The sequence below is a fragment of the Chiloscyllium plagiosum genome, unplaced genomic scaffold, assembly GCF_037043375.1.
Source record: "Chiloscyllium plagiosum isolate Xiang-an unplaced genomic scaffold, Cpla_swu_hap1 HiC_scaffold_34, whole genome shotgun sequence".
NCBI lineage: Eukaryota > Metazoa > Chordata > Chondrichthyes > Orectolobiformes > Hemiscylliidae > Chiloscyllium > Chiloscyllium plagiosum.
The window spans coordinates 22060819-22132907 of record NW_028270172.1 but is presented as its reverse complement, the minus strand read 5'-3'; the positions used below and the strand labels follow the sequence as shown (position 1 = coordinate 22132907).

Here is a 72089-nt window from a genome sequence, read left to right as displayed (position 1 = left end):
CTATACTTCCTAGATATTATAGTTGCACAGTTATCAACAGTATGCTTTCAAACAAGATTCACTATCTGATAATACAGTGACATGTCGCTCCTGTGTCAATTTTGAAATTGGTAAGATATCCAATGACATAAATATCATTTTGGTAAAAATTTAGATCAGGATAATAGATTTTCTCTACGGAGTCTTTTTTACTATTGTAGACAGTTCTACCACACTGACCCCTTTGTGTGGATACTTACCTGTTTTCTGGGATTGTGTCCTACATTGGCACATTTTCTAAAAGTTATCTATTATTCTTAATCACCTGATGAAAGAGCGTAGCTCCGAAAGCTAGTGTGCTTCCAATTAAACCTGTTGGACTATAACCTGGTGTTGTGTGATTTTTATCTTAGTAGGTAAAGCATTCTTTTTTAATAGCTGGGCACTTTCAGTGTCTGTGAAGTTTGCTTGCTCCACAGAACTGAGAAGGAGCTTTAGTATCTGATGTCTTTCCTATCCACTATATTGGTTTTGTGTATTGTGTATGTCTTCCATAGTTTTGCAACATAAAAATTGAATGGATTCCCCTGATCTGGTTCATCGTTACCTCTTAGTGTCATGTTGCTTTCAGACACTGGCTTCCCACACCAACTGTGACTCTTCCTATAGTATCAATAACATTTTTTGACTGTATTAAATTTGAGAAACCTCGAACAATCATTCTGTTCATTTTGAAGTCACCATTGTGTCTGTTCTCCACAAATCTGTAAAATCATTAATTCAATTATCTGTGGATTCCCCAGATGCTGGACATTTTTGTTAAATTTTGCTCTTTCAAGAATTTTATTTATTCTGAGGTTAAAATAATTATGAAAGGAATTCAGTACTTTCCGAAGTAGTTGTTGCTCCTTTTATAACCTGTTAAGCAATAACAGCATCAACTACATTCCCAATTGTTTGTAGAAGTGTATTCATTTGTTCAGCTTCTGATTTATTATCTAATTTGAAAGTTATTCTATTTCATATGATTTGTTTTTATTAGATGTTCAACTGCTTGTTTTATTTGACCGATCTCTCAGTTAAGTCTTTCTTGCAATAATATTTAGAGTCATAGAGATGTACAGCATGGAAACAGACCCTTCGGTCCAATGCGTCCACGCTGACCAGATATCCCAACCCAATCCAGCACCCGGCCCATATCCCTCCAAACCCTTCCTATTCATATACCCATCCAAATGCCTCTTAAATATTGCAATTGTACCAGCTTCCACCACATCCTCTGGCAGCTCATTCCATACACGTACCACCCTCTGCATGAAAAAGTTGCCCCTTAGGTCTCTTTTATATCTTTCCCCTATCACCCTAAACCTATGCCCTGTAGTTCTGGACTCCCCAACCCCAGGGAAAAGACTTTGTCTATTTATCCTATCCATGCCCCTCATAATTTTGTAAACCTCTATAAGGTCACCCCTCAGCCTCTGACGCTCCAGGGAAAACAGCCCCAGCATGTTCAGCCTCTCCCTGTAGCTCAGATCCTCCAACCCTGGCAACATCCTTGTAAATCTTTTCCGAACCCTTTCAAGTTTCACAACATCTTTCCAATAGGAAGGAGGCCAGAATTGCACGCAATATTCCAACAGTGGCCTAACTAATGTCCTGTACAGCCGCAACATGACCTCCCAACTCCTGTACTCAATATTCTGACCAATAAATTTCTAGTGTAATTATGCATTTTTCCTGCTTAAAATCCCCCAATTGTTTTCCTCATAAGAGCAGTGCTATTGCTCTGTGCTACTGTCCTGAAGGCTTTCTCACATTTTTGCAGTTAAAACTGAGATTTAATGGACAATTTCCACCTTTTATAGATAAATGGAGGATTCCTGCTTTTATTTGTAGCTTCTCTGAATGACACCTGCTATTTATGGCCTAAATAAATGATTCCTATTTCCTTACTAAATGAATTTCACTGCTTGCGGCCTAAATGCTTTTTCTTTCAGGCTGTCTCCCATTGACTGCTATTCGAATAATAATTCTCTTTTCTTTCCAGTTTTTTTCCTGAGAGATTCCCACTATCGACGGTTTCAATAAGTGCTGCCAGCCTTAACTGTGTTTTTAATAATGGATGCCTTTTCTATCTCTTCAATAAAGTCTCCTAACTTTCTTCTCCCAGTTGATCTTTTCCATTTAGTCTTCTAAAATGCTCCTTTATTGCTTTAATGCTGGTTTTACAATGTCTCTTAGTTTTTGTTCTCGGTTTAAATTGTCTTTATGGCCCTTGATTTCCCTTGCTGCAGAAATGCAGAAACAAGGAGCTGGAGTAGGCTATTTGGCCTTTTGAAGGCTGGTCCAGTTCTCAATATGAACATGGCTGATCCACCATTTCAAAGTTATATTCCTGCTTTCTCTCCATATCCAAAAACTCATCAATCTCTTTCACCGTCAGTGATCCAGCCTCCACAGCCTTCTGAGAGTGCAAATTCCACAGGTTGACCACTGTCTGAGTGAAGAAACATTTCCTCGTCTCAATATTAAATGCTCTACTTCCCACTTTTAAACTATGACCCCCGGATCTAGATTCCCTAACGTGTTGTACTGTGTCATGATGGTTACTCACTTTGGTGCTGATACTCAATCTGAGCAGTCAGTACTTTTCTTTAATTTGATGTTTTGCAGGCTTTAATTCTGGGGATTTTAACCTTATTCACAGAGCCTCTAACGTCTGTTTGGTCTCCAGTTGAAGCCATTTTCAGAACTGCTCCAACAGATCACAATCTGTAACTGCATTGGAGTGATTAATGCTCCAGCTCCAGGGAATACTGAACATTCTTCTTCATCAGCACATCTCTCACCAGGTCTGAAATGCTTTTACCATTGAACTGCAGCATCTATCCTGTTGAATCCAGTCACAAAGTCTCCTTCTGTTGCTTTTTGGAATGTTCAGTTTTTCTTGATGCTAACTGTCTGCATGAACAGCATTGTTAAAGCTGGGTCTGAAGGAACCTTTGGACCTCCTTCATTGCCAGCATGTGATGACAGGCAGCAAAGTGGAATCTACGTTGCTCCTCATCATTTTCTTTGAGATATCCACAGGCCATCACATTGTTTGAGGCTGTTGCGTATTTGCTCAGCAGCGGGTGGTTTTGCTGCACCATCTCCTACTAGGGTCACATATGTCCACAGCTCAGAAGAAGGCCCTTTAGCCCATCACATCTGAACCAGTCAAAAACAAGCACTTAATTATTCTCATCCCATTTTCCAACACTTGGCCCATAGTCTTATTTGCCTTGGAATCGCAAGTGCATGCTTAAATACTTCTTAAATGTTATGAGGGTTCGGCCCCAACCAGGGAAGTGAGTTCCAGACTCCCACATCCTCTGGGTGTAGCTCTGCAGTGTCTCTTTGGTCTACTTTTAGAGGAAAGTGCCCTGCTAGAATAATAAGAAGATGCCTTTGTCATAAACAAGATGCTGATTCTTGAATGTCAGCAGTGATGCAGATATTGCACTGATATGATAGATATTGTTACAGAGACAATGAGGAGGATCTGGATACTAAGTCTGACACATTTGAGGTTCTAAGCCATCTCTCCATCTACCAAGTCTGTGTGGCATTGTCATAGTGTGTATTGGTTAATTATCCCTCCATTCCGATTCAACTTGCTTATTAGACATTGTGCACTTCTAGGTTTCTGACTACACACATCACAAAATGTAAATATTGCAATCATGAACTATTAATAAAACAATCTGAACAGTGATTGGAAAGTTGCACCATATTGAAATACAGGAATGCAAGGATCAACTTTTTCTTGGAACTCTGTACCCATAAAGAAATGCAAATCAACCACTTTAATTGTGAATCAGAAGTTTTCTGCTTTCAAATCTCATTCAGAGTTGAGAAAGACACTTCAATGTCATAACACTAAACTGAGCAGCTTGCTTCCTTCAGCTAGCTACTTCATTTGGTCTTACTCTTCTGACTCACAGTCTGTGGCACAGTGGTTAGCACTGCTGCCTCACAGCGCTAGAGACCCGGGTTCAATTCCCGCCTCAGGCGACTGACTGTGTGGAGTTTGCACGTTCTCCCTGTGTCTGCGTGGGTTTCCTCCAGGTGCTCCGGTTTCCTCCCACAGTCCGAAGATGTGCAGGTCAGGTGAATTGGCCATGCTAAATTGCCCGTAGTGTTAGGTAAGGGGTAAATGTAGGGGTATGGGTGGGTTGCGCTTCGGAGGGTCGGTGTGGACTTGTTGGGCCGAAGGGCCTGTTTCCACACTGTAATGTAATCTAATCTACATTTGCCTCTTTGGCCCAATGGTCATATCTCTCACCCTGTGTCTCAAAAATGTTTCAGTCTTGCATTAAAGACCTGCTCATTTGACGATCTTTATCTGAACAGAGATGAAGTTTTCCATTTCCTTTTCAAATTCCAACAAAAACACCTTCGTGAGAAAGGAAAATTTATTAGCCATTGCAGAAGGTGTGTATGGTGTTCCTGAGGCTCAGTCAAATTCTGAAACTCAAGAAGCCTCACATCAGGCAAACTCCAATGGTCTAGTGAAGGGTTACTGAAAGAATGCTTGAAATCTTTTGTGGAGCTGTGGGCTGGTTTGAGATATTTTAAAAAAGACTGGAGCACATGAGATTGAGGTGACCTTAGAAAGGTTTATAAAATCATGAGGAGCATAAATAAGGTGAATGGTAAGCGTCTTTTCCTGAGAGTGGATGAGTTCAAAACTAGGGGCATACTTCTAAGGTGAGAGGAGAAAGTTTTAAAAAAGACATGAGAGGCAGCTCTTTTACAAAGAGAGTGGTTTATGTGTGGAATGAGCTGGCAGAGGTTGGTACAGTTAGAACATTTAAAAGACATTTGGATAAGTACATGAACAGGAAAGGTTTGGAGGGTCTGGCCCAGGAGCAGGCAGGTGGGACGAGTTTAGTTTGGGATTATGGTCGGCATGTAGAGCTTAAAAATGTGTTGCTGGGAAAGCGCAGCAGGTCAGGCAGCAACAAAGGAGCAGGAGAATCACGTTTCAGGCATAAGCCCTTCTTCCTGAAGAAGGGGTTATGCCCGAAACGTCGATTCTCCTGCTCCTTTGATGCTGCCTGACCTGCTGCACTTTTCCAGCAACACATTTTTAAACTCCGATCTCCAGCATCTGCAGTCCTCACTTTCTCCAAGTTGATTTTAACCTACTGCGAATCCTCTTGCAAGGATGCCTTCCTTGAAGAAGCTCTCCTCCTCCCTCTACAAGGATCTCAGTGAGTCCCTCTCTCACTGCACCCCCCCCCCCCGGTCATCTCTTCTGCCCTGAAAAATTCCTGAAGAAGGGCTTATGCCTGACGTCGATTCTCCTGCTCCTTTGATGCTGCCTGACCTGCTGCGCTTTTCCAGCAACACATTTTTAAGCTCTGATCTCCAGCACCTGCAGTCCCCACTTACCCCTCCATTATGGTCGGTGTGGACTAGTTGGACTGAAGAGTCTGTGTTCGTGCTGTATGACTCTATGACTTCCACAAATTAGACTGAAGGAGGAATCTTTGTACTGTTCTAGTTTTCTGCCTTGCTGCTACATCCCTTAATGCTAGCAGATTTCCAACACTAAAGGAAGCTACCTGGCCCATTGTGCTTGCTGCACCTCCTTTGAAAGGTCTATCCAATTAGTCTTGTCTTCATTGTTCCTTCCCTACAGGCAAGAAAGCAAAATCTCCTTCCAAGTGATATCCCATTACTTTTGGAAAGTTGCAACAGAATCTGCTTCCTTCCAAAGATTATTTTGCAGATCACAAGAGATCATTGGTTAAAGCAATGTCTTACCCCTCTGTTTTTGTTACCTTAATCCTGTTCTTAATGTCACTTCTGCCAGCTCACTCACGAAAATGATTCTGGACAACTCTCTTATATTTAAACCTCTCCACTCTGAGGAGAACAACTCTAACTTCTCTAGTCTGTCCCAGAATTGATATCTATATTCCTTGACACCATTCTGGAAAATCTACTTTGTAATAGCCTCTCCAAAACCTTGGCTTCCTTCCAAAGTGTGGCATCTAGAATGAGACATGTTCCCCTAGCTGAGGTCAAACCACTGACCTACAAAGATTTTCCAAGACTTCCTCACTTTTGTCCTTCTACTTCTGTTTGTGAAGCCACGGATCCTATCTGATACATAGGAGGCCATGACATAGTGGGAATATCGCTGGTTCCAGTGACACTCAACCTCAGGCTAAGGTTCAGGCAACATGGGTTTGGATCCTATCATGACGGCTGATAAGATTTGTATTAAAAAAACTATCCTCAAAGTCCGTTACTACACAAACTAATGTCATATAGGGAAGGAAATCTGCCATGCTTCCCTGGTCTGACCTACATGTAACTTCAGACCCTCAGCAATGGGGATGCCTCTGGACAACATGGGAGAGCAATAAGTGCTGGCCAACATCCTATGAATGATTTATTTTTAATTTAAAAATGCTATGTTGTTTTATACATTACATTTTCACCAGCATAATGCATTCAGAGACAAATTTTGCTCCTTAATCTGTGGGTTTCTTGGATGCTGAACACAAACACTATGAAACTGCAGTAAGTGTGCAGATAATTCTTTAGCAGAAAAGCTAAGCCACAAGAGGCAAAGTCTGTGTTTTAGTTAGCCATTTGTGGGCAGCATGGTGGCACAGTGATTAGCACTGCTGCCTCACAGCTCCAGAGACCCAGGTTCAATTCCCGCCTCAGGCGACTGACTGTGTGGAGTTTGCACATCCTCCCCGTGACTGCGTGGGTTTCCTCCGGGTGCTCCGGTTTCCTCCCACAGTTCAAAACAATGTGCAAGTTAGGTGAATTGGCCATGCTAAATTACCCGTAGTGTTAGGTGAAGGGATAAATGTAAGGGAATGGGTCTGGGTGGGGTGTGCTTTGGCGGGTCGGTGTGGACTTGTTGGGCCGAAGGGCCTGTTTCCACACTGTAAGTAATCTAATCTAATTCCAGGACAGGGAGCTGCACATTCCACACAGGACCTGCGATTACACAATCAGTATTCTGCAGCTTCAAAAAGATAAATGAAGTATGGTTATAGAAACAGATATTCCTAATACCCAAGAGCACTGATAGCAAACAGTTCAATTTTCTCCAATGATGCAGTTAAGAAGCAACATCTGGAATTATGCCCATTCCTATCAGCATCTGTTTACACCACTTCCCCATCCATCTCATTAACCTTCTCCATGGGTGTAAAATTGATTGTGAGGGACTGAGAGCTGAGGAAACTTGTAGCATATGTGTTTTTTTTTGATGAGAACATTAACCTTCAAGCCATCAGATCACCACGTTGGCAGCATGAGCGAAGCAAGTTTGAGAACATTCAATTGTGGATTTTTTTTCTATTTTTAATGAGATCTTGTTGATGGTATATAAATATATTTAAAGACATGGAAAAGAATGTGAAGATTAATTTCAAGAAAACATCATAAAGTAATAGAAGAAAAAATGTTCTTCTTGAGCGGACCTCTCTATATTTAATTTTACACTCACTTTGAACAAGTTGGGCTGAATTTTTCCCATGGGCAGTTTATGTGTGGTGGTGAGTAAATACAAAGGTGCTGATTGTTTACCAAAATTCCGCTACATTTTCCATTTTGTGGAGATCCATGGAAGGCTTCTCTCCATGAGCTTTATTGAGTTGCCTCACACAACTCGCTGCCGCTCATCACATGCAGTTGAGGCCAAAACATAGAACATAGAACATAGAACATAGAACATAGAACAGTACAGCACAGAACAGGCCCTTCAGCCCACGATGTTGTGCCGACCACTGATCCTCATGTATGCACCCCCAAATTTCTGTGACCATATGCATGTCCAGTAGTCTCTTAAATGTCCCCAATGACCTTGCTTCCATAAGGACCCTGCTGGCAACGCATTCCATGCTCTCACAACTCTCTGTGTAAAGAAACTGCCTCTGACATCCCCTCTATACTTTCCTCCAACCAGCTTAAAACTATGACCCCTCATGTCAGTCATTTCTGCCCTGGGAAATAGTCTCTGGCTATCGACTCTATCTATGCCTCTCATTATCTTGTATACCTCAATTACGTCCCCTCTCCTCCTCCTTTTCTCCAATGAAAAAAGTCCGAGCTCAGTCAACCTCTCTTCATAAGATAAGCCCTCCAGTCCAGGCAGCATCCTGGTAAACCTCCTCTGAACCCTCTCCAAAGCATCCACATCTTTCATATAATAGGGCGACCAGAACTGGACGCAGTATTCCAAGTGCGGTCTAACCAAAGTTTTATAGAGCTGCAACAAGATCTCATGACTCTTAAACTCAATACCCCTGCTAATGAAAGCTAAAACACCATATGCTTTCTTAACAACCCTGTCCACTTGGGTGGCTATTTTAAGGGATCTATGTACCTGCACACCAAGATCCCTCTGTTCCTCCACACTGCCAAGAATCCTATCCTTAATACTGTACTTAGCTTTCAAATTCGACCTTCCTAAATGCATCACCTCGCATTTATCGAGGTTGAACTCCATCTGCCACCTCTCAGCCCATCTCTGCATCCTGTCAATGTCCCGCTGCAGCCTACAACAGCCCTCTATACTGTCAACGACACCTCCAACCTTTGTGTCGTCTGCAAACTTGCTAACCCATCCTTCAATCCCCTCATCCAAGTCATTAATAAAAATTACAAACAGTAGAGGCCCAAGGGCAGAGCTCTGTGGAACACCACTCACCACAGACTTCCAGGCAGAATATTTTCCTTCTACTACCACTCGCTGGCTATTTTCCTTCTACTACCACTCGTTGGCCAGCCAATTCTGTATCCAGACAGCTAAGTTCCCCTGTATCCCATTCCTCCTGACCTTCTGAATGAGCCTACTATGGGGAACCTTATCAAATGCCTTGCTGAAGTCCATATACAACACATCCACAGCTCGACCCTCAATCAACTTTTCTAGTCACATCCTCAAAGAACCCGATAAGGTTTGTGAGGCATGACCTGCCCCTCACAAAGCCGTGTTGACTGCATTTAATCAAAACATCAAACATTTTCCAGGAAGGCACTAAATATAGTTCTTGGAGCTAATTGGATCAAAAGTTATGGGGACCAAGTGGGAGCAGGGTTGGATGAACAACGACGATCATATTGAATGGTGGAGCTGGCTCAAAGGGCTGAATGGGCTACTCCTCTCCTATTTTCTATGTTTCCATTTTGCTATGTTGTGTCTTCACCATGCCTCTATCGACGCTACGCTTGCGCCATCTTGTGCACACCAGAGTGGGAACACTCAACCCTGCCAGGATCTCACAGGATGTCTGCCACCAGTGCCTTATTTAAGGTCCTGCTATGAACCAACTCAAACGATGCCAGCCAGCAATAGGTCTTCACTGTACTAGCAATGGGAGAAAAATGAAGAAGAAAAGCTTCTAAAAGCACAAAGGTGGCATGGATAATGTTGCACTGGAAATAGAAGCTCACATTCTATTGCCACCTTGCATCAACACCTGGCTGGTTGACTGTCATTGAAACTGAAACTACAACAATAAAGCTAGGGGCGAGCCAGCCTTAGCATTATTTAATGATACAACCCTGTCTGAAGGAATACTGCTCTTTTCCTAATACCCAGAAGAGCAATACCATCTTATCATGGTTCAATGTGTGAGCATCACATATTGGAAAGCCTTCAAGCAGTTGAGAATATTAACTTTTATTGAACAGTTGGAAAAGCAAAGAAAGAACAAACAAAAAAATCGTTGTGAGACTAAACAGCGTTTGCTTGCCTTTCAAGCAAGAACAAATTTACACTCAATGAACGATTATTTCAGTTAATCAATTAAATCCTGTCTCGGTTATTTTGCCCAACCCCTCTCCACTCTATCCCCCTGATGCTCCTCCTTCTCAGTATTCTCCTCTTCCTCCTCAGAAGACTGTTGCAGCTCTTTCAGCTCTGCAACATCCATCACATCCTCCTACTTGTCTGTACAACATGCTATAATTCTGCAGCACACTCTTACCCAGCTGCAAAGCAACACCCTCCAAGATCAATCGAAACATCGGATGGTCATCTTCAAGAGGCCTATTATCTACTCCATGATAGCCCTGGTGAAATAATGGGCAGCACTATATGTATACTTGGTCTCAGTCGAGGGACTGTGTAATGGAATCATCATCCATGGTTGAAGTGGGTAAACCTTATCTCACAGGAACAACCTTTGTAAAAGAGCAATTGAACCAGGAATCTGAGACCTCTTATGGATAGAGGAATTATGGCAGCTTCCAGCAGACTTTTCTGTTGTGGTACCAATGATCACAGATGATTTGTTCAATGACTGGGTGAGCCACTTTTCGGAGGAGAAAGTGAGGACTGCAGATGCTGAAGCCCAGAGTTGAAAAATGTGGTGCTGGAAAAACTCAGCAGGCCAGGCAGCATCCGAGGAGCAGGAGAATCGACGTTTCAGGCATAAGCCCTTCTTCAGGAATGAGGCTGGTGTGCCAAGCGGGCTGAGATAAAGGGTAGGGGAGAGGGAATTTGGGGGAGGGGCGCTGGGAATACAATAGGTGGAAGGAGGTGAGGGTGAGGGTGATAGGTCGGAGAGGGGGTGGGGGCGGAGAGGTCTTCAGGGCAGAGGAGATGATCTGGGGGGTGCAGTGAGAGAGGGACTCACTGAGATCCTTGTAGAGGGAGGAGGACCTTTTCTGTTTACGACATCAACCAGTTTGTGATACGGAACCTATAATGCAATTATAGGCATGGCTTATGGCACTCCGCACCTGAGGGAAGTCAACGTTGTTTCAACATCCATGACCTGGGCTGCAGCCCTGAACTTTACATAAGGTGATGTGGTAAAGTGGTTTGATCTGGCACAGATTGCACTGCTAACATCCATCATAGTCCCCAGGCTTGACATTGGCAGCTTCCACACAGGTCTCCATTGGATCTATGGCAACAGCATAAGAACTTAGAGCAGTTTGGAAACCATTAGCATATGATGGCTACCACTCCTTCAGGCCACAGGTCTTACTCTAGGGGATGTCACAATCTGCAGCAACACTATGCTCCATGTTTGGAATAATTTGCAGAGAGTCCTAAGCCCAACCACCTTCAGCTACTTCATGAATGACCTTTCCTCCATCATTAGTGTGGATGTTCATTAATGACTACACAATATTCTGCACCATTTGCTACACCTCAGACAATGAAGCAGTCCATATTCAAATGCAACAAGACCTGGACAATTTCCAAACTTGGACTAACAAATAGCAAGGAACAATCATGCCACACAAATGCTAGGAAATGACCATCTCCAATACAAGACAATCTAACCACATTCCCTTGACATTCAATGGCATAGCTGTCCCTGAATCCCCCACTATCAAATCCTGGGGATTACTGTTTACCAAAAACTGAACTGAACTCACCAGTTGTACACAGAGCAGGTCAGAGGTTAAGAGCACTACCGTGAGTAACTCATCTCCTGACTCCCCAATGCCATTTACCATCTTCAAGTCAGGGGTGTGCTGGAATACTCCCTAATTGCCTGGATGATGCAGTTCCAACAAAACTCCAGAAGCTTGACACCATCCGGACAAAGCAGCCTCCTTAATTGGCATCACATCCATAAGCGCCTAGTGTCTCCATCACTGATGCTCAGTAGCAGCAGTTGGACTATCTACAAGACGCATTGCAGAAATTCAGCAAAACTCCTTCGACAGTACCTTCTGAACCTATGACCATTTCCATCTGGAAGGACAAGGGCAGCAGGTATACAGGAACATCTTCACCTGCAAGTTCCCCTCCAAACCACTCACTATTCTGACTTGGAAATATATTCTCATACCTTCACTTTTGTTAAATCAAAAGGCTGGAATTTCTTCCCTGTGGGAAATGTGAAACCCTGTGAAACCAATCTGAAGCCCATCTAACCTACACTGTTCCATTCTCATCCTATGCCTATCTAATGACCATTTAAATGCCCTTAATGTTGGCAAGTCCACTACTGTTGCAGGCAGTGCATTCCATGCCCAAACTAGTTTCTGAGTAAAAAAAAACTACCTCTGACATCTGTCCTATATCTATCAACCCTCAATTTAAAGCTATGTCCCCTCGTGCTAGCCATCACTATCCAAGGAAAAAGGCTCTCATTGTCCAACATATTTAGCCCTCTGATTATATAATATGTCTCAATCAAGTCACCTCTCAACCTTCTTCTCTCTAATGAATACAGCCTCAAATCCCTCAGCCTTTCCTCATAAGACCTTCCCTCCAAACCAGGCAACATCCTAGTAAATCTCCTCTGAACCTTTCCTTTCCAAAGCTTCTACATCCTTCCTATAAAGCGATGACTAGAGCTGTACGCAAGTGTTGGCTCACCAGCGTTTTGTACAGCTGCAACATGACCTCATGGTTCCGAAACTCAATCCCTCCGCCAATAAAAGCTAACACACCATATGCCGTCTTAAGAACTCTAACAACCTGGGTGGCAAGTTTCAATGATCTATATACCTGGACACTAAGATCGCTCTGTTCATCTACACCACCAAAAATCTTACCATTTGCCCAATACTTTGCATCCTGTTACTCCTTCCAAAATGAATCACTTCAGACTTTTCTGCATTAAACTCCATTTGCCATCTCTCAGCCCAGCTCTGCAGCTTACCTATGTCCCTTTGTAACCTATAACATCCTTCATCACTATCCACAACTCTACTGACTCTAGTGTCATCTGCAAATTTACTAATCCATCTTTCTATGCTCTCATCCAGGTCATTTATAAAATGACAAACAATAGTGGACCCTTGTGGTACACCACTAGTAATTGAACTCCAAAATGAATATTTCGCACAAACCACCTTTGTCTTCTGTCAGTTCGTTAATTTCTGATCCAACCGCAAAAACACCTTCAATCTCATGCCTCTGTATGTTGTAAACTAGCCTACCCGTGGGGAACCTTATCAAATGCCTTACTGAAATCGTGTACATCACATCAAGTGCTTTACCCTCATCCACCTGTTTGGTCACGTTCTCAAAGAACTCAGTAAGGTTTGTGAGACACAACCTACCCTACACAAACTGTATTGACTATCCCTAATCAACTTATCCCTTTCTAAATGATTATAAATCCTATCTCTAATAATCCTTTCCAACAATTTATACACAACCAAAGTAAGGCTCACAGGTCTATAATTACCAGGGCTGTCTTGACATCCATTCTTGAACAAGGGAACAACATTTGCTATCTCCAGTCTTCTGGCACTATTCCTGTAGACAATGACGACATAAAGATCAAAGCCAAAGGTTCGGCAATCTCCTCCCTGGTTTCCCAGTGAATCCTAGGATAAATCCCATCCAGCCCAGGGGATTTATCTATTTTTACACTTTCCAGAACACCTCCTCCTTGTGAACATCAATCCCATCTAGTCTAGTAGCCTGTATCTCAGTATTCACCTCAATCACATTGTCTTTTTCGAGGTGAATACTGATGAAAAGTATTCATTTCGTCCTTCCCCATCTCCTCTGACTCCACGCACAACTTCCCACTACTATGCTTGATTGGCCCTAATCTTGATATAGGTAAAAACAATGACTGCAGATGCTGGAAACCAGATTCTGGATTGGAGTGGTGCCAGAAAAGCACAGCAATTCAGGCAGCATCTGAGGAACAGGAAAATCGACGTTTCGGGCAAAAGCCCTTCATCAGGAATACAGGTAGAGTTCCCGAAGAGTGGAGAGATAAATGAGAGGAGGGTGGGGATGGGGAGAAAGTAGCATAGAGTACAATAGGTGAGTGGGGTGGGGATGAAGGTGATAGGTCAGAGAGGAGGGTGGAGTGGACAGGTGGAAAGGAAGATAGGCAGGTAGGACAAGTCATGGGGACAGTGCTGAGCTAGAAGTTTGGAATTGGGGTGAGATGGGGGAAGGGGAAGGGGAAATGTGGAAACTGGTGAAGTCCACATTGATGCCCTGGGGTTGAAGTGTTCCGAGGCAGAAGATGAGGCGTTCCTCCTCCAGGCATCTGGTGGTGAGGGAGCAGTGGTGAAGGAGGCCCAGGACCCCCATGTCCTCGGCTGAGTGGGAGGGGGAGTTGAAATGTTGGGCCACAAGGCAGTATGGTTGATTGGTGCGGGTGTCCCAGAGATGTTCCCTAAAGCGCTCTGCTAGGAGGCGCCCAGTCTCCCCAATGTAGAGGAGACTGCATTGGGAGCAACAGAAACAATAAATGATATTAGTGGATATGCCGGTAAAACTTTGATGAATGTGGAAGGCTCCTTTGGGGCCTTGGATGGAGGTAAGGGAGGAGGTGTGGGCGCAGGTTTTGCACTTCCTGCGGTGGCAGGGGAAGGTGCCACGATGGGACAGTGGGTTGTTGGCGGGCATGGACCTGACCAGGTAGTCACGGAGGGAACGGTCTTTGCGGAAGGCGGAAAGGGGTGGGGAGGGAAATATATCCCTGGTGGTGGGGTCCGTTTGGAGGTGACGGAAATGTCAGCGGATGATTTGGTTTATGCAAAGGTTGGTAGGGTGGAAGGTGAGCACCAGGGGCATTCTGTCCTTGTTACAGCTGCAAGTTGTAGGCATTTTCAGCTCCAAAGAAATTTATTGGAGACCTGCAGTGGTGTGTGAGTTCATCTGAGACCAGATACAATGATGTGGTGAGCCTGGTCATTTGTCAATGTAATGATGTGTGGATGAATGGTTAAAGAGGTCAGACCAGGCTAGACACCCTCAAAATATTTCAATAAAGTAGCCCAGACCCTAACTTGGTGAGTTGTTTTAAGCAGGTGTAATGTGGATATTCCAGGAGGGAAGCTGCTGGCCCAACCATTTAGTTTTAAACAAAACAGAATTTATTTGCAACATTTACTGAATGAAACGCAAACAAAAAAGAGCACAGAATGTAGAATAACTTAACCTATCCAAAAACCCAATAGACTATCCCAATTTAATGATGCTGTTTCAAATCCCTATAAACATCAAGTGGCACAAAAGGCAAAATTAAACACAGGGTCTTACACGAGAGATGTCAGAGAGAGAGATGGCAGAGAGATTCAGTATGGAACACCTTCTTCCATATAGCTGTTTCTTTGACCAACATTGACTGACTACTTGCTGTGAACAGCCAGACTGCTGAAACTCAAACCACATCTAAGCAAAAAAAAGCTGAGCTGGGAGAACTGGCTGCCCCCTTTCATTGTACAAGTGTTTCTCTTTTAACTTAAAAGCTTCCTCAAGTAGCTCAATCCAGACATTTCAGAACATGTGCCTTTACGAGCTCCTGAAAAAACCCCCAAGGATAACATAACCTTGTTAAAGGAGCAGCATCACCACAGGTTGTGAACACAATAAGAGTGGCATAAAGTCTGGGATGGGTATTCAGGGAGCAGCAGTCTTTTAAGCAAAGCAAAATACTGTGCTTGCTGGAAATCTGAACCAAACACAGAACACTGGAGAAACTCCACAGGTGTAGCAGCATCTGTGAAAAAAGAAACAGTTAGTCTTTCAAATACAGTATGACTCTTCTTCAGAACTCAAGTATTAAAGAAGAGTCATACTGGACTTGAAATATTAACTCTGTTTCTCTCCCAATAGATGCTGGGTTCCTCAGCCTCGTACCAGGTCTATTTTGCTTGTTCAGAATTTGCGCTATCTACTCTCATGGTGAAGAAGCAGCATTTTGGAAGCGAAATGTAACTAGTGCGATTTAACGAGAAGCTTGAGGATAAAATTGGGAGAACACTTCTTACTGTAGAGAATCTGACATTATCCTTGTCACCCTATCTTGCTCCACAGACGTCATGGTTTCGGGATGAGGAAGATTTCCTGCAGTGGGTTTATAAGAAGTTCATAGTCATTGCTCCTTAGCCTAAGGGACCAATGAACAACAATATAAGATCAAAACCTTTCTGGCATTGCACACTCAAATCTGAATTTCCCTGAACTTTTACAGCAGGTATTTGCTTTATTCTCCAAATCAGTCAGTACAAATGCAGAGGAAGTTTCACTGATCTGATTCTATTTGTACCCTCTCAGTTATAAAACTATATCTTCTGACTGGAGTTAATAGGTTGTGCTGAAAGTGGCAACTCTAATTCTTTAAGTTCCTAACCTGGAAAATCCTGGCTGAGATCAGCTAATTCCACACTGCACTTGGATGAATGAAAAGCTCATAACATTTGCATAACTCAGCATCAGACCTAATCACTGATTGACTGTATTGCTCAATGAATTGTTTGGTTTAATTACATTAAATATTACAGAGTCCATTAAACTAAAGACAGTTCCTTCAAGCTGTACTGTGAATTTATAATTATTTGCCTGTATTTGTCTAGTGTTCATGTATTTCAGTTCCACTTGCTTGAAACTGCAGAGTTGCCAGAACTTTTGCCAAGTACTGGAAATTTTGCCATTATGAATCATATGTAAAAATCATCAGGAACCATTTTCTACTGATATAAACTTGCATGTGCCGAGGACTCCTGCATTGAGCTGGCAAACCAACAAAGCATATAATACCTCCTGCTGCAGGGATATGTTCCTTTTTGGCACCTTGTGGTGAAATAGACATACGATATCTCAGTTATTGCAATTCCCGGTGTACACTATTTGATTTATATAGGAGTTACTCTGAGATTCATCAAATGTTAATGCAAAATTAATTGAAGTGTGGTAATTGAAAAGTATTTTCTCTGCCAATATTCCAACTACGGCAGAGAATTTGGTAATTAAAGCCCTAAGATGGCTTCCTTGCCAAAGTTATTCTTTCCCTATTATGTTATCAATTTTCTAAGAAAACTAGGGATAGGTCGTGATAGGTGTAATTAATGATCACACACATACCTTTGCTGTTATATACAGACACAGAGTGTAATGAAGTATCACACTAATTATTTAACTGTGTTTAAGGATTAGATCTATTTTCAAATAACAGCTTGCCAGTATCGTTGATGCATATCTATTATTAATCTTTATTTAATCATATTCCTTAATGATATGAGCCTGAGAGATATTTTGATACATTGATTTTTATCCAGTGAATGAAATCTTAATAGAACAAACCAACATACAAGTGGGAAAGTCAGGAACAGATTAAGGAACCATTAACTTTTGCAGTAGACTTTGCCATTGCTCCTGAACTTAGCATTGGCATTAGTACCCAGCTTTTGTGTTTTCTAGCCAATTATAATAAGAATATGATGGTGATCCACACTGTGTAAATGAAGGCTCTCCATCAAAAGGAATCCTTGTTGCAAGAAAGATCCTTGTGATGAATTCCAGAGGCAAGAACTTGCCAGGGCGATGTGGGAAGGCAGTTTTCCAGCTTTTCTAACTGTTCCTTGGAGATCATGCTGAAGGCACTGAGGACCAAAACAAAAAGAGATGTGATTCCTCTGAAGACAAAGAGGAAGCCTTTCCATAAATAAAACAGACCCCATAAGTGTGAATATTAATTCTTTATTAATTGTATCTGAATGGATGAGGTGGTTGATGTAAAATTGATCTTTACTGAACTTCAATATAATTAACGACAGTGGGATCAGATGGTATTGAGGGAACTAAAGTATATTATCAACGCAAGAATGTAAATTTAATTTTTTTAAGCTCAAGTAATTACACAGCAAGCCTGTGTGGAAAGGTGCATTGTTTATTGTTGAACACAAAAATACCTGAGACGTACATAGACTACTCCCAGCCAGGGTCTGTCAGCTTTGCAGATCCATCTCCAGATCTGCTTTTCCTTTTTTTTCACTATATCCAGAAATACTTTCACACACAACTGAATAACTTTCCCATCACCAAATCACCTCGACTTTGTTTTGGTTTTAACCATTAACTACTACCAGTAAATCACCCATGTAGCCATTGGAAGTTTAGATTAAGAACATCGATGGACACTATGTACTCTCTCTCCAATGACACCTGGGCATTAGGACTCCTTTATTTTTTTACATATCTACTTTCAAATCAACAGATAACAGATGTTATGACAGTCTCTGGAGCAGCTGGGACTTAAACACATGTGAAGATGCTGCTCCTTTAGCAAAGTTATGTTGCCCTTAGGTTTTTCAAGAGGGGTTGTAAAAGGCAGAGGGTCTGATTTGTCTGGGTGAAGGCACTTTGCTAATGGCTAACAGATATTGCCTAAGGCAACAATCATGGAAAAGGCTTTTAGGGATAAAAAAAAACTTGTAGAATGAAAGGGGAGTGGCTAGATCTCCCAGTTCAGGGTTTTAGCAAGCAGTCGGTTCAAAGCTGGTGGTCAAGGAAAGCTGCTAGGAAGAAAAGGTTTCCTGATTCAACAGAGGTTTTCTGGCTGACTCTCTCTCTCTCTAACATTTCTCCTGTGCAAACCTATGTTTGAATTTACCTTTTTTTTTGCTAAGGAGTGTGTTTATGAGTATGTTGCAGGAAATTAGAACAGTTCCTTTGTTACGTTTCAGCGGATATTGTGTCAGTTGGATTTTCAAATAGGTGTTGTTCTAAATTGCGTTTCCTTTTGCTCGTGTTTCAATCCATGGTGTGTAAATTAATTCTCTTTTACTTTGAAGCCTAGTGGTGTGACCAGCTGCATCATTCCTGGGATATCATAACACCTGCCTAAAACAGCTGGGAAAATTAGGGTGTGGGCTACCTTCTTGAAATGTTTTAAGGGGGCCTGGCTTAGTCCATAACACCCAGGTCTCCTTGCTGAGAGATAGGGACACCACCACTGTGCCACAAGAGCACCATGGGTCTGCTTCTTGTAAACTAATTTTTTTCCCCTATACAGGAGCATTAACACTCACGGCTGAACAATTTTCCAATCATCAAAATCACCACGGCTATGTTTTATAACCTAATAGTCACCACCAGTCTGTTTTAATTCTTATTAACCTATTTTTCTGATCACCCTATTCGAAGTTGTTATTACACCCCTCTAAAGCAGGTGGTTCTTGAACCTGGACCTCCCAGTCCTGTGGTACATACACTACTCCTGTGACAGAAGGGCCACAAATATTCCCTAGTGGTCTCCCTTGCAGGTATTAACTAGGCTTGAGTCTCCTTAGCTTCCAAGATCAGGAGTCCAGCATTTTCAGACTTTGCTTAACCAAAAGGTTGGGTCTGCTCAGGTATTAGCTCCAGCTGGACAGACCATTCACAGTGAGCCCCAGAGGGAGATTGACTAGAGATTCCCCATCAGCCTTGTAGGGGTCATCACAACTTCCTTGAAAATTTGTATTTTTGTTACAGCACAACTCCTTTCCAAAAGGCACTAACTTGTGTAAGGTTATTTAAAGACAGAGTAGCGACAAATTAAAACCCTGGTCGTCGAGGGCAGAAAAAGTATGCTTGTAATGTTTAGCATTGCAATAAATGTAATGCAAATATGACAGGATTGGCTCCAGTTCTATCCTTCACCAATAGGTGTTTTGGAATAAAACATGACAGTAGAAGATGGTTAACTGAAGGTGTGGTTTTGAAGGTAAGAAACAAATCAGATAAAAACCACAAACCTAATGGTATTATACAAAATGGTAGAGAACAAATGCAAATTATTAAGCAATAACTGTGGAGGAAGTGACAGAGTTAATATTTCAAGTTGATGTCCACAATGACATGAATCAGAAATGTTAGCTTTTCTTTCCTCTCGCCGATACTTCTTTACAGTACAGTAATTTGCTGTTTTTATTCTGGTGCAATTATTCCCCAGTGTTTTCACACTGTGAATCATTTGGCAAGTTATAGTCGTAGAGTTCTACACCATGGAAGCAAACATTTTGGTCCATCGTGGCTACACTGATCAGATATCCTAAACTGCTCTTAAACATTTGCCAGCATTTGGCCCATATCCTTCTAAACCCTTCATATTCATCTACCTATCCAGATGCCTCTTAAATGCTGTAATTGTACCCTCCTCCGCTGCATCCTCTGGCAGCTCATTCGAAACATGCACCACTCTCTGCATGAAAAAGTCCTTTTTAAGTCCTTCCATTCCCACCTTAAACCTATGCCTTCTAGTTTTGGACTCCCCTACCCTTGGAAAACGACTTGGGCTCTTCACGCTATCCATGTCCTTCATGATTTTATAAACCTCAATAAGGTCACCCCTCAGCATCTGACACTCCACGGAAAAAAGCTGCAGACTATTCAGCCTCTCCCTGTAGCTCAAACCCTCCAATCCTGGCAATATCCTTGTAAATTCTTTCCGAACACTTTCAAGTTTAACAATATCCTTCCGAGAGCAGGGAAAGCAGAATTGAACACCATATTTTAAAAGTGGCTTGTACTTTTAAATGTTCTGTACAGCCGCAGCATGTCATCCCATCTCCTATACTCAATGCACTGAACAGTAAAGGCATATGTGTCAAATGCCTTCTCCACCACCCTAACTACCTGCGACTCCACTTTCAAGGAATTATGTACCTGCACCCCAGGTCTCTTTGTTTGCAACACTCCCCGGGGCCTGACCATTAACTGTATAAGTCTTGTCCTGGTTTGCCTTAGCAAAATGGAACATCTTGACATTGGCCCATCTGATTAAGATCCCATTGTACTCTGAGATAACCTTCTTCACTGTCCACCACACCACCTAGTTTGATATCATCTGCTAGCTCATTAACAATACCTCCTAAATTCACATCTAAATCATTTATACAAATGAAGAAAAATTGTAGAATTATGTGAGTAAGTGGACAGGTCGCACCTATTATTGAGAAAACAAATAACGGCATTGGCACTGTTGTTTCATACAAGGTTTACTCAACAACAAATGTATCTCACCAGAGAATACATCAGTATTTATAAAATGGCTTTTTCCAGCTACTTTACATGAAATAGAGTTCTCTTTATTTAAATACATTGAATAACAAAAATAAAATATTTTGTGAGCTAGTTGTCTGTTGGATAATGAAGAAAATTTGGACTTTCCATTAAAGGTTTTGGATAAAATTTTAAAAATAAATGTCTGCCTATGAGGCATGGTTAGGCTTCGGTTTTGAAGAGACGAATTGTTGGAGGATTATATCATAGACTTTAGATTAGATTCCCTACAGTATGGAAACAGGCCCTCCAGCCCAGTAAGTCCACGCCAACCCTCCAAAGAATAAGTCACCCAGACTCATTCCCCTACCCTATATTCACCCCTGACTAATGAACCTAATACTATGGGCAATTTAGCATGGCCAATTCATCTGACCTGCATATCTTTGGATCATGGGAGGAAACGGGAGCATCCACAGGAACCCACATAGCCATGGGGAGAATGTGCAAACTCCACACAGACCATCACCCGAGATGGGAATCAAACCCAGGTCCGTGGCCCTGTGAGGCAGCAGTGCTAACCACCGAGTCACCATGTCGCCCACAATTGCATCTTCAATGGGTTGCATCATGGATTGTATCAGATTCAATTTGGGGATCACTGGATCAGAACGATATGTTTGAATTGTTGGACTGTGCCCAGATTTCTGGTTCTATTTGGTGATTGTGGCATGGAGCGTGGTTCAATGGTTAGCACTGCTGCCTCACAGTGCCAGGGACCTGGGTTGAATTCCAGCTTTGGGTGACTGTCTGTGTGGAGTATGCACATTCTCCCTGTGTCTATATGGGTTCCCTCTGGATGTACCGGTTTCCTCTCACAATCACAAAGGTGTGCAGGTTAGGAGAACTGGCCATGCTAAATTGTGCATAGTGTTCAGGGATGTGTAGGTTAGATGTATTAGTCAGGGGTAAAATGTAGGGGAATGGGTCTGGGTGGGTTACTCTTCAGAAGATTAATGTGGACGTATTGGGCCAAAGGACCTGTTTACACACTGTAGGGGTTCTTCTATGTAGGGATTCGACTAGATATCTGCTTCTCTGAAATAAAGTAATAGGGAAAGAATTATTTCCGTCAATCCTAGTGGCATATTCTTTGGAGTTACAAAGAACCAGATGATCCAATCATGTCAAAGTAGACAAGACACTGCATGTAGTTTTAACAAAATGCAAGCATTAGAAACAGGCAGATTGAATTTGAAAGCACATGTTGTAGAACTGGCTACTCCAGCAGAAAACAGAGTTGGAACCCACAAACTGCAAAACAGAGAGGGTGGATCCTGAAAATGCACCTAATTCAGAAAGTTATTGGAAGAGAATAAAGATTGATAATGAATTGAAGTGAATTTCCTACTCTCAGAGTTGTAGTGCTGTACTCAGTGTGTTAACAACAATACTGTAACTGTGAAGTGCTATATAACACTTGCACTTCAGCAGTGTGGAACATATTAGTTAAAACATTACTTCAATTCTTGTGGATCAACATAGAAAAGAACAACTTACTTCAGATTTGGTGTTGGCAACACATGAAGGTCATTAAAAAGAGCTGCACTTCATGTAAAGTAATTGCAAAAAGCCATTTTATAAATACTGATGTATTCTCTCGTGAGATATGTATGCTTTTGAGTAAACCTTCATGAAAAGACACAAATTAAACTTGACATAGAGCATGATAAGACACTTATTTTTGAGAAGTCAGTGAATCTGCAATTTATTCTGTCAGAAGGTTATTGTATCCCTTAACAAAACCTGCTGTTTCTCATCAGACTATATTCGCCAAGTATTAACAATATCAATTGATAAGAATCAGAGAGAGGACTGGTAAGTTTTCCTACTAGCTGACTGGTCAGGATGATGGCCAAACAGCATCTAACGGAAAGAGGTGAAAGAAGGGAGATTAACAAAGCCTTTGCATATAATTGTAGTGTCCACAAAATCACTTGCACATTGGGAAAACAAAAGGATATCCGATGGTCAAGCTATTGTAGTTCTGGTAGACATAGAAATACAAGTCAAGGCCATAACTTAAATTATTTATAAAATGAATTAAATGTTGCTCGACAGTCAGAGAAAAGAATGAGAAGCAGTAATGCTTATGATTGCAATACTTTCTTGTCAATAAACATGAGGATAAACTATCAGAGGAGGGTAAATGACAGTTGCAGAGTTTGGAATTTTGGAACAGATGACAGATGGGTAGTTTTGGAACATGGATTTGTATTGAAAAATGGATACAGCAACTAGCTGTTGACTACACTTTGGCAAAAATTGTATTTAAAAGATGTAAGTGATACAAAAATGTAAATGTAAATGGATGTAAATCCATTCTATTTCCCTCTCCTGGAATGTGAGCATTGACATGCATTTATTTATTTTTTTTCCAGCAGAGTCAGTCTCCTAAACTGAGGAGATTCGAAATGTCATGTTTATATTTTTTCTTTCTTTTTCTTTTATTTTCTTTTTCTATTCCCCACACTACCACCTATTAGTGCTTATATTTTCCCTTGCATCCACGTTGTATATGTGCAGATGTAAGACACAATGAAAAACAACAGGTGTATAAATCCTTGTTCATTTTCCAACAATAGGTAGAAAGGAAACACCAGAGTGGCCAGAGACAAGCAATGTCCTTCTAAGGCACACATTTTTTTTGACACTCCTGTTCTTTTTTTTTTGCTTACCTCCACACAACCACCTAACTGCGGTAGGGTTCATTTTTCCCTATGTCATGTGTGTACAGGTGTGACATACTGTGAAAGGTGCAAGGTGTACAAATCTTTATTCAATTTCCACCACCAGAAAGAAAGGAAACACCCGAGTGGCCAGTGACAAGCAGTGCCCTTCACATCAAAGGGCAATGCTGTGTGATCAAACAGTGAAGGGGAGGGCAGGAGTTAAATCAAAATAGAATTGGAGGGGGAAATAATACACTCCACTCCCTGTGGTACCTACCTCTCCCCAAACAGCTCAAGGGTGTTGGTGGTCACCGCGTGCTCCCTCTCCAGAGACACCCAGGCGCTAACATAACCGCTGAAGGGGGGGCAGGCAATCAGCCCTAGCAACCCACTCCACAGCCCGAAGACACACATTTATTGCCCATCCCTAATTGCTCTTGAACTAAGTGGCTTGTTAGGTCAATTCAGAGAACAGTTAAGAATAAACCACATTGGTGTGAGTGTGGAATCACATGTAGGCCAGACCAGCTAAGGATGGCAGATTTCCATTTCTGAAAGACACTAGTGAACCAAGTGGGTTTTTGCATTGATTGTCAATGACCTCATGGTCACCATTACTGAGAGTTATTCAAGATATACTGATCAAATTTAAATTCACCCACCTGCTAGGATGGAATGTGAACATTTGTCAACAGAACATTAGCCTGGGTTTCTGGCTTAGTCATCTCCGTGACATTATCACTTCTGCCATCACCCTCTCTGAGTTTGTACTTCAAAGAACTTTGTTAAACACTGAGGTACTGTTTTCATTTGATAATTTTATAAAAACATTCATTCTTGAGTCACATTGGCAAGGCAAGCATTAATTTCACTTCATTAATTACCCTCGAGAAGGTGGTGAGCTGCCTTTTGCGATGATTGAATTTCAGTTCCATTAGGGGTGGGCTTCCATGAATTTAAAACAGCAGTTTTGAAAGAATGGCAATGTATTTCCAAGTCATGTGGTTTGTGACTTAGAGTCATAGAGTCATTGAGCTGTACAGCACAGAAACAGACCATCCATGCTGACCAGTTATCCTAAATTAATCTAGTCCCATTTGCCACGTACCATCCTCTGTGTGAAAATGTTCCCAATTAGGTCCCTTTTAAATCTTTCCTTTCTCACATTAAATCTATGCCTTCTAGTTTTGGACTCCCTTACCCTGGCGAAAAGACCTTGGCTATTATAGAGTCATAGAGTCATTGAGATGTACAGCACGGAAATGGAGCCTTCAGTTCAATTTTCGATACTGATCAGATATCCTAAACTAATCCAATAATTGGCCCATAATCTTCTGAATACTTCCTATTCATATACCCATCAAGATGCCTTTTAAATGGTTATTGTGCCAGCCTCCACCACTTCCTCTGGAAGCTCATTCCATACACACATCACCAACTAAATGAAAAAGTTGCCCATAAGGTCCATTTTAAATGTTTGTCCTGTCACCTTAAAACTAGCCCTTTAGTTCGAGACTCCCCCACAGCAGGGACAAGATTTTGTCTATTTACTCTATTCATGTTCCTCATGACTTTATAGACCTCTTTAAGAATGCACCTCAGCTCCCAACACACCAGGAAAACAATCCAGCCTATTCAGCCTCACCCTATAGCTCAAAAACCCACCAACCCTGGCAAAATCCTTGTAAATCTTTTCTGAACCCTTTCAAGTTTCACAATATTCTTCCGATAGGAAGGAGACCAGATTTGGAGCGGTACAATGGCTCAATGTTTAGCACTACTGCCTCACAACACCAGGGACCCAGGTTCAATTTCAGCCTTGGGCGACTGCTTGTGTGGAGTTTACACAGTCTCCCTGTGTCTGCTTGGGTTTCCTCTGAGCGGTCTGATTTCCTCCCACACTCCAAAGATGTGCAAGTCAGGTGAATTGGTCATGCTAACTTGCCCATAGTGTTAGGTGCATTAGTCAAAGGGAAATGGGTCTGGGTGGGTTACTCTTCGGAGGGTCGGTGTGGACTTGTTGGGCCAAAGCGCCTATTTCCTCACTGTAGGGAATCTAATCTAATCTAAACACAGTGTGCCAAAAGGTGCCTGAAAAGTGCCCTGTACAGTCACAACATGACCTCCCAATTCCTATACTCAATGTACTGACCAATAAAGGCAAGTATTCCAAATGCTTTCTTCACTATCCTGTCTACCTGCAACTCTACTTTCAAGGAACTATGAACCTGTATTCCAAGGTCTCTTTGTTCAGCAACACTCCCTAGGACCTTATCATTAAGTGTGTAAGTCCTGATTTTCCTTTCCAAAATACAGCACCTCACATTTGTCTAAATTAAACTCCATCTGCCACTCCTCAGCCCATTGGCCCATCTGATCCAGGTCCCATTGTTCTCTGAGGTCACCTTCTTCAGTATCCACTACACCTCCAATTTTGGTGTCGTCTGTAAACTTATTAATGATAACTCCTATGTTCTCATCTAAATCATTTATATAAATGATGAGAAGCCGTAAACCCAGCATCGATCCTTGTGGCTCACCACTGGTCACAGGCCTCCAGTCTGAAAAGCAACCCTCCACCACCCCCTCTGTCACCTACCTTCAAACCAGTTCTGTATCCGAATGGCTAGTTCTCCCTGTATTCCATGTGATCTAACCTTGTTAACCAGTCTCCCATTTGGAACATTGTTGAAGGCCTTACTGAAGTCCAGGTAGATCACATCCACCACTCTGCCCTCATCAATCCTCTTTGTTATTTCTTCAAAGACATTCAGTAAAATTAGTGAACATGATTTCTCATGCACAAAGCTATGTTAACTATCCCTAATCAGTCCTTGGCCTTACAAATGCATGTAAATCCTGTCCCTCAGCATTCCCTCCAACAACTTGCCCATCACTGATGTCAGGTTCACCGGCCTATAGTTCCCTGGCTTTTCTGTTCCACCTTTCTTAAATAGTGGCATCACGTTAGCCAACCTCCAGTCTTCTGGCACCTCACCGGTGGCTATCGATGACACAAATATCTCAGTAAGGATTCTCACAAATTTCCCAGGAATTTATCCACCTTTATATGTTTTAAGATATCCAGTACGTCTTCTGCAAAATGGACATTTTTCAACCTAGCTAGGTACTTGTAAGTGATGGTGTTCCTGAGCTTCCCTTGTGCTTCTCAGTGTGAGAGGTCACACAGAGGGTGCAGTAAAAGGAGCCTTGGCAGTTTGTTACACTACATCTGGTAGATGGTACACACCGCTGCCACTTAGCTCCAATGAAAGAGGAAATCTATGGTTAATATGGTGAATAGGTGCTGATCCAGCAGGTTACTTTGTCTAGGATGGTGTCAAACTTCCTAAATGTTCCTAAACACATCCAATCAGTTGGGAATATTTTATCGCATTACTGACTTGTGCCTTGTACATTGTAAACAGGTTTTGGGTAATCAGGAAGTGAATTACTCCAAGCCTCCCTCATACTCAGGTTTTAGTGCATCTCCCCTTAAGAACTCACAGACATGTCGATCTTCATCTTACATTTGATGTTTTATATTAGCAGAGTCTAATAGAGATGTTTTTCCTTTTTTGAACAACATTTCAGATGTTGCTATCTCTGTGCAAGAAAGTGTCAATCTATAAAATTGTACATTGGATAAGCATTTGTATTCTTAAATACTGAAAAACGTTGATTATATTTTTTATGTACTGCAGCCTTTAATCTGAAAGTATGCAATTGTCGTTTAACCAGTTGAGGTCGTAATCAGCTGTAGACCAAACGTGAACAACAAATATCTTTCATTGTGTGAGGAGTGAGAATAATAACATTGTGACTCATTACTCGAGACTGAAAGCTACATTTCTAAGTCATATCCATATGCTTCCCTATGATGTTATTTTTAAGCCCTGATATTTCTAGTTTCTGGCAGTTTAGCTTAGAGATGACAGCACAAACACCAACTGTCCATGAAATGGACTTTTCCAAAGGGATCAGCCACAGTCTCCAGAATCTCATTGATCCAAGACTAATCATGCAAGGTTGACTTGCAGTACAAAGAATGTATTTTGTTTTCAATATACTCTCCTGAAGCAATTTGGGAATTCAATTTAGTAACTGTGAGAATGAGGTATATTTATAAACTTCTGTGAAAGGCTGCTTCACAGACAAGGTGATTGGATCAGACATCTACTGGTGACTGCACCAGGGAGCACAGCTTATTACCCAATCAGTACAGTGTAAGGCAGTCAGTTTGAAGTTGATTTATTGCTGGGGTTGCTGGGTATTTCTCCTCAATATGGTACAAGACAGTAAGGAATGTGGCAATCCTGTTCATGTTCTTCTGGGAATCGGAGGGAAGAGGTTTATCTTGAAGGAAGTTTCTAACAAGTCTCTGTTATCTTTCTTTCAGTCAATAATGGAAAACCATATCATAGTTCAGCTGAAAAGAGAACTTGCCTGAACGGTATGGCTGATCTAATGAAACTGCTTTGTAGAACATTGCATCAATGCAGGTCACTCTGACCCTTCACAACATTTTATGCAGTTTTGAAGTTGTGTTGCTATTTGATCTGCTGTATTGATTAGAAGTGGGGCTCGCAGCATCTCCTCAGACATTAACATGATGCAATTTTCTGCACTGCAGGCATTAGACTCAGAAGCATTACCGGCTGTGAATCTTTACCATCTGCTATTTCCATGTACTTCATATAGTTTACTGCAGTGATGAGATTTTAACAACAGGAGACTATGCTTCTTGCTCAATGAGTATATCACTGGATGGTAGACTTCCCAGTGAAGCTAACTGAACCCTGGTGGCTGACATGGGTTGAATCCTACAGGGTCAGAGTGATGTGGGCTAAGGGAGGTTTTGGCAGAATTGGACGAGAAATCCAATGAAGTCCATCTTGACGTTGAGATCATCTCACATCATCTTCTATGCTTTTCCCAAGAAACATGGTGAGTTAATCAGGAAGCAGTGGGGAGTTGCCAATTAAGAGGGATTATTACTTATTAAATATCTTTTCAACAGCACTCCATGACTCATTAAAATCATTTCAAACTCACCAAAGAAGCTGAGCATCAAGAAATCTCGACATGGAAACAAAAGCGAATACCTGGCAATTTCAGCTCACCGCTGGCTCTGAACAAATTCCATGTTAAATTTGATTAAACCTTAACCCAGGCACAAGCACCAGACACATGCACCCTTCAACCACTGCACCTGTCCAATACTGGCAGGGCATGTTGAAAGAATAGAATTGAATTGCAGTTTGCACTGGCGATTATAATTAGAAAGTTTCAAAAGGGGCATTTTGCAAGTATGAAAAATGAGCCAGCTCACAGATTGGACCAGGCTGTATCTCAGAACTGTTTGCCTGCTCTCTTAGCCCTCACAGACGTCTCAAATGTCTGCTTGCTCACACCATCCATGCCTTGTCGCTGTACACCATCCAGGCCAAAGCAGCTCGCTTGACTGGCACCATGTGCACAGGCTTCCACTCTTTCCTCCACTGATTCTCAGTAGCAGCAGCATCTACAAGATACGCTGCAGAAATTCACCAAAGATCCTTAAACAGCACCTTCCAAACCCATGACCACTTCCATCCAGAAGGACAAGAGCAGCAGGTTCATGAAAACACCGTCATCTGTGAGTTCCCCTCCAAGCCACTCAGCATCCTAACTTGGAAATATATTGCCTTTCTCTTACTTTTGATGCCTCAAAAACCTGGTAATGCCTCCCTCATGGCATTGTGGGTCTATCAACAGCACAGTTCAGGAAGGCAGCTCAACACCACCTACCCAAAGGGAACTAGGGACAGGTAATAATGTTTGCCAACCAGCAACATCCACTTCACATGAGGGAATCAAACAATATACACTAGGGGCTGGATAGGAGAGGTGGACAGGTGCAGGCCAAAGGTGTGAACATGACCAGATGCAATTTAACAGCGGTGTTCCTCTTGCTTCCAGATGATGCAACAGGTTCTCAACACAAACCTCCATCCATGGAACATTTTCTGTGGTGGTGAAGTGATGCCAAATGCTGATACTAAGCTCTACAGGGTTACACAGAAAGCTTAACAATCAGGTGTATTATCAAAGCACTGACATTTGTAAGAAGTGCAAAGTCATTAAAATTCATTATCATGCCCACCATGAAAATGCTCTCAATTCATTCTCCTCTTCCTCCCAACAGCTCTTAGTTGAGTTTCTGTTACCCCAGCTGGGGGTGGAGGGACTGTGCTTGGTAGTGTACTTGTTGGCCCTGGAGGCTTGATTGGGTGACCCCAGGGATTTGTCTGGATGGGCCAGACATGTTGAGGTTCCTCTTGACAAAGTCAAGTGAACCCTCCTTTGTGTGACCATCCAAGGATTGATGGAGGGACACCAGAGTGTCCTAAGTGGAGACTTCTGATTGGGACTGTGTGTAGTTCCTTCTCTGGGTGCGTCCTGGAACTGCCCTGTCCCTTTGAGAGGAAAAGCCAACTGCCTTGTGCGTCAGGTTCCCCATCCACAGCCCGATCCTGAGGGCCAATGGCTGAGACAATGGAGTATAGGTTTGCATGCTCCTCTCTGGCAGACCCTGAGGGTGCTGGGACTGTGTCCATGGCAACTGCCAACCTGTCCAGTGACATGTTGCAATCATATGACTTGCTGCATTGATGCAGCTTCCAGGCAATGAGGGTTATTGTGTCCCACAGAGCTGCCTGCTGTTACTGTTCATGTGAATTAAGTCTCTGATGGCCAACACCACAGAGTCTTCTTCTGCCTGGAGCTGAGCAGGTGCTTGGTCTCCAGCACATCTCCAAGTGCCTGAGACTGGATATTTCTTCCTCGGCCACCCTGTGGCATTATCATACTCACCAGCTTGCACTCCCAACTTTCTCGATGTTCCCACTGAGATGTCCGTGTCTGAGTGAATGTGGGTTACTGCAAAACGCAGCCTTGAAGTTGCTTCCTTGGAGACTTCGTTAGTGTTATCCTCAGAGGTTCTGGGTGGGGCAACATTTCTGTGCAGCATGGTGGTCAACATGCTGGCTGTTACATACAAGATACAAGAGGTAGAAGGCATCATGACCAATAGTTATAAGTGGCATGCAATGAAAGAGACTGACCGCAGGGTTACTATGAGAGTTGCATTGGAATTAAGAATGATACTTACACAGTTTGCAGGAAATTAATGTTTCAGGATTCCCACAAAAGCAGTCTCTCTCTTCTCCTGTGAGAGCCAGGATTCTCTCCTTGAGGCGGGGTTAGGAACATAATGTCAGACTCCCATCCACTCATACGCACTTGCTCTGCCCTGGTAAGAGTTGACTTCTCCTGTGATGAGAGAAAGGGAGGGATTGAGAGGGAGACATGGTGGTACAGCTGTTAGTGCTGGTATGGGTGGTTTAACAAAATGTGGAGAGGTTTTCCAAGGAGGCAGCATAGAGGCCATGCAGAGTCAGGAGTATGAGAGACTAGGAGGAATGGGGGTAAGAGTGATTGATATCACAGGCAATACTGAAAGTGGCAGAGTGTATGCTTTGCTGGGAGGTGGGTGCAATAGCCCAGTAATGAGTGTGAGGTCGCAGACAGAAGACTCTGTGGTGTTGGCCATCAGAGACTTAATTTACTAACCTGGCTATTCCTCCATGCCTTGTGGTCTGATACCAGGCTGTCAAGTTCTGCTGGCATGGCCTCCTCTGTCAGTCCTGGGAGTAGAGGGAGCCTTTTTTGCAGCACTCCCTCGGCAGAACATCCAGCTCCCTGTCAGAGAATCACAATGCCATCTTCCCCTTCTCTGGTATGGGCAGACTCTCTCTGTCAACAACCCAGGATCCCAGCAGCCTTTTTAAACATGGCAAGGATGCAAGGAGAGAATCCTGGCTCTCACAGGAGCAGATATCCACTGAGTAGTAAGTTGTTCTGGGAACAGCGCGTGGTGAGATGGGGCCAGAATTGGACGTTAGGGATGCCCTAGGGGCCGGGTAGACGGTTATCTTGACGAGTTTGTTAAGAAAGGGTGAGAGGTCGCAATGGGCCTCAGAGCAAAAATCCTTCCAGAAAACTCAACAAAACTCAGACTTGGGGAAAACAAAAGCCCAGAGACATTATTGGGCACTCTTTGTACTCCTTAGTGTGGGTTTGATGCATGGATTGGTGACTTTTTCAGTCGCATGGGGGTTTTCGCAAAGCGGTGAAAGATGGAGCTTGAGGATTGGCGAGATCATTGCTTGTTGGGTCCAGCGCTGGTGGCAGCAAAGCATTGGCGGAAGGTCAACACAGTGGCATAAATTAGGAGGGCCCGGGGGCGAGAGATGTGACTCCGATGTTGGTTGGGTTTGGCACAGGCAGCAGAGAGGCAATGACAGAGGAGAGTCAGCCCAGTGGAAGATGGCAAATGAGGTGGGGCGACTTCAACATTGGTTGGATCCAGTGTAGATGGTGGTGAGGTGGTGGACGAGGGATGGTGGTGCAGGCATAGTCGACGATGAGCTGGTTCAGGACTGATGGACTCTTTTTCAGCTTTACCTTTCTTTCTTTTCCTTATTCTTAAATGATTCAAAATGGCACCAAACTGTGGTGGCCAATGAAAGCTTTTCACTGTATTTTATTGTATTCTTACTGTAAAATTCATGAGACAATAAAATCCTTCATTCGTTCGGTTACATCACAGCAGTAACTACATTTCAGAAATACTTAATTGTCCATAAAGCACTTTGAAATCATGAAATGGCTCTGGATAAATGCAATTGGTTTCTTTCTTTATCGTCTTCAAAAGGGTGCCCATACCTAATTGAGATACTGTGAATCCTATTAATCTTTGGATTTTGGATTGTACCTCCAGCCACCAGCTTTCTCTATGAGACTGTATCAGGCAATCTCTCCTTCAAGTTTATATAACTCCAATAGCTGCATTAAAATGGAATATTCTTTTGGACTTGATTAGTGACTCGGATCCACAGATATGGAGATTGCTGGCTACAGACAGAGTGGTAATGATTAACATGAGAGGAGATTGGGATTGATAGCTTTGTTTTGATTAAAAATATCAAAGGTCACAGATCAATGAAACTAAACTAAGTTCAAGAATAGCTCCGGTATGATCTAATGAAGGACAGATTAGACAGTCTAAATCTCCTTCTATTCTGGAGTAGCAAGATAAGAGGCTGATCATTTTCAGAAAGCACAAGAAAGCAAAGACAGGGAGAAATGAAAGCAAAAGATCTTGGACAGAATGAGAGAAATACAAGTAACAAATGAAGGCATTATAATCAAAAACATATATATTGCTGTGGGTTTAGTTTTGGAAACAACTGGGAATCAGGGAGTAATGATAATTTAAAAAGCAAGAACTAGAAGGTGCAGTATGTAAGTTGATGATTTTGCACGACAGTTACAGAGTTAAAATCCATTGTAACTGTGTGCAGACTCTTGCCTCATTAACAACTGTAAAGTGACAGGTGCATCTATAGCTATGGAAGAAGAGAATCCTTTTATTCCTTAATCTACACATTTCAAAGATCATTCCACATCCTCAGCATGAAAATGTGCTTAAGCATTGTTCAATTGTAATGCTCAAAAGTTGAAGAGACGTGTAATGATAAAAATCCTAAGGGTTTGGGACAGAGCCAGAAGGAACAGAAAGACCTATATGCATAAAACATTAGCGTAGATTGTATTACATTAGTGTCGCCATTTTAAAGCATTAGATTCTTGGAGCGTGACACTAGCGCAATTTAACAAGATTCAAGTAGTAATGGGGATGCAATATTTCTGCTGTGTCACCCTAGGGAGGATGAAGGACACTATTCATGTGGCAACCAGGGGCAGCAGCAACATAAATTTATTGTATGAAGTTGGTCTGAACTATAGAATATAATCCTGCATAAATGATCAGTCTGTGTGGGGATGTTATAATTGGCCTCCATTCTCTTTCTAAGCAAACAACTGACATTTCCATCTTTGAAAGAAAGAAAAGATGCATTTATTTAACAATTTTAAACCATTGTTCATCCAATTAAATCTTTTGAGGTGCAGCCATTGTTGTAATACCCAGGGACACATGGCAGTACATTTGTAGATAGCTAGCTCCCACCAACTGCAGAGTTCCGGCTATGTAATCTACTTCAGTGATGTGGCTGAGGGATAAATGTTTAACAACTGAGATAATGAGAGCCCAGAGAAAGTAAATTCCAGTTAGGGTGAAAGGAAAGACTGGTGAGTATAGGGAATGCTGGTTGACTGAAGAAATTGAGGGTTTGGTTAAGAAAAATAAGGATAGATCGAGTGAATCCTTAGAAGAGTATAAAGGCAGTAGGAGTATACTTAAGAGTGAAATCAGGAGGGCAGAAAAGGGACATGAGATAGCTTTGGCAAATAGAGTTAAGGAGAATCCAAATGGTTTTTACAAATACATTACGGACAGAAGGTTAACTCGGGACAGAATAGGGCTCTCAAAGATCAGCAAGGCAGCCCTTGTGTGGAGCCGCAGAAAATGGGGGAGATATTAAACGAGTATTTTGCATCAGTATTTACTGTGGAAAAGGACAGGGAAGATATAGACTGTAGGGAAATAGACAGTGACATCTTGAAAAATGTCCATATTACAGAGGAGGAAGTGCTGGATGTATTGAAACACATAAAAGGGGAGACATCCCCAGGACCTGATCAGGTGTACCCTAGAACTCTGTGGGAAGCTAGAGAAGTGATTGCTGGGTAACTTGCTGAGATATTTGTATCATTGATAGTCACAGGTGAGGTGCCGGAAGACTGGAGGTTGGCTAACATTGTGCCACTGTTTAAGAAGGATGGTAAGGACAAACCGGGGAAGTATACATTAGTAAGCCTGACTTCGGTGGTGGGCAAGTCATTGGAGGGAATCCTGAGGGACAGGATGTGCATGTATTTGGAAAGACAAGGACAGATTAGGGATAGTCAACATGGCTTTGTGCATGGGAAATCATGTCTCACAAACTTCACTGAGTTTTTTGAAGAAGTAACAAAGAGGATTGATGAGGGCAGAGTGGTAAATGTGGACTTCAGTAAGGTGTTCAACAAGGTTCCCCCAGGAGACTGGTTAGCAAGGTTAGATCAAATGGAATACAGGGAGAACTAGCCATTTGGATACAGAACTGGCTCAAAGGTAGAAGACTGAGGATGATGGTGGAGGGTTGTTTATCAGACTGGAGACCTGTGACCAGTGGGGTGCCACAAGGATCGGTGCTGGGTCCACTACTTTTCATAATTTATATAAATGATTTGGATTTGAGCATAAGAGGCACAGTTAGTAAGTTTGCAGATGATACCAAAATTGAAGGTGTAGTGGACAGCGAAGAAGGTTACCTCAGATTACAACAGGATCTTGATCAGTTGGGCCAATGGGCTGAGAAGTGGCAGATGGAGTTTAATTTATATAAATGTAAGCTGCTGCATTTTGGGAAAGCAAATCTGAGCAGGAGTTATACACTTAATGTTAAGGTCCTAGGGAGTGTTGCTGAACAAAGAGAGTGCAGGTTCATATCTCCTTGAAAGGGGAGTCGCAGGTAGATAGGAGAGTGAAGAAGGCGTTTGGTATGCTTTCCTTTATTGATGAGAGTATTGAGTACAGGAGTTGGGGAGGTCATGTTGTGGCTGTACAGGACATTGGTTAGGCCACTGTTGGAATATTGTGTGCAATTCTGGTCTCCTTCCTATCGGAAAGATGTTGTGAAACTTGAAAGGGTTCAGAAAAGATTTACAAGGATGTTGCCAGGGTTGGAGGATTTGAGCTATGGGAGAGGTTGAATAGGCTGGTGCTGTTTTCCCTGGAGCGTCGGGGGCTAAGGGGGTGACCTTGTATAGGTTTATAAAATCATGAGGAGCATGGATAGGATAAATAGACAAAGTCTTTTCTTTGGGGTGGAGGAGTCCAGAACTAGAGGGCATAGGCTTAGGGTGAGAGGAGAAAGATATAAAAGAGAGCTAAGCGGCAACTTTTTCATGCAGTGAGTGGTACGTGTGTGGAATTAGCTGCCAGAGGAAATAGTGGAGGCTGGTACAATTGCAACATTTAAAAGGCATTTGGATGGGTATATGAATAGGAAGGATTTGGAGGGATATGGGCTGGGTGCTGGCAGGTGGGACTAGATTGGGTTGGGATATCTGATCGGCGTGGACAGGTTGGACTGAAGGGTTTGTTTCTGTGCTATACATCTCTATGACTCTATAACTCCACCTTCTTCAAAGTAGTACCAAGGAATCTTTGCTTCCACTTGAGATGGCAGGTAGCACATCAGTTCAGTGTCTCATCTAGAAGGTGACACTGTCAACAGTGCATCATTTCCCTCAGTGGTGTCAGTCGAAATCTTGGGTCTAAGTCTCATGATTTAAACTGAAATCCATAATCCTTTGATTCAAGAGGAGAGGATGCTATCGCCTGACCCATGCCTGACATTAATTATTGCTCATTAGAATTGTGAGGACATTTGCAGCAAAGAAAACCTGGTGAGGAGGGGTACAAGGTCAAAATTGTTTCCCAAAACGCAAAAACAATCCTTGAACTGTAGCTTTTCTTCTGAGGTTTACTGTTTTGGTGTTCATGGTTCACACCCTCTGTGTTCCCCTGCCAGACATTGTTCCATCTGCACTAACTTAAGGGTTGACCTGGGCGTTAGAGGCAAGGCAGTGTGTGTCTTCTCTTGCTTGTCTCTGAAGTACCAGTGAATACTTAACGACCTGTCTGCAAGGTGAATGTGACAATGGTGGGTAATGAGTAAGAAACAGAAGCACTCTGAGTGTAATCTACATCATCACCATCATCATCATCCTTCTCGGGGTCTGACTACATGTCTCCTTGTTGCTGGAAGGCACTTTGATGTAAACCAGCGGAGAGCTGCAAAGCCTAATCCAAGGCATTGACCAATCTCCTTAAGATTGGTGATGCACTGACATTTACAACTTTCAAAGAGACTTACAGCCACAGTATAGACACTTCTGATTGAGGTATTTGATGTTTCATGACACTGGCCTGTCCGTAACTCGAAGAACACTTTCCCCTAATGGCTGGAAACACCATCGTTCTCATGTTTGAGCTGGTCTCCTCAGTTCTTCGAGAAATTGTGACAGGATGGCCTGTCAGTACTAAATACAAACCAAAAGAACTATGGATGCTGTAAATCAGAGACAAAAACACAAACTGCTGGATTAGCTCAGCAGGTCTGGCAGCAACTGTGGAGAGAAATCAGAGTTAAAGTTTCTGGTCGAGTGACGCTTCCTCAGACATTCTGAGCACCATCAGTTCTGAGGAAGGGACACTTGACCTGAAACATTAACTCTGATTTCTCTCCACAGATGCTGCCAGACCTGCTGAGCTTATTCAGCGATTTCTGTTTTTGAGGCCTACCAGTACATTACACACTGCTTGCCTATGTTCAATGGAACATGTTTTCGCATGGTTCCCTCCTGAGCCCAGAGACCACAGAATCTAAGTCTGCTTGAGCCTGTTATGTGTGGGTTGCTACATGTCTGAAGTGATCTTTTTAGATTAAAATATCCAGCTTTCTGGTCTAACTAGAACAGTCTTCTTTGAGTGAACAATATGATGTTTATTGCATCACTGCAGTTATTTACATAGATTACATGAACTATTACAGAGACTATACAGAGCAGACTAGCTCCAGGTCCATCTGCTATAAGCTCTTTCATTACTCTGTCCAAGTCCCTTGTGAAATAACCATAAGGGGTTGTGCTTATTACAATCAATCTACATTTGCAGATCCTTTTACATCCAATACAACAAGGAGTGGACCCCGCAAGACAGACCCTTTTATATGGCTGCTAGTGCTCATTCAAGGTGTGAGTGTATGAGCTGGTGCATGACTCAGATGAAGTGTATGATAAAGCACCCTACAAAAGTTTTCACTTCCTCTGAGGCATCCAACAATTCTTGCTGCACGCATGAAGACATTAAAAGGCAGGGTTGAGTAATGCTAAGCCGGGAAGATTGCAATTATTATGACGAGATCATATTTCACTCCCTATTGAAATCAAGTCAATGTGGCCACTTGCATATAACGGCAAAAATTCAAGGGAAGTGTTACTGAATCTATGTGTCAGCCCTACTCTTCACAAATTATTGCTAAACTCCTCCCGACCCCTCCAAATTTCATTTGTATTGTATCTTTAAATAAGCGATTTGTGATTGTGTTATGCAAGTCTTGGAAGTGCAATAGCCAGAAGGACATATTTAATCAGTCAATTGAGTTTTCTTCTAGGTTTACTACATACAATTCCACCCCTATATTGAAAAACTAGGGGCCTGATTACATCCTATTAATATTGACATAACCCAACTAAAATGGGTAAATTGCATTGTATACAGGGTGATTGGGGATGGAATTACTCAGTAGAGACTACTTCATAAAACACAAATTATCCTGAGTGGTTTATTTAGGTCAGATGAAGCCCAAGGTGAGTTGCTTTCAGGAAACACAATCCAGTATGTTATTGGGCTATAAATAGCTTTATTCAGTCTTCAGTGAATTTTTGTGAGCTTGGAAAGATAAATAGATGCAACAATAGATGGATAGAAAGACAGAGATAGATAGATGGAAAGATGGTTGGAAGAAATAAATATACCTTGATATTATTACATTATGATTATGTAGATTTCATTAAATAGAAGTCTGAGCTAAACTGGTATCAGGATAAGATGCAAAATTTGCAATTATACATCGAGAAACATCCCAAGAGGCTTCACAGGGTGAAAATCAGACCCTAAGCTAAAGGAGGAAATAGTGAAAGGTTTGGAGATGGGGATCAACAACATTTAAACACACCAAAAGAAGGGTGATTAATAGGATGGCACAGTGGTTCAGTGGTTCGCACAGCTGCCTCACAGCACCAGGGTCCCAGTTTTAACACCAGCGTCGGGCGACTGTGTGGAGTTTGCACATTCTTGCTGTAATGGTGAGAGTTTCCTCTGGGTACTCCAGGTTCCCTCCCACAGTCCAAAGATGTTCAGGCTTAAGTGGATTAGTCATGGGAAATGCAGGGTTACCAGGATATGGGAAGGGGAGTGGGTCTGGGTGGGATACACTTTGAGAGGCTGATGTGGACTCAATGGGCTGAATGGTCTACACTATAGGGATTCAATAATAATAGACAGTCATAAAAGGAAGAGTTGGAAATGGACAGGGCAGAGTGAATTCCAGAATATGGGACCCTCGTCACTGAATTTATAGAAGGTATTGATGGAATATATACGGAGTTAGAGATGCAATGGAGCCAAAGTTTGAAAAACACAGAACTGTTGGGGCTTCAGTTGGGAAGAAGACAGCAGCAATTTATAGGACTAGATGAAGTAACAGAAATATGGAAGAATGCGGTCATGAACAAATTTAAACAGAAGGATGAAGATTTTTAAATGGAAGACTGGAAAGCAATAATAGGCAGTGAGTTCATGGGCGAAGAGTAAATGGGGTTAAAATAAGGTAAAAGCAGCAAAACTTTGAAAGAGTTACAATGTGCCTGTAGAGGGTGAAGGATGGAGGACTGGTCAGGAAAATATTGGACCAGTAGAAAATGAAAGTGACAAATGCAAGGATAAATTTCAGTAGCGGATGGATTGTGATGGGCGTGAAGGCAGTCAACATTACAGTGATCATTCCAAAGCAGATGACATTGAGTCAAATGCTTATATCAGAGTAGAGAATGAAGGTTATAAAATCTGAAGCATTGACCAAAAGTGGAATGGAATTGCCACTGAGGGAAGGGAATTGGTGTTGGTGGATTTCCAACATGGCTTTCCAAAAGTCTGATAGCACAGAACTAGTACAGGGACCTAGGGCAGAAGATGGCGATATAATACTGATGGTCATCAGCAACATGTCCTCAAATGCCCATAATAATATTTAAAACAAGAAAAATATTTAAAACAAGAAGGACCATGAGAGGTTTCTGCTGATTCTAGATGTTACATTGCAGGTGCAAAGTCAAAAATGATGACTGAAAATAGTCAAGTAAAATCTTAACTAACCAATGAAAAGTCAATTAAGTGGACAATAGAGGGGACATAAATGCTGAAAATAGCAGGCCTGTGAACATCGGTGTGTATCTCTCATCTGGATGGGTATCTTCTTGTAAGGAAGGGGCACCTGAAGTAATGACTTTCTTCCCTGGGACTGAGGGGTATGAGTGAGTGAAGGAGGATATTGCAAGCAATAATGAGAGCATCAGAGCATGAGCTTTGTTCGGGGGTGACTGTGGTAGCAGAAGGAGAGTGAGTGTAAGTTAGTAGAGAGAGGGATATGGCATGTACCCCAGCAGAGTGGAGAACATTACTGAGCTTCTTATGGCACTGCTGACCTTCCCTCTGCACAGCGAAGATAGCATTGACCCAGTGATGACCTCAGACCAAGCTGCGTCAACACAATAAGTGCTTCTGTCAGTCCTGGGGGAAAAGACTCTTCTCCCTTTGAAACACTCCTTCAACCAGGACGGCAAAATACCTGTTGGAGAGTCATGGTGCTTTCTTCTCCTTCTCCGACATCATTTGGACAGGTCCTTGACTGGGCAGGGTGGCTTCACATTGTGTGCACAGCAGCCTTTTAAGGATGGCATAATTGCAAAGGATGCCAGTCTTTCAGTGGATATCTGATGAGTGGCAAATTGTTCTCAGAACAGTATCAAGTAAGATAGGGCTGGACATAGAAGAAAGAGGGAATGTTAGGGACAGGGCAGATAGTTTATGAAGCAAGTTTGGTAAGATATGGCAAGACACTTACTAGATCTTGCAGTGAAAATTCCTCAAAACTCAAAGCAACCCACACTGAGTGAGTGTAGCTCAACTTAATGTTTCAAATCAATAACCTTTCATCACAATGGGAAAAAGAGGTAGAGATGTGATAAGTCTTCAACCCCAGGGCATCATTGTGGACTTCAACAGTTTCCTCATTTCCCCTTCCCTCACCTCACCCTAGTTCCAAACTTCCAGCTCAGCACTGTCCCCATGACTTGTCCGGACTTGTCCTACCTGCCTATCTCCTTTTCAACCTATCCACTCCACCCTCTCCTCCCTGACCTATCACCTTCATCCCCTCCCCCACTCACTTATTGTACTCTATGCTACTTTCTCCCCACCCCCACCCTCCTCTAGCTTATCTCTCCACGCTTCAGGCTCTCTGCCTTTATTCCTGATGAAGAGCTTTTGCCCGAAACGTCGATTTCACTGCTCCTTGGATGCTGCCTGAATTGCTGTGCTCTTCCAGTACTACTAATGCAGAATCTGGTTTCCAGCATCTGCAGTCATTGTTTTTACCTCGTCTTCCAAATATGAAGAGTACAAGAACTCAGTGAGTACATAACTGTGGGTGTGAACCCAGATTAAATTAACATGTAAAGTTAACATTTAAATCACATTTTTCAGATCTTTTAACAAGTCTGCTGTAAGTTCCTTTGAACATGTACACAACTCAAAAGCAATACAGTTTTAATGTCTGGAGAAAGTTAGATCTAATCCTAAACTTCACTGTAATATTTTATCATTATGATAGTGTTGACAGCGGTCTTTGGTCTTCAAAATCGAACATTGCTATGGTGGTGGTGGTGGTGGTGTGTGCGAGCGAGCGTGTGTGTGTGCACGTGTGTGCGTGCGTGTGTGCACTTCTCTGTGTGTATATGTGTGTGTGTTTCTGTGTGTGATTCTCTGTGTGTGTATGCGGGTGCGCGTGCATGCGTATGTTTCTGTGTGTGTGTGCATGTATGTGTGCGCATGTGTGTGTTTCTGTGGTTTTGGGATGTGTGTATATGTGCGCGTGTGTGTGTGCGAGTATGTGTGCGCTTCTGTGTGTATATGTGTGTGTGTTTCTGTGTGTGTGCGTGTGTGTTTGTGTGTGTTTCTCTGTGTGTATGCGCGCGTGTGTGAGCGTGCATGTATGTGTGTGCGCATGTGTGTGTGTGTTTCTGTGGTTTTGGGGTGTGTGTATATGTGCGTGTGTGTTTCACTGTGCATGTTTCTCTGTGTGTATACCCGCGTGCACTGCTCATACAGCAGAACAACAGGTTAAGCTTAAGACTTTGAAAGCTTTTTCCACAATCCATTAGCCTCCTCATGTTTAAAATCACACAAAAGGATAATTGACAATCAAATGTTTTCACTGGAAATAGAAAGTTTTTGCCAAAAGATGCAGCGACATGATATAATATCAAGCTCCACAGCTTCTGACGTCAGACCATCTTATATTGAATGGCGGTGCAGGCTCGAAGGGCTGAATGGCCTACTCCTGCACCTATTGTCTATTGTCTATTGTCTATCTTTCTGTCTCTCTAGTCTGTCTGGCAATTGCGCTTCTGAATTAAATCGGTGCTCATAGGATTGAATGTTAAAAAGTGACAAAATGCTGATTGTAACAAGATAACTACTGCAATCACAAGACAATAGGCTAAATCAATACAATGAGAAAGGTATGTTCAGATCTCATTAGCATTGAGAGGAATGTCATCTTGATTTTCTGTTAAGCCAAAAAGCAGCTTGTTCTATGGTTTTGGGATAACACAAGAGTCAAGAACTTGTCACTTGACAAATCTCAAAAGCATCCAATTATTGCTCAAACCAAGGATATGATAAGAGCAGTAATAAATATATATAAGATATTTATTCTAATTTTGCTTGATTTTTATCCCTTGCAATTTCTAAAGCCAAAAATAAAGAGCAAAATCAGATTAAATTGTCCTACTTGGAAGTCACTGCTTGTTTTTTAATAGGACCATGTTAGGAAATTTTCATTTCTTGGTCACATCATGCACAAACCCCAGCTTTGGCAAAATGAATGCTACAGTCAACCAACTTAACTGTTGTGCAATTAGGGAATTCAAATCCATAAGTAGAACAGCATAGCAAATTTATTGTCACTTTTACAAAAATAGTAAAAAGTTTCATAAGTTGCCATACCTCAATGCCTGTATTAATGGCAATGTCACAGATAGGAAGAAAAAGAAGTAAGAATTAAAGCAATGCTCATCTCAGATCAATTTTAGTTTAGGGAAAGCCGATTAAATCAACAGATGCTGGAATGCTTGGAAGACACTGCTGAAGAACACTCCCTACCAGACCAAGATTGTTCCCTCCAGGATGAGGAGACCACTGCACACGGACAAGACACCATGCCAGGCTATTGGAAAGCCTGGAAGCCACCATTGAAGAAGACCTCAATGCCAGTAGGAGACCACCAAGCCGAGCTGAGACTATCAAACCTGGAGGCCGCCATGCCAAGCTGAAACCAACAAATCTGGAGAGAACCATACCAAGCTGAGATCACCAAACCTGGAGGCTACCATGCCAAGCTGAGATCACCAAACCTGGAGACCGCAATGCTAAGCAAAGACCGCCAAACAGGGCGACCACCATGCCAAGCTGAGACCAAACCTACAGAACACCATGCCAAGCTGAGACTACCAAATCTAGAGACCACCATGCAAGGCTGAGAATACCAAACCTGGAGATCACCATGCTAAGCAAAGACCACCAAACATGGCGACCACCATGCCAAGCTGAGACCACCAAGCCTGGAGACCACCATGCCATGCCAAGACTACCAAAACTGAAGACTGCCATGCTAAGCTGAGACCACCTCTCTGGAATGAGGCCACCATGCCGGGTTGTCACTGGGCCGAGACCACCAAGTAGGCTGGAAGCCTCCTCATCACTAGGCCCAGACCAGGAGAAGATGCCTTTCACTGAAGACACTAAGAGAGGTAACAATGATAAATGGAAACATTTTTAAAAAGCAGACAATGAAAAGTAAAGTGAAAGGTGATCTGAGTAAGTGATCTCTGGGCTAAGTAGCCAATGCACTGAGCTGCTGCTCTGCCACCATCTTGACTCTTGAATGGGGAGTGAAGGTGGTTTGGGTTGGGGAATCTGACATTACCGCGCAGGGAAATCTGGTAAACAGTTGAGGTTTGATTAACTAGTTGATTACAGATGTTGTATAAGGTACCAGTTCTGAAAGTCCTGTGTACCAAATCGAGTAGTCAATTTCAAGTTCCCAATGCTGTCAGATATGTCATTCCTATTTCCTGAAATTCATAATAATCATAACTAACCAGCCAATGTAACTTATACTTAATGCCATTACGCAGTAAACTGTCTGGTTAAGGCATGTGTCTTTTCCTGTTATTACTCACTAGAGGTTCATCATCTACTACTGAGTGCATCAAAATACAATTCCTTGTGAGTAAAGAGAGAACCTTTTAACATATGGTGCAATGGACCTGGCTGGGAAGGATAGAAGGAACAAAAGAGCACTGATCATCCACAACAAATCGTCACCATCACAAACAGGAACCACAGCTATAGAAGCAAAGTCAAGGGCTGTTAGATTTATGAACACTGAAGCCAGACCATTAGAGACAAAAAAAATGTAGATGCTGGAATCCAAAGTAGATAAGCAGGTGGCTGGAAGAACAGAGCAAGCCAGGCAGCATCAGGAGGTGGAGATAGCAATGTTTTGTGTGTAACTTTTCTTCAGGACTGGGGGTTAGGGGTAAGGGGAGCTGCAGATAAAGGGAGGGGTGTGGGAGGGTCTGGGGTGGGGAGAGAGGCGAAGTGCTGAGGTAGTGATAGGTGAAGAAAGGTAGAGGGTACAGCCTGGTTGGTCGATGGGAGGAATGAATCTGATTGATAGCTGAAAGGAAGGGTCGGTCAGAGGATTGGAAGGGAGAGGAAGGGGCTGGGAAGGTAGTCAAAGGATGGGAAGGGAGGTTATTTGAAATTGGAGAACTCAATGTTGAGATCTCCAGGCTGTAGGCTGCACAGGCAGAAGGTGAGGTGTTGTTCCTCCAGTTTGCGCTGTGGTTCATTGTGGCAATGGAAGCAGTCAAGGATGATCATGTCGAAAGGGGACTGGGAAGGGGAATTGAAATGGGCAGTGACTGGGATGTCAGGTTGGCCCCTGCAGGCCTGGCTGAGATGATTGGTGAAATGTGTGCTTACACTAAATGTAAACTTGCTGATGCAAGCCCTCGTCTGGGTTGGATGCTCTTTCGAGGGTCGGTGGAGACTCAGTGGGCTGACTGGCCACTATCTGAGCTGTTAGGATTCTATGATTTATGGAACCTAATGGATATTGTTGATGTCCATATGAATGCATTCAAATAGGAATATCAAGAGGAGAATTCCACAGATAATATCATAGCTTTGATTACAACCAAGTGACCAGAGGTAAACATGACTAAGATACTGTAGATGAGAGATGTGATGAGTTTTTGTCTAAAGGGAAGGTAACTCCTTTTTCTCCAAATGGATCAATAAAGCCCATAACTGCTCTAAGGGCAGTGGGGGCCACTCAAAACCTTTTTTTTTGGAGGAGGTGATCTAGTCTCTGGACAGTTCATTAAAAACAAAGTGAAAGTAAATTCAATAAGTGGGAAGTAATATTCTGGTTCCAGTATCCAGTTTCAATGTGTTTTGCTACTTAGACTAGTGCTGGTCAAGGAAGTTGATAAATTATCTCTGGGAAGAGGTAACTTGTCACTGGGGAGCATTTTGGCAGGAGTATAAGTTTTAGATTTGTCTGTATTCACAGAAAGTTCAAGTGAGACTAAAAGGATGGAACATTTGCAAATGCAGGTTCTGGGTATTTGTCCATTGCATGTAATGATCAGAGCAATTGATAAACAAAGTTCATCACTAGGGTATAATACAGATATTAGGGTAACTGAAACTTCATTTAAGGATAAGGAGGATAATTCAAACAAAGTGTTTGCTATGTCTTCTTTAATTGAGGCTCAGGAAGCAGATCCAAAGTTAAATAAGTCAGCACAGACAGCTAACATTGAAACTAGGCTGAAAGAGTTCCTGACTGTTCTTATATTAGAAATTGAGTTTGAGTAAGGAATTGAAGACATGTGGATGAGAAATGGATAAAGATTTGGATGTTCAGCAAATAGTGGCTTCTTGACTGTTCTTGGAAGTGCATTCATCCAGGCAAAGGGGCAGTATTCCATCACATTGTAACTCTTCGATTTGAGGAAGCAGGAGGTGAGTTATTCAACACAGAATTCCCAACCTCTGACCTGCTGTTGTAGCCATTGTATTTATATGGCTATTCCAGCTCAGTTTTAGTTTCTGGTCAATAGCTAGGCCAGAATGTTGATACTGGGGTATTCAGTGATGGTAATGTCAAAGGTGATGATTAATGGGCAGAGATGGTCATTGCCTGGCACTTGTGTGGCGTAAATGTTCTTTGTCACTTATCAGACCAAATCTGAATGTTGTCTAGGTCTTGGTGCATTTGGACTTCTTCGGTATCTGAAGAGTTGAGAATTATGCTAAACATTGTGAAATCACCAGCAAACATCTCACATTATGATGGAAGCCAGGTCATTCATAGAGCAGTTGAAAATGATAGTTTCTGGGAAAAACTCCTGAGGAACTCATGCAGAGATGTCCTGAAGCTGAGATGTTTTACCTCAAACAACCATGGTTTTCTTCCATCATGCTATACATGATTCCAGTCAGTGGAGAGCTCTACCCTTGATTCCAATTGATTTTGATTCCAATTAATTCCAGTTTTAACAGGGCTCATTGAAGTCAAACTTGATTAAATGCTGCCTTGATGTCAAGGGTAGCCAGATTCACTTCGACTCTGTACATTGCTGGGTAGATGACAACATTGCAACTGTACTGGAACAATTCAGTAGGAACACAATTTGTTCTGAAGCACAAGACTTCAGTGTCATTGCTGGAGTATCTAGCATAATGGAAGATAGCTATGTTTGTTTGAGGTAAAACATTTCAGCTCCAGGACATCTGTGCAAGAGCTCCTCAGGACTTTTTCCCAGACATAATCATTTTCAGCTGCTTTATCAATGACCTGCCCTCCATCATAATGTCAGAACTTGAGATGGTTGCTGGTGATTTCACAATGTTTAGCACAATTGCCAATTCTTCAGATACTGAATAAGTCCAAACATTCCAGGACCTAGACAACATTAGGATTTCTTGCAAGAGCTAAGAGGATTCTTGTGGGCTTGAACTTCCGAGGGCAAGTGAATAGGCAAATCAGGGTTAGTGCTGCTGGGGGAGCGGGGGGGAGGTGGTGATGAGAGTGAGTGAGGGAGGATGTTGAATACATGATGAAGCATGAGCTTTGCTGGGAGGTGGATGCAGTAGCAGAGATAAAACTGAGCATGAGGAAACAGAGAGAAGAGTGTCACACTTCCCATTGACCTTCCTGCAGCACCAATGGCTATTTCTCCACACCATGGAGACTGCATTGACCTGGGAGGCAACCTCAGCCCAGTCTTGCAGGGTCCAATGCTGCGGCCTCCTCTACCAGTTCTGAGGAAAAAGGAAAACTCTCCTGTGTACCAAAACCTCCACCAGAACATCCAGATTCCTGCTGGTGGTCATCCTTTCCTTCTTTGACATTTCCGCACCATGACCATGTCCATCATGGCAGCATCGAACTGTCAGCACTCGTATAGCTACAGCTGTTATTTTTGAATGTGGGCTGAAATGGGAAAGAGATGTTTTAAAAACCAGGTGTTGTTGACGGTTTGCTACGTTATTTTGAAAGTAAGTAGCCTGACATATACTCATTGGAAGTGGTATTTACACAGCTGCTGGTTCCAGCTGTAGCAGATGGTTTGCAGATGAGCTGCATACAAAATTGAGATTCAGCCAGCATCAAGTAGCTGATTGATCTGTAGACAAGTGACCATTTATCGATGACAAAAGATCTTCTGCCTGCTGACAACTATGTGATTGGCTCCCGGGTATCTGGACCAGCTTGGGACAGTGAACAAGATGGTGAGAAGCCATCAGGACTCTGTTAACTGAGGAGTTGTCTCTTTTCTACAATGATAATGCACTTTATGCCTGAAGAAAACTAGCTAATTCTTCCTTCAGCGGCTGGTGTATGCTGTAACTTTTCATTAATAAGTCAGAGACCTTTACGAGTGTGCCCCAGTTATCTTGTGCATGCCACAAACAAGTGAAAGCATCCAGAGAAGGAAGATTGAGAAGCAGTATTGTGATGAGCACAAGAGTTATCTTAGCAAATACTACTAACAACAATCACTGAACCTCCTTCCGAGTCTTTCTCTTCCCCATAACATCTATTCCTCCATCTGTTTCTCTTTATGTGTGTGTGTATCAAGTGGGATTTTAGAATTTTAACTAATAGCATTATATATTATTGGTTCATAATTGTTGCTCTGTAGCTAGAGTCATACAGTCATATAGATGTATAGCACAAAAACTGACCCGTAGGTCCCACTCGTCCATGCTGACCAGATATCGGTTTCGGCTCAGGCTTGGAGGGCCGAAGGACCTGTTCCTGGGCTGTAAATTTTTTTTGTTCTTTTTATATCCTAAATTAGTCGAGCCCCATTTGCCAACATTTGGCACATATCCTTCAAACCTATCATCTCCCAACAGATCCTGCATATGATACTCTATGCCATCCAAATATGATGTTGTAAATTCCTTTTAAATGTTGTAATTGTACCCACTTCCACGACTTCCACTAGCAGTTTATTTTATACTCGTACCACCCTCTGCGTGAAAAAGTTGCCCCTTAGATCCCTTTTAAATCTTTCCTCTCTCACATTAAACCTATGCCCCCTAATTTTGGACTGCTCTACCCTAGTTAAAAGACCTTGTCTATTTACCCAATACATACCCCTCAATAAGGTCACGCCTCAGCCTCCAACGCTCCATGGAAAATAGCCCCAGCCTATTCAGCCTCTCCCTATAGCTCAAAGCCACCAGTCCCTTCAACATCCTTGTAAATCTGTTCTGAACACTTTCAAGTTTAATAACATACTTCCTATCGCATGGAGACCTATTCTATTTATTTCTAGTAAATCATCATTTTTGCTAAATACGGAAGCATGATCAGTCATTTCTACCACGCTATGACTGAAAGTCAGATAGATTGGGAACACTTTGTAAAGTCTTTAACTTTTATGCCAATACTGGGAATGGCTGGCTTTAATTTTCAGCATGCTTACCCATTAAGATGTAATAACCTTTAAAACTTTCCTTCTGGTAAACCAAGAAATCACACAGTTGTCATCCATCGCATAAATGGCCCAACTGAATGAATAGACCTTCTATAGGGCTGAAGGGACTTCGAGCACATGTTGGAAAATAAATTAGAAATCATAAAATGAGTATATCATTTTAAACTGCTTTCAGACTTTACCCATTCATTTAATCATCTCCCAACAGACTCTGCATATGATACACTATCACATACTCTATGCCATCCAAATCCTCAATTCCCATGAAAACTGCACCCTATCATAAATTCATACACCAGTCATTTAATCTTCTGAGGAAACATTCAGCATCAAAGGTTAGTATCAATAAAACTGACCACAAAGTCAATGGATGTTCCTCAAATGTAACTGATCCTTGAATATTCTTAACGGAATGAAATCTGATGTCCCCACCTCATCTGACCTATATGTGAATCCAGATCCTTATACTGTTGTGATTGATGCTTGACTGTCTATTAAACTATCCTGAACAAGAGGGCATGACTTATAATTTGATCTGGAGTATTCAAGGGATTAGATCAGAAAAATGTGCTTCACACAAAGGGCAATGCAAGTCAGGATTCTCTCTCCCAAATCACTTGAGGCTAGCTCAATTGAAAATGTCAAAATTAACATTGTTAGCTTTTTGTAAGAAATGGCTATTAACTGATATGGATCTGCAGTTAAGAATCAGCCATGATTTCAGTGAAAAGCAGAACTTGTATCAAACAGTTAGTGATTCAAGATAGTACACGACCAACTTCTCAAGGTAACTAAGAGTAATTTGCAACATTGTCCATATTTTGAAAAATTAAATGCAATTATACTGAAGAAAAAGGAAGGATGGCATTCCTTTGCCATTTTCATGATTTCAGCATGTTCCAAAACACTATACAGGCAATCAAATACTTATGAAGAATGATCACTATTATTGTGTCAGAAAAGTAATGCCAATCTATACACAGCAAGCTCTCATAAAGAAACATATGATAATAACCAATTAATTGGGTTTCATAAATGTCGATTAGAATGAAGAAACAGAATCTTGCAGATGATTATTTTGTTTATTTTCAATCATCGCCATCCAGTGTAACCTGCTGAGAAAATACTGGATGTTTTGCAACATGAATGTAAGTTTACAAGATTTACAACAGTTTCCCTGCTGAGCATTTTCAAGAATCTGTGCAACTTGTGTAATAAGCTCCTAGTCAGGATACATCGAGCTTGTTCAGTAACTAATAAATATTTCACATAAGCAACGGATTGATAACTTGAGACGTTATTTTGAAAAAAACAAGTACATGCTTTAAGAAGGTATGATTGATTTTTGGCATTACTCATATTTCCAGCACTGTGTTCACCTTGAGTTGACACTTCTCTTACACAACGATTAAAAGTAAAAGGCTTCACATCAGTTTTTGGATTACATTGATTAGAAACGTTTCAAATTTCATTCTTAACATCAACCATCTAGGAGGAGGGAAGGAATAATCATAGCATTAATACCCCACTCTACATATTACAAAGGAATATTTATTTTTCATTCTTGGGAAGAGAACAGCAATTATTTCAAATCCTTAATTGCCCATGAACAAGAGGCGGTAAGCCATTTTCTTGAAGTGCTGATGCAGATGTATCCATGGTGTTCTTAGGGAGAGATGTTCAGGATTTTGTTCCATTGACTTTGGAGAAGTAGCAATTTAATTCCAAGTCAGGATGGTGTGTGACTTGGAGAAGAAATTGCAGGTGATGATGTTTCCAGCTGTCTGCTGTCCATAACTAGAGGCTATCACATAAGATAGCCAACAAGGAATTCAGGAGGCAATACAGACTATTTTCTTGACCAAAGGACAGAGAGAACTCACTGCACAGGCAGTCATTGAAACAATTTGAATGGATGCATTTGATGAGAAACTAAACAAGCATTTGAGGGATAAGGGAATAAAGGTTAGCAGAGAAAATTCAGATGAGAAAAAGGAGAGGATGTTCAATAGAGCATAAATTCAGCATGTATTGGTTGGTCCAAAGAACCTATTTAGGTGCCATTAATGCTATGTAATCTTATAAAGGAAATAACAAATGTTTGAAACCCATTAGAAAACAACTCCATGACCAGAAACACAAGTAATGTTCTTCCAAATGTCTCACTTTGATGAGGCTACCCAGTAGAATCGAATGTGCTTGCAACATTCTTCCAAAAGAATATTTCAGCCAATGTAGTGGAAATTGAATTGCTGTGGAGTTTGAGAGTGAATTTGGTTGCAAAAATCTAAAACATTCACCTATTGACAAAGCATGATTCTGTACATTGGTGCAATGCAGCACATCACTTATCATCAGCAATATTTTCTAAAATAAACAAGTCAGTTTAGCCTCTTAAGAGACATTGCCTCTAGATACATTTCCCTCGCTGTCATAACAATAATGCCTTACATTTGCCACGATATTCCAGTCACTCCACAAAAACTGTCCAGAAGGAATATCTGTTAGGGTGTTCACCAACTTCAGCTTTTTCAGGCAATTTTAGTCTCTCACAGTTACGGGATAAAATGTATCACTGATGTAGTTAACGCTCTCTCTCTCCCATTCTTTTGTTTCCATTCTCTCACCTATTATATTACACTATATATTGCTTACAGTCATGTTTTTTTTTAACAAAGATTGCTTTACTTTCTCTCCTTTTACTTTCTTTTCATATTAGTAAAGTCAAGACATTTTCCATTTTCACTAGACAAAGAATGACCTCTTTTTTTTTTCACTAGTTAGTCTGTCGGGTGCGAGGATTGTTGGCTAGGCAAACAATTCTTTCCCATCTCTAGTTGCTCTTCAGTGGATAATGGTGAGTGTGATGATGCTGCCCCTTTAACAAGGTTATGTTGTCCTTTTTTTTCCAAGAGGGTTCGTAAAGGCAGAGGTGCTGATATGTTTGGAAATGTCTACTTTAAGCAATGGCAGAGGAGTTGTCAGTTCTCTCAGTTCAGGATATTTTTTTCTAGTTTGGTTTGTTTTCGCAGTCAATTAGAAACTGCTGGTGTCCTGGAGAAGCAGCTACAGTGAAAAGAGATTCCATGCTTCAACAAATGTTTCTTGCCTGAACTTTCTCTCTGAAACCTCTCCTGCCTGGAAAAACCTGTGTTTGAATTTACCTTTTGCCAAGGGGTATGTTTATGGGATGTTGCAGAGATTGGAACAATTCCTTAATTAAGTTGTGATTTCGAATCAGTTGAGTTCTCAAATAGTTAAGTTATTCTAAATTCTGTTTACTTTTGTCTGTGTTTCAACTATAGTGTGTAAATAAAATCTGTTCTGCTTTAAGCCGAGTGGTTTGACCAACTGCATCACTCCTGGAATATCCACTTCACATCTGCCTTTAAAAAAATAAAAGTAAGGGTCTGGGCTACCTTCTTAAAATATTTAGAGGGTCTCTGGCCAGTCCATAACATGAATCATCTTGAACTGCTGCTGGCTATGTGGGCAGGCTCACCCATAGCACTGTTAAGAAATTAGTTTCTAGATTTTCACACAGTGATACTGAAGAAAGAGTGGTATACTTCCAAAAGAGGATGCTGTATGTCTTGGTGGGTAATTTACAGGTGATGGTGCACTATGCATTTACTGACCTTGTCTCTCTTACCACTGTCAAGGTAACTTTATGGATGGTATGTACTAATGCCACTCCACATTGTGGGTGGTACACAATGATATCATTGTGCACCTTACAGATAGTAGATGCAGATAGCGCTATCACCTTGTAGATGGTACAAATTGATGTTACTATGCATCTTGTGAATGATACACACTGATGCTACTTTGCACCTCATAGATGGTACACACTGATGGCACTATGAATATTTTAGGTAATTCATCTTGACACCATTTTGCACCATGTGGATGGTACACACTGATGCCACTGTATATTTTTGGGGGTCTTGTGGAAGGAGTTTAGGAGCCTGAAACAATCTAACAATGAAGAAATAGAGCTGCTCTCAATAGGGCACGAATAGCACAGTATGAGTGGAGTTAATTAGAATGGGTGCAATGGGTTGGATTGAATTGAAAGTAGATTTGAAGGGAGAAGTACATGTGGAGAATAATATTTCAACATTGTAACTGTAAACTTAGAGCCTGTTGTATCTCAGGTTACCATGTTTTGTAGCAGTTTGTCTTAATAAGCAATTAATAGAGTTCTAAAGAAGCGTAATTCTGAAAACAGACAGTTTTGGACTTTAACTTCTCTTCCACCTGTTGTCCTTGAACCCAAACTCTTTGATACAAGCATAAAAAGGAGGAGGAAGTAAATGTTTAAGATCTAATCGATTAGCAACGAAAAAGAATCACGATGATGTTTTAAGCACAGAGAAATACCAAGGAAAGGATTTTGAAGTTTGGGTTAGGACCTCAATGTTGTATGAAAAATGGTTACCTGGCAATGTTTAACCCAAAATTGGCCAATTAGTGATCAGAAGTCAGGCTTGTCATCCCATTAAGTGTAAATGATCGGAGACTTCAGACTAGAAGATGGGTATGGGACCTTGCATAGTGAAGAGGGAGGAAGTAACAAGGCATGTGTTGCACATTCTACGATTATATGGGAAGGTGTCATTGGGGTATGAGGGAGTGTTGGGAGTGGATAAGGAATAGACCAAGGTTTCCCTGAGGTAACGATCCCTGCCAAAGGCTGACAAGGGATGGAAAGGGAAAAAATTTGCGGAGGGCTCGCATCCACTAGAGATGTCAGAAATGGTGGGTAATGACCCTTTGGATATAGATGCTGATAGGTTGCTAAGTGTGGACCAGGGAAACCCTATTGCAGCTGTGGAAGGATACAGAATTGTTGAAGACCAAAGTGCGGGAGATGGGTCGGATACGACTGAGGACCCTGTCATCTACAGTGGTGGGGAATCCTTGGTTGAGGAAGGAAGTGGATATTTTAGAGGCTCCCATGTGGAAGTTGGATCACCAGAACAGATGTAGCAGTGATGGAGGAGCTGGGAGAATGGAACAGAGTCTTTCCTGGCAGCAGGGTGTGAGGATGTATAGTCGAGGTAACTGTGGGAGTTGGTGAGTTTGTAGTGGATATGGGTGGTCACCGCATCCTCAGAAATGGAAACAGAGATGTCAAAGAAGGGAGGTCAGGAGTCAATGATAGACCAAGTGAAGGTGAGAGAAGGGTGGAAATTGGAAGTGAAATTGATAAACTTTCCCAAATCTGGACAAGAGAAGGAAATAGTACTGATGATGTCATCAATTTACCAGAGCAAAGAGTTGTGCATGGGGACCAGAGTAGGACTGCAACAAGGAGTGTTCCACATACCCACAAAAGGGACAGGCATAACTAGGGCCCTTGCAGCTATCCTTGGCCACTCCTTTGATCTGAAGAAAGTGGGAGGAGTTAAAGGCGAACTTGTTCAAAGTGAGGACAGGCTGAGCAAGGCAAAGGAAGGTGATGGTTGATGGGAAAAGTTCAGGCCTTTTTTCAGGAAGAAGCAAAGAGCCTTGAGACTATCCTGATGGGGGGGTGGATGTGTAAAGGGATTGCATGTCCATGGTGAAAAAAAGAGACAGCTGAAGCCCACAAACTGGTCATTCTGAAACTGGCATAAATCATCAGGAGATGATTAGATTAGATTAGATTAGATTACAGTGTGGAAACAGGCCCTTCGGCCCAACAAGTCCACACCGACCCGCCGAAGCGAACCCACGCATACCCCTACATTTACCCCTTACCTAATTTAGCATGGCCAATTCACCTGACCCTGCACATCTTTGGACTGTGGGAGGAAACCGGAGCACCCGGAGGAAACCCACGCAGACACGGGGAGAACGTGCAAACTCCACACAGTCAGTCGCCTGAGGCGGGAATTGAACCCGGGTCTCAGGCGCTGTGAGGCAGCAGTGCTAACCACTGTGCCACCGTGCCGCCCAGATGCTGTCTGTCCAACTGTCGTTCTCTCTCTCTCTCTGGGGTCCATTCCACCTATCATTTATTCCTTCTCCCCTTGCCAAACCTACCCCAAATTCAGCATATATATGTGTGTATATAAAACACACCCCAACCTTTTCCTCACTGAATTCAGTTCTGAAGAGTCACTGAACCCAAAATGTTATCTATCCTTTTTTTTCCCATTTGTCCAAAGGATGAGACTGTGGCTAACCAGGTCAGCATTGATTGCCCATCCCTAATTGTCCAGAAAACAGTGAAGAGTGAACGACATTGCTGTGGGTCTGGAATCACATGTAGACCAGACCAAGTAAGACCGGCAGTTTCCCCTCTCTAAAGGGCATTAGTGAACCAGTTGGGTTTTTCCATGACAATCAGAAATGGATTCATACTCATCATCAGACTTGTAATTCCAGATTTTTATTGAATTCAAATTCCATCTCCCATGGTGGGATTCAAAGCCAAATCCCTAAACCATTACCTGGGCTTCTGGATTAACAGACCAGCAATTATACTACAAAGCCATTGCCTCTCAACAGATGCACCAGACCTGAATATAATAAGCTAGTTATGATCTAACCTAAATTTCAAAAGATTCAGCCGACTTCTTGTTTTTTTATACATTTATTACATCTACTTAAGAAGTCCATAGTCTCTTTTCTTTTGCTAACTGCTTTCTGAATATGACCTACAATTTTTAAGGATCTATTCACATGAATCCCTAGCTTTCTATGTCCTGCAAATTCTGTAGATCTGTGCCATTGGACATACTCTACCTCTCACTATCTTTTTTTTTAACCAAAATACATCATGTCAACCTTTTATGCATTAAATTCCATCTGCCAGTTGTCTCCTTTTTCAAATATTTTTATGTGGATCCAATTGCCATTGTGGCGATCCTTTGTTTGATTACACTCTGCAAGACTGCAGAATATTTTTAAAATCCATGCAGTTCTGGTCCAGCATTTCTAAAGAGCAGATAAGCAGAAACGCAATGTCTGATGTAATGCTATTGTCTGCCATACGTGGGCATGAAACCTTGCATGCTCAAACATCATTTCTAGATTGACCAATTTGAATCACTTTGAGAGTTTTCTACTCCTTCAAATTTGGTATTATCAATGAGTTTTGAAATTAATAATTAGTTACCCTGATCATGAAAGCCGATAGCCCTGATGACCTTGATCGAACTTCCAGGAGAAAGCCCTTCTACCCAATTCCATACTCATCCCACTATCAAGGCATGAAAATCCTGCTGCAGGTAACAGAAAGTATTATAAGGTAAAATCATGTGCAGAGATGAACGAGCTTCCCAATAGGTATCACTCTGGAACGAAGAGAATGTAAGCGGTATTGTAGCAACCAGAAGCAACAAAAGAGAGACTTAATTGGCATCAAGTTGAGACAGCGGGGAAGATGATTAAAGAACAGAAGTAACTGTAGAAAGATGTCACGTATATACACCTAATAAAAGCATAATGTAGGATGATAAAGGTGCATTCTCTTAGGATTTTTTACTCATCAGCCTTGGAGAGAGGCGGCAAACATAATCATCAACTTCAGTACTCACCTTACTCCATCTTCTCCCGCAATCACTTCAATATTTGGAGGCAACAGAAGAAAGAAATTTGAATGATTCATTTTCCTTTCTGTTGAGGTTTACTGAGGAGTTTCATAGATTGGCATGAGTACACCAACGCCTGGCAAAGACACAATGCCAGGGTAACCATGTCGCTTCTGCACTGGGATGTACCACAAATTGGAGAATCCATAATGTTCCTTTGCATTACAAAAGCCACAAACTAGATTTGGTTTTTAATTACCCAACTTAATCTGAATGTCAATAGACCTGCTATCTTGCAGTTTCGGTCTCATATGTGTCTGATCCCAATTTCAGAGTAGTTAGTGATGGTGACTGTAGGCTGAATTTTCATTTCCTGGTTCACAGCAAATCAAGTTAGGAGGCACAATGTGCAAGTCAGCAGGACAACACATCTGAATTTCCCTAATAATTCCCACCAGCTGCCATTTTTGTTGTGTCGTAAATCCTCACAATTCGTGAGCTGGTGCACACTTAACATGATGATGGAAACCACAAGGTTTGTAAGTTGACTGAATATTAAGTTGATTATTATTAATCATTATGGTTGATTGAGACTTCAGTGAAGTTGTAAGCTGAGTGTATCTTTTAGTGAAGTAGATTTTCAATGTCTTTGCTTGGGTTGTTAGTCCCAGCAGCATTTCAATGACTTGCAAACGACTCATTGGTTCTTGACATAGTAGATGCTTGGACAGTGGTTATGCACAAGTCATGGAGTACAAGGGGTTAATGGAAATGGTAAGGAAGTGGCATAAAAGATAGAAGAGGCATGTTGGATATAATTAGACATGGAATGGGCGTTGGAGGGTGAGGAATGAGAGGGCAAACAGCCAAGCGGAGGGCAGAGCCAATATCTCAAAGAGCTGTGTCAGGCCTTCAACCGCTATCACTTCTTGCCCACCTCCATCACTGCCTTGAGCCTGCCAAGGAAAACAACTGATCCAAACTTTCATCTCGCAGAGTTAATAACGCAGTGGGAGTAGGAAGAGGCTGTGGATTCAGAAAATAGCTTAACTCACATCTCCTGAAGCAATTATGTTAAACCAAGTTCAACCAAATAGGAAAGCCCCGTGAACTATACCTGCATTGGTGTCAGAACTTTAAAAGATCTTTTCTCTAGAGTCGTCTCCCTTTCTAATTGAAAAATACTATGTAAGAGAAAAACAATATATGTCTATAAAGCCGTCAGGATGTCCTAAACCGGTTTGCAGCCACTGATGTACTTTTGAATTTTAGGTGACATTTTAATGCAGGAACACAGCTGCACCATGAACACAGGACAGTGATGCAATGATAAATGAACCAGATAATCTATTTCAGAGAGGTTGGTTAAGGGTAACGTTTGGCCTAAACACTATGGGAGCAGCCCTACTCTCCTTCTAATATTGTCCTGAGATCTTGCAGGCCACCTAAGAAAGCGGATTTTAGATCAGTGTGGTGCTGGAAAAGCGCAGCAGATCATGCAGCATCCAAGGAGCAGGAAAATCGATGTTTCAGGCAGAAGCCATTCCTGATGGAAGGCTTTTGCCCGAAACGTCGATTCACGTGCTCCTTGGATGCTGCCTGAACTGCTATGCTTTTCCAGCACCACGCTGATCTAAACTCTGGTTTCCAGCATCTGCAGTCCTCACTTTTGCCCACCGAAAATAGCAGACATGCTCTCAGTTTAAATTGTCGCTTTGTAACAGGGTGGAATTCCCGCGGCACTTCAATTGACATGTCAAACTATTTTGTCCTCACGTTTTGAGTAGGACTTGAAGTTAAACCTTCTGGCTCAGAGATGAGATTGTCACTACTGAGTCATGGCTGACAGAAAGGCAGGATATATGGCGAGAAAAGCATTTAAAAATAAAATTTGCGTCAAAGAATATACTTTGGCTCAAGGGAAAACATTCTACAGAAGTGACCTTAAGCAACTTAAGCAAGTGCATAACCCATAAGGAACACTGCATGCATGGTCAGTTTTAATTTAGGAAATCCAATTGATATCCATGAATAAAAAAGAAGAAACTAGATAAAAGCAAAATTGGCAGCAAGAGATGAGAATGAGGTTTTATTTAAACAGAATATATGGCTTGTTTGGGAAAAAGGAAGACTTGAATGAAAAAAAACAAAAAGAACATCCATCCTTCACCCAACCAGTAGGACCAGCTCTTTTCTGTTAAAAGTCAATCCAGAAATGATGTTTGAACATGCAAGGTTTCATGCCCATGTATGGCAGACAATAGGATTACATCAGACATCGCATTTCTGCTTATCTGCTCTTTAGAAATGCTGGACCATATATGCATGGATTTCAAAAATATTCTGCAGTCTTGGCAAAGTGTAATCAAACAAAGAATGACCACTATGGTGATAGGATAAGGAAAAAAATATTCAATATTATAAAAATGAAAGTAGAAGGGAACAGTTAAAGTCAAAACTACATCTGTAACACAGCATATTGGATTAATGGACAATTCAACAGGCTTTGTTAAGGTCTTAACATATGAGGAGTCAGATATATTTAAATCTCGTCATTTACATGAGGCAAATACGTATTTAAAGGGGCTGTTGTGGTGCAGTGGTAGTGTCCCTATTCGAGACATGAAGCATAGGTTTAAGTCCCACGTCCTCCAGAGGTATATCATAACACATCTGAACAGGGTTAATTAAAAAAAAAATTGGGGAGTGAATGGTTGCAATCGTGAACAAATATTTGCAAAATTGGAACCTTTTTGCAAAGATTAAGCGGTTTCAAAATTATGAACAACCTATTCACTCACTCCTTCTGCTCCCTCCACTGTCCCATGTCATCGGCATAAATATCACCTTTTCCTGGTTGCTCCTGGTTCTGAAGAAAGGTCATTGAACTGGAAAAGATTACTCTTTTTTTGTCTACACAGATATTCCCAACCCTGCTGAGTTTATCCAGTCATTTCTGTTTTTGTTTGTTTCAGAGCTCCAGTTCTTGGTTTTATTCGAAATTGTAGTGATGGTTAAGTTGTATTAAATGTGTTTAAAAAGGTGGTCTACAAACTCTTTCTCAAGGAAACTGGGGATAACAACCTATAGTTACAACACCTTGAATGTAATAAAAGGATGCAAAGGGCTTCATAGGAGCTTTATAAATCAAAATAAGGCACCTAGCAGATCATAGGTGTGATGACCAAAAGGTAGCTGTCAAAAAGATAGTTATAAGGATATCTTAAAGGGGATAACTGTGGTAGAGAGACGTACAGGTTTAGGGAAGGCATTTCAGAGCTTAGATTCTTGGCAGCTGAAGACACAGCCACCGATACTGAACCAATTAAATTCAAGGATGCAAGGAGGGCAGAATTATAGGAACATGGATATCTCAGAGGGCTTGGGAGGTGGAAGATGGAAATAACGAGGGAGAAAAAAGATCATGGGGGCATTTGAAGACAAGAACGAGAAATTTAAAATCAAGTTGTCTCTTGACCTGGAGCCAATGCAAGTTAGAAAGCAAAGATCAATTGGTGTATGAGTTAAGACAAAGGCAGCAGAGATTGGATAGCCTCAAGTTTATGCAGGGCAAATTGTGGGAGACCAGCCAGGAGTGGGTTGGAATGGACAAGCCCAGTGGTGGTGAAGATCTAAATGAGGGTTTTTAGTAGCAGGTGAGCTATAACATGAGGTAAGTCAGGGGGTAATATGAAAGAAATGATGGTGCAAATATGAGGCTAGTAGTTCATCTCAATGTAAGGCTCAGGTTGTGGTCAAACTCGTTTAAAGTCAGATGTTTACCATGGAGAAGGATGGTGTTAGGAAACTGAGTGTGAAGCAAGCACCAAAAGCAATGGCTTCAGGAATCCTAACATTTAATTGATGAAACTTTGTGCTAATCTAGTGCAGGATGTTGGAGAAGCAGTGTAAAAACATTTAACATTGGAGGAATTCAGAAGGGTGCTAATGAGGTAGAACTGGGTATACATGGGCAATGAATGGGCATTAACTAGCATAATAAATAAGAACAAAAATTCTACCAGTCCTAATACAAAATAACTCAAGTTGCCTTGTTCAATTGTCTGCCAATTGTTGAACAGTAATAAACAATGTGTGTTACCAGCACAATAATTGCACCAGAGCTATGCCAATCTTATGTATCTCTAAAACACTCCAACTGAACATGATCATGTCAAGAGATAGCTGTAAGAATCTAAGGACTGACTTTACGAGCTTATTGTCCAAGAAATTATGGGATACTTAATATCTGTAGAAGGAGTGAAAGTATTTCAAATAGTACATTGATGCTGTGGTTCTGTTCGCCGAGCTGGAAGTTTTTGCTGCAAACGTTTCGTCCCCTGTCTAGGTGACATCCTCAGTGCTTGGGAGCCTCCTGTGAAGCCCTTCTGTGGTGTTTCCTCCGGCATTTATAGTGGTCCCGAGCTACAAATCTTCTCACAAACTTTGAGTACATTGATGTTTCCTTATCTAAAACTGTATTTTGAGGCAATTTCACCTCTTTCTGTCTGAAAAGTGGGAGATTTAAAGAATCTTGCATGCTCCTACAACTGTATAATTTGGGGAAAATGGCATTCACTCCACACAAATCATCTGTAATTTCATAACTACAGTGCTTATAGGTATCCTAGGGACCTAGATAGACAATTTACAACACTTCTGTGCATTTGGAAATGTCCTATTTATCACAAAGATGTTTGTCTGCTTTGTGCCAAGGGTTCTACTTCTGCAGCTACGAAGTACACTGAATATAAACTTTTCACAAATTAGACTTCATGTTCAATTCATTTACACTAGGAAAACACAGCCTTTCACCTAACTTGCAAACTGATCTCAAGAGGCATCTCTCATGAGGGCTAGCCTCTACATTGTACTTATTTCTGTTTATAGCTTGCTGTATTTCACTCAGACTAATTAATGAGTTTTCCTTTCATTCTTCTTTCCTATGTCTATCTGACCACAATTCTGAAGATCACAATGCAATTGGTATGAAACAACAGTCAAATATTAATAGCAACAATTGCACTCATACAAAGTTGCTTCTCAAACTATTTTGTGAAAGGAGCTAATTAATTCCATTTTCAAATGTATTATACTACATTATCTGAACCGAAGTCTATTAAATTGCTAAAAAGTGCTCATTTTAAAATACATTTTGAGCCCTCAAACAGTCTGTATTAAAATGAGCTGTGTGTGATATTTTTTCATTGTCAAGCCAACATTTTATTTTTTCTACAGAACAATACACATGTAATCATTAGTCATCCTGCTGTTCCCCATCTCAGTTCAACTACTGAGCAAGAAGAAAATGGAAAGCTAAAGCAAGTGGCATGTTAGTGGATACACATCTTCAAAGCATGTCTGGATAAAATTGTCATCCACAACCTTCTCCTTGCACTTTTATTTTGGGTTTTAAATACAACATTTAAAACAATGTTTACTTGCAGGAGTCACATCTTAATTGAAGTTTTCCAACATAATCCATTCTTTTTCTACTCCACATTCTATTTTAAAACACAGAAGCCTGATCAGTGTTGTATATTTTTTGTAGTTGATCTTCTTCCAATGCAGAAGTGAATCTTGTTCCAAAGTGTGCAGGTACTTAATTGACAGATTTTTATATAACACTTTCAAATATCTACCCTAAATTTACAGCTGAGCTTCTGATAATTTCTGAGTCTTCTGTTAACCTGTTTCTGGATAGAATCTTCTCAGCCACTCAAGAATATAGATAATTGCAAGGAGGTTGGGACAGTTATACGAGGTAGCTAGTGAGGACTTGCCTGACATTGAGAACAAAAACTTTCATTGTCCAACCATGTATTGAATGGTGAGGGGAGATTCTCACTAGTGAGTGGCGAGAGTTCCATTTGCATACCTTAGCATCCACCTTATCACATCATTTTCCCTCATTGATATGCTGTTTCCCATTCTCCCACCAGCAGGATAAAAAACTAGATGGAAACAATTCCCAGCGTGAACGTTGGAGTGATATCCTAGTGATGCTAGCTCACTACTTGTCCCTCCAACTTTGATAAGTCATCAACATTTCAGTTCACATCCCACAGACAGCTACCTCATGTACTCACAAGCATCCCCACATCCCTCTCCCTGACTCCATCCAGCAGGACCTCGAGATAGGTCCCTGTTAACAACACATTGCCAATTAATCTGTACAACAAGTCCAGGGCAAATAAATTAAATTCTGCAGGGCAATTGTAGACTGCAAGTGCTTGAGTCAGAGCATGGTTGGGCTTTTAAGATGAGAATGTGACTAGCAGCACACTATAGGAGCTCGGTGCACATGTAATGAGGAAAGGTTTAGGAAAACATGACAGAAATGGTGCCATGATTTATGGAGGTTTGCCCTCTATGAAACATGCCAAAATTGACACAGTCAATTTCTGGTAAAATTTAGCCCTCTAAGTGAACATCCCAGCTTCAACACTGTGATCATAAATCATTTACAAGATTACATGATCAAGTCAAAAAGTGTCCCAGTAAACGACTGCCCTGGCTCCATTAGGGACAACTTGAGTTGTGGAGTGGAGGTGGGGAGTGGGGAGGGACGTGGTGAGGTGATGTTGGGGTTGTGAATATAAAAACCCTATTGACACCCAAGTATGGAGCGGGGGGATTGGTCCTTTCACATTAAGGGATGGGGGAAGAGGAAGCACAGCCAATTATTTCGAAGTTGGGGTATGCTGTTGATCCTCCTGCTGGATGAAGTCAGGATGTCAACATCATCCGCTACCTTGTTTCCTTCTGTGCTCTCTTTTCACTTTTAATTTCTGTAGGTTTTCAATATTAAACCAAGTTGGAGAGTAAGGCCACAAGTCTAGGAGGACTCAAATTTCTCTCTAAATGTCATTGAGTCCCTACAGCACAGAAAAAGGCCATTCAGCCCATCAAGTCTGCACCAACCCTCTGAAGAGCATCCCACCCAGGCCCAGTCCCTCGAAACCCATGGCTGGTCCACCAACTTACATATCCCTGGACACTATGGACAATTTAGCCAATCCATCTAACCTGCAGATCTCTGGACGGTGGGAGGAAAATAGAGCAACTGGAGGAAACCCGTGCAGATATGGGGTGAAAGTGTAAACTCCATACGGACAGTCACCCAAGGCTGGAATTGAACCTGGGGCCCTGACATTGTGAGGCAGAAATGCTAACCACACAACCACTGTGGCACCCATTATCCATTATTATTTACTCTGAAGTACAAAATGTGTTACAGTAATCTAAAATATCATAAAAGATAGTCATTTAATTGACTAGGGGAGAGCTTACAGCGCAGTACAGCAGGTGAAAATGAAACAATTAGTCTTGGAGTCTAGTGAACCAAAAAATTAATTCAAGTATTTAACATCATTCTAATCTTGAATGCACTGTTAATTTCCAACTCTCATTTGCCCATGTACTATTGTGCATTGGAAATTAATAATTGGCAATTGCTCCAGGTTTCTGAGAGCATTTTATCCATGCTCTATACATTATTTACACACACTAAGCTTGAAAAGAAGAAAACGCTTCAGAATGAGGAAAAGCTGAAGACAGCACTGAGCACTGACAACTTGAGACTGGCCCTCATACGTGCTTTGAAATTGAAACAATTGGTGAATGCATTTCTTCATTTGGACTGAAAAAATATAAAGATGTGAAAGTCTGGTGGTAATTCCAAATATTGAAGGCAGAAATCTAACTGCAAAGGCCTCTACTGCCTTTGAGTGCTCAACATTCTTTTAAGAGCTACAAGCCTGCATGATTTTTAACTTTTAGCCTTTTTTTTAATGTTTGAAAGGAAAACCAAAGCATCATGTGGATTTTCAACAGTACAAAAATTTCATGTTTCCTTATAACTATTGTATATAAAACCTTACCACCCAATGCTCATTAGTTAGTTACTCCTTATATTTCCAGACCTACTCCAGAGATTTACTCTCTATCCAACTGTCACAGCTTTTTTTAAAAAAAACAATTATAGTGTAGATGGAGTTTCCCACTTGATTTTCAGGATGCAGGTGGTTCGAGTAGCAAAAGGACTCATCTTAAAATTGTCGCATAGTGTCTTTGTAATTTTCTATCCATTAATTTAGGTGAACAGAAAATCACAATCTTAAGACCAGGTTTCCATTATGAACTTCCATGCCCAGGGACGAAATAGAAATATTTTCCTCTTTGCACTTTCAACCCTCCAACCTACTGGCAATCTTCCCCATCTTCTAAATATTTTCACCAATTAGATGCCATTCATATTCCACTGCAATCCTTTCCTTCAGGGTTACAATCTTCCTTTTTTTCTTCAGTTCTTCAGCTGGAGGAGTAAAGCTTGTCTCTCATATGATCACATTATTTAATCTAAAGGTTTTGGCTCACATATCAGTGTCGTGCAAAATTGGATACCTTTCCACTAAATTAAAAATCACACAACGCCAGGTTATAGTCCAACAGGTTTATTTGGAAGCACTAGCTTTTTCAGCGCTGCACCAACCACCCGACGAAGGAGCAGCGCTCTGAAAGCTAGAGCTTCCAAATAAATCTGTTGGACTATCACCTGGTGTTGTGTGATGTTTAACTTTGTCCACCCCAGTCCAACACCAGGACCTCCAAATCATACTTAAATGCAATATCCAGTGAACAAGGAAATGCGTTTAAGCCATATTTAATTTTTAAGGAATGGATATCTGAAATTAAACGTTTAACAAATTTTGTACAATAAAATACTTTTTGTTTTGATGTTAATAAGAGGAAGGATTATTGACAAAATAATTAACAATGCTTAACTTTAGAACTGTAGGTTGTGCAAAGATGCTGCATGTTGCATACTCCCATCATAGCAAAACCATATTTTGAAGCGATAAATTTCCAGGTACGCTATGTCACAGTGATGAGGACTGTTTGAAGCACATATTCCTTCTTTACTTTTTGTCCCATACAGGCATTGAGAAGAAATGGGAAACTATCAGGGAATATTAATTGTATTGGTAGCTTTGAAAGTATTCCTCTGGATTGACATAGCACAGGCAATAAAGCTCAAGAACAATTAGAAATGGCATGGCTGCATTTTGTTCTTAAAAGGAATATATAGAGCAGATATGGTTTTACAGCACATGGAAGGATTTAAGTTAGCTGGTGTTTGATTTTACCCTGTGATGTATGTCACATGCATGCAGAATTATGCAGGATTAATGCACATATAGATTAAAAACATACCGTACTTCTGTCGCTAAATACCCCAAGCCCAATTATCCATGGTCAGGACCTTCTTTCAAAATATGGCTCTTGGGTGAAATATATTGCTAGGTAGGGATTGGAGGAGGTGGCTAGGCAGGTAGGCAGTGTGATGTTTCAGAAGAGACCTCTGTCTGCTTTGCCTCACAACATCCACCTATTCTACCCGACAGATTCCCTATCCAGGTATTCCCTGGTTGACAAGCTTGGTTTCCAGTGTCAAGATTAGAGTGGTGCTGGAAAAGCACAGCAGGCCAGGCAGTATCCGAGGAGTAGGAAAATCGACATTTCAGGGTTCCTGTTGAAGGGCTTTTGCGCGAGACATCGATTTTCCTGCTCCTCGGATACTGTCTGACCTGCTGTGCTTTTCCAGCACCACTCTAATCTTGACACTGATTTCCAGCATCTGCAGTCCTTACTTTCACCAAGCTTGGCTTCCAGTTGGGCAGAGATGTGCCTGCTAGGTCTCATCCATAATCCAGGGAGTGGAAAGTTAAGAAGAGGCTGGTGAATCCAATCACTGACTCCATGGAGTCCTTGTATAATGGAGGGAACTTAGTTGTTTGGTCTTGTTAGGGATGGAGGAGGGTGAATTTCTGCTCGTTCTGGCTTACAAACCATGTCGCAGACGTGTATCTTCCCTCTGAATCTGTATTTGCCTTCCTTCAGTTGTCAAGATCCTGACACTTGACCATCTACTGTTAAACCTGCAAAGTAAGTCATATCAGAGACTGACAGCTCCAGTAAAATATTTAAATTCACAAGTTATTGCTTTAAAATGGATTGGTTATCCCCTCCTTACATGTCTACATAGAGTTTCAACATTACACAATATTAAGATGTTGATATTTTCTAAACAACCAGCTCAGAGATGCTATTATATATATTTGGGATAAGTGGGTTTTGAACTTGGAACTCCTGGATCGGAGGTGGGGACATTACCATTATGACACAAGATTCTTTCATTTTTAATACATTATTCTTTGATCGAACCTTAACTCAACTGTTCACGTAATTCTTAAAGTCCACTTCATAGAAATAATATCAGGCTCTTTAGCTTCACATGCCTGATCTGGCATACAATTAAAGCATGCCCAATTTGTACATTCACTTGATTTTAGTTCCATTTACACAACTTTTGCTTGTATACATCTGAAAATCCTGAATTAATCGAAATCTATTGATCTCATTTATTAAAGTTATGAAATTAATCCACATGAAATTAATCTGAGATGATTTGAAAGAGAAAGTGATTGATGGTGAAGAGACTTCAATTCTGTATTCACCTGAATTTCCCTATCAAAAAGGAAACTTGGTTATGTGTCTAGATTATGAAAACCCCTTCATCATTTTAAAGATTCTGATTTGATTGTCCCTGATCCTTCCAATCTGGATGGAGGGATGTCATTTGCTAAATTTGGTTATTTTGGTTCACAATTTTCCCTTGGGGAGCAGAACAACATTTGTTGAATGATCTCATACAAGACAATGTCAAAGGTCAGTCTCAAGTACTTAGACAAAAGGAAGAGCTTTAGTTCTTTACATGACTACGGTCCAGACCACCTACAGTCGCTCATCCTCCCAAAGTTCACAAGTGCCACATGAGCAGTCATAGAATGTTCAACACCAAAGGAAGTCAGATGGTCCATCATCTTGTGCCAACTCAGAGCTATTAATCAATTCCGATTAAATATTTATTCAATTATCTGTACATTTCAAAACACAAAAATTCGTGGTGTAAGAACATGCTTCCACATATTGCATATGGCCTGTCATCTTAAATCTCCGATTGTTGATCTATTGCCACTGAATCATTTTCCCCTTTTCCACTTTATCAAAACCATTTGTGATCTTTAACATGTCTATCAGAGTTCGACTTACCCTATCTGCTTTAATACAATTAACCTGAGCTTTTCTGTACAACTAAAGTCCCTCGTTCCTTGTGCACCAACATTTGGAGACTTAAATTTAGCAGACCCTAGAAATGTAGAAAACTAGATTGTGTGCCTCAAAAGATGCATTAGATTCCTTTTGTAAAAAAGTTTATGGCTCTCTTTGGCTCTGTGACTAACAGGGGCACTTTAGCAACAACAACCTCATTCAACCTTATTGCTTTCAAACATACATACATTAATCCAGGCCTTCACTTTTGAAGAGAGACCCATTTGCACTGTTTTTGATCTGGTACCCTTGATGAGACCAGATACCAATGCCAATATCATACAATCTGACCTGAGAAGAGCTCCTGAGTCCAAGCCATCACATCCCAACATTCATAGCAACAGCTGAATTAATTGTGAAGGTTTTACCCTTGTAAATGTCATACGAGCATGGAACACCAACCACTGATGACATGTGGTTAAGTAGAACACCACCACCATCCTCACTTTCTGACCAGATCTATGTAACATGGAGGACACTTAATTTCCTGAATTTATTTTATAGAGGAACTCTTTTCTACTAAAATAGATATTTTCCCCATAACAACATTTTGAGGAACTTCGATCTCATGAATTTCATTTGTGGAAACCTGATAAACTGGTATTTTCCTTTCTTCTGTATGTTTACTTTTTATGAGCCAAGCAACTTCTCCGTGACTGTATCGTGTAACTCCGAGTCAAGTAAGTTCCTCTTGACCATGTCCCAAACCTGTAGATATTGGTGTTACATCTCGGTGATGTCCTCCGTGGAGTCACATGTAGCCTGTTATCAATCTTTGCAAGCAAATCTTTATCCTTAATCTGCTGACAAATCTGCAGAGAAGTAAATAGACTCTGCACTTCAAATTGTTGAATTTGGATGCTTGCATTTGCCACCTGTGATTGCTTTACTGAACATCTTGACCTCAAAATGTTTGCTTCCTTAGTCACGCTACTTGAGGATTGCTGCTTACTTAACATGATCACTGTCAATGGTACTGATGGTTCTTCCTTGGAAAATGAATAAATAATATGTTCCTCCTGAACTTATGTTATCTCATCATCTGACATCAAATTTAAATTTGCCATAATGGTTTGCTTGCTCAGCTGTGTTGCTGTCTGAACAACTTCAGTTCAGTAGGGTCATACTGCTGATTATCTGCTTCCTTATTTGTATCTTCTTGCAAATTTTGCTGGTTTTAACATCTAAATTTTCTTCAGCATCGAAAGAAATGGAAAATATTTCTGCCAGACATGTGGAGTTATAGATTTCCATCTTCTTGAACATATGAATCAATTCACTTCGGCCATTGTAGGTATTCTCAATATATCCTGTTCTTTTCTTTTGGTCTCTGCCATGAATCAAGGAAGCCCAATAAAATCTTCTATGGGCTGTCCCTTGATTGGTTGTTCAATAATTATTGAATAACTAATATTTTCTTGACCTGTAATTCCTCAACTGGTTGTTTCTTGACCAATTGTCCCCGATCGGCATCTCTTTGAATAAGCTTGGCTTAACTTGTTGTCTTTTGATCTCTTCACTATCAATAAAAAAAAGTTGTACACACGCCACAATTTAACCAAATTTGCAATTCGGACAAATAGTCATGCCCTTGATTATGAAGTACGTATACATTTTCTAATCTCTTACTCAAGTTGTGTTGCAGAATGGTATGAGTGAACAATTAACCATGAGTGAACAAAGAGAGGTTACATCCTACAACAATACAACTGCGCATTCTGGCAAATATCTTTAGATGCATACCTACTGGAACAAGCAGTTGTACTATTGTCGATGTAACCTCTCTTTGTTCACTCATGGTATATGATCTAATAAAATAATGACACTGACCACTTTATCAGGCTTAAAATGAATAAGATGTTGATAGATAGAAGTTGCTTCTTGTTCAACGTAATTAGTTGTATCATCAGTTTCCCCAGAATGTTCCTTCATTTGCAGGTTGCTGTATCACATTAACATATTTGTGGGAGTAGCTTTGGACTTCCTGCTGGAAGTGACCTATGACGTAACAAAGTCAAAAATCACAGTACACTGATTTATAGTCCAACAGGTTTATTTGAACTCCCAAGCTTTCAGAGTGCCCATTCCTTCCTCAGGCAGCTAGTCAAAAACAATACAAGGGACACAGAATTTATAAGTAAAATATCAAAGTGTCATACAACTTATACAACTAACATCAGCATCTAATTTGAAAACAATTCTATATCTTAAGAATTATTTTTGCCAAGCTGTCCAATTATTTGTTTTCTTAGTACATCTTTGAAATTAAGTTTTCCTGCCAAAATGAATTCTGCTGCAATCACTTCCTAATGTGGTTATTTATTTCTCTCATGTTAATATATTTCAGTTCTTCAGTGTCTGAAAGTTGCTTTATACTTGATGCTTAGAAGGTTTTTGATCTTGCAGCATATCAATTTGAATTTAACTCTCTTTTCCTAAAATACTTTAAAGTCTTAATTGTGAAGTCTAAAAGTTGGAATGGAACCAGGTGAACCTTGCCATTGACCTAGGCACCAGAATCAAGTGTGCAAATCAAGCTCTGATGACATTGTATAGTCTGCCTTACTAACATTTAGAAGATTGTGCAAAAATTATGAGATTGATGTCCCACATGTTCCTGAAGCAAAAATCTGACTTTGTCATAATTAGTGTCATAACACAGAGACAATATCCTAAACAGTACTACCATTATCCCTCACTCTCTCATGTCCCATCTCCTAGAGACACTCAGCAGAGTAAGCAGCATAGTTGTACATAGTTCAGAGCAATTTGCCCTGAGAGTCCTCAAGATGCTCTGGGCCCCATGGAATCTCATGGTTTCAGTCTAATATGGGCAAATAACTTCTTTCTGATTACTGTCCTTGCCTCTCACAACTTCCCATCAGCTGAAAACTAATTTCTCTACCAAATGGAATACCAATTTTGTTTTTAAATTCATTCATGGGATATGTGTCACTGGCTGGACCAGCATTTATTGCCCATTCCCAGATGACATAATGCTGTGGGTCTGGAGCCACATGTACACCAGACTACGTAAGGATGGTATATTTCCTTTCCTAAAGAACATTAGTGAACCAGATGGGATTTTCCTAACAGTTGGCAATGGTTTCATGGACATCATTAAATTCTTACTTCCAGTTTATTATCAAACTCAAACTCCACCATCTGCCATAACGGAATTCGAGCCCAGGTTCCCAGAACATTGCCTGAGTCTCTGGATTAATAATCCAGCAATAATACAACCAGGCCATTGCTTTCATTGGAAGATGCATTGTGAGTACAGAATTTACTCTGGGTGGAGGGACTTCAATATCCATCAGCAAGATTAGCTCAGATGCACCACTCCTCACTGAGCTGAGTTAGTTCTAAAGCACAGAGCTCCAAGACTAGGTCAATGGCAGGTTTTGAGGGGCCTCTAAAAGAGGGAAAAACCTACTTGACTCCATTCATGCAAATATACCTGTCATAAATGGATCTATCCATGATGGTATTGCACATCTGGAGATGAAATTCTGTCTTCACATTAAGGATACCCTCCACTGTGTTGTGTGGTGTTCACTATGCTAACAGGAGCAGATTTTGACCAATCCAGCAACTCAACACTGGGCATCAATGAAGCAATGTAAGGCATCACCCCCAGCAAAGTTATATTCAACTCCAATCTGTAACCTCATGGCCTGAAATATCCTCACACTATCATCAAACTGGGGATCAATCCTAATTCAATGAGTTTTGCAAGAGGGCATCCCAGGAGCAGCATCAGGTATACTTAAAAATTAGGCATCAACCTATTAAAGGAACAAGGTACCTCTCACTATATGTCAAACATCGTAAGTAGCAATTGCTAGGCAGAGCTAAGTGACTCCAAAACCAATGGATCAGATCTAAATTCTGCAGTCTGATCACCTCCAACTGTGAATAGCAGTGGACAATTAAATAACTCATTGGAGGATGAGTCTCCACAAATGTCCCCATCCTCAATGAAGGGGTACCAAACAAATCACCGCAAAAGATAATGCTGAAGCATTTGCAATAACGTTCAGCTAGAAGTGCCAAATTGACAATCCAACTTGGCCATCTCCTGAAATTCCGAGCATCATGAGTGCCAAGCTCAGTCAATTCAAATCACTTCATATGTAGAAAAAGTTGAAGTCATTGGATACAGCAAAGGCCAAGAGCCCTAGCAAAATTCCAACAATTGTGCTGAAAACCTGTATTCCAAAACAAGTTGCACCCTTAGCCATCTGTTGCACTACAGACACAATACCGGCATCTACCCAACTAGATGGAAAACTGCCAAAGTATTTCCTGGCTGCAAAACGAAGGACATAACCAGCCTGGCTAACCACTGCACCATCAGCCTGTTCTCAGTTCTCAGCAAAGGGATGATCGACATTCATATCAAGTGACACATGCTCAATAACGACCTGCTCACTTGGGTTCTGCCAGATCTTCTCATTTTCTGGCCTCATTGGTCCAAATGTGGACATAAGAGTTGAATTCCAGTGATCAAGTCCAGCTGGCTGCTGTTGACATCAAGGCAGCATTTTACCAAATATGGCATAAAAGAGAGCTTGTAAAACTAAAATTAATATGAATCATGGTGAAATCTATTCCATCACATTCCTGGTTAGAGACATATATAATGCATTGGAAGATGGTTATGATTGTTGGAAATCAATCATCTTATTTCCAGGACATCACTTCTTTGGGCCAACCATCCTCTGTCACCTCATCAGTGATCTTCCTTCCATCTTAAAATCAGAAGTAGGGTGTTTGCTAATGATTACAAAATGTTCAGCAAAATTCATGATTCCTCAGATATTGAAGTAGACTAATGGCCACATGCAGCAAGAGCTGGACATAATTCAGACATTTCCTGGTTAAATGACAAGGAACATTCTTATCATACAAGTGCAAGGCAATGACCATTTCCTACAAGAGTGAATCAGAAGATGTTCA

The 72089-nt window shown here is 41.4% G+C and overlaps 1 long non-coding RNA gene across 2 annotated transcripts; it reads right to left on the bottom strand.

Moving 5' to 3' along the window:
• Positions 1-15743: 15743 nt before the first annotated feature.
• Positions 15744-30750, bottom strand: LOC122564294 (uncharacterized). 2 transcript variants are annotated; one of them, XR_015752780.1, is made up of 4 exons: positions 30596-30750; positions 30298-30471; positions 17181-17328; positions 15744-15836 (listed from the first exon to the last, which is right to left on the bottom strand). It is a non-coding gene; the product is annotated as an uncharacterized LOC122564294 (long non-coding RNA). The 2 variants fall into 2 exon arrangements; XR_006315863.2 differs by lacking the exon at positions 15744-15836 and having other exon boundaries at positions 16937-17328.
• Positions 30751-72089: the final 41339 nt, after the last annotated feature.